This window comes from Urocampus carinirostris, chromosome 12 (assembly GCF_059441175.1).
Source record: "Urocampus carinirostris isolate Australia breed hairy pipefish chromosome 12, RoL_Ucar_1.0, whole genome shotgun sequence".
NCBI lineage: Eukaryota > Metazoa > Chordata > Actinopteri > Syngnathiformes > Syngnathidae > Urocampus > Urocampus carinirostris.
Window position 1 is genome coordinate 1,365,324 of NC_142360.1, and position 63,396 is coordinate 1,428,719.

The 63,396-nt window shown below is 40.5% G+C and overlaps 1 protein-coding gene and 2 pseudogenes across 2 annotated transcripts; 1 reads left to right on the forward strand and 2 right to left on the reverse strand.

Annotated features, from left to right (window-relative positions):
• Positions 1-2,218: 2,218 nt before the first annotated feature.
• Positions 2,219-59,137, reverse strand: mindy4 (MINDY lysine 48 deubiquitinase 4). Of its 2 annotated transcripts, XM_088350540.1 has the most exons (18): positions 58,893-59,137; positions 38,854-38,973; positions 36,069-36,214; positions 35,871-36,003; positions 35,631-35,809; positions 33,713-33,765; positions 28,774-28,880; positions 28,588-28,704; positions 27,760-27,851; positions 27,576-27,677; positions 27,446-27,509; positions 25,002-25,067; positions 24,855-24,922; positions 24,716-24,779; positions 13,928-14,089; positions 13,531-13,705; positions 10,713-10,785; positions 2,219-10,652 (listed from the first exon to the last, which is right to left on the reverse strand). In XM_088350540.1, the coding sequence occupies exons 1-18, from the start codon at positions 58,950-58,952 to the stop codon at positions 10,604-10,606; spliced, it is 1,830 nt and encodes a 609-aa protein (XP_088206666.1). In that variant the 5' UTR covers positions 58,953-59,137; the 3' UTR covers positions 2,219-10,603. The 2 variants fall into 2 exon arrangements, with proteins under 2 accessions (XP_088206666.1, XP_088206667.1); XM_088350541.1 differs by lacking the exon at positions 13,928-14,089.
• LOC148354613 (U2 spliceosomal RNA) lies at positions 4,414-4,547 on the forward strand (annotated as a pseudogene).
• On the reverse strand, positions 56,096-56,223 carry LOC148354614 (U2 spliceosomal RNA; annotated as a pseudogene).
• Positions 59,138-63,396: the final 4,259 nt, after the last annotated feature.

Genomic DNA, 63,396 nt, shown 5'->3' on the forward strand with positions numbered 1-63,396 from the left:
ATTAATTGGTATTGGTTAGTGCACAGGAATAGAACAAGAAAGTGCACTAGGATCTTCAGAAATCAAAGACGTCAAAGGTACGCTTGATAACAACGCTGATCCCTAATGTTAAAACACTAACTAGATCAGTGGTCTCCAACCTTTTTCAAGATGAGAGCTACTTTTTTTTACTAATTAGCACAAAGAGCACCCAGTTTGATACGCATTTGTAAAATAACAACTTATCAAATTATTACTATGAAGTTATTAGTATGTTATTACCAGGTTAATTATTGGAAGTAGGGTGTTAAGTTTTGGCGGTGATAGACACATGTGGGGAAGGCAGGAACTGGCAATAGTAGGTGAGTCCAGTTCTGACAGAGGGTTAGATAGACTTAGTCAACCACTAAAAGTTTTTTACCAAAAAATAACAATGACCCAGCACTGGTGAACAATTCAGAAAAGGCCCACGGGCTATCAGCTGCCCTGGGGCACCCTGGTGCCCACTGGCACCACGTTGGAGACGCCTGAACTAGCCTGCAAATCAGGTTTTTAGTCAGTTTGTAACCCCTCGGAGCAGTTCCTTTACGTGAGTGTCAGTCAGAACGGACAGATGCTTTGATTTCACGTGTTTCAAGGTAGAAAACAGGGACTCGCGGATATATGTTGACAAGAACATTGACAGCAGGTTGAGAGCAGCTCTTTTTACACATGGGTATTTCTCAGTTTGAACAGTTCTCCAAAACGTAACAGGGCCTTCTTTCAAAAGAGATTTAAGTCTGTGATCTTCGTGTAGCTCAATCAACTCCATTTCAGTGGCTGCCTCATCAGTGACAACCAGGGATTCCAGGCAGTCAGTCTCTGCATTAAAAGGGTCGATGAGGAAAGTGATCTGTGGTTGTTTCTGTGCAGGTCATCAAACCGCGAGGTAAGGTTCACATGCAGATTCACAAGCAGTGTCACATACTGCGCTGTATTCATTTTAATGGCAGACTTGTGCTGTGCGCTACGCAAAGAAGGAAAGTGGGATAAATTGTCGTTTTGAATGTGCGCTCTGAAAAGCTTTAACTTGTTGATAGAATCAACTACACTCTGTGCCAGATCAGGAACATTTTTTAATTTCCCCTGCAGATCCAGGATTAGTTTATCCAAGTGTGAAAGCATGTCCACTAAAAAAGCCAAATCCATTAGCCAGTTGGGGTCTGAAATCAAGGGGTAGGTTTTGTTTTTTTCTGCCATAAACAATTTTACTGCTTCCAAAAGTTCCAAAAAGCACGAAACCCTTTACCTCTAAAGAGCCATCTCACAGCGCAGTGCAGAGGCAGGTCACCAGGCAAGTCTGTGGCAAGTTCAGCAATGAGATTTTTGAACTGCCGGTGATTAAGAGCGTGCGTACGGATGTAGTTCACATTCTGCATCACAGGTTTCATGACATGGTCTAAATTCAGTCTTTTGGACACAAGTTGCTCCCGGTGGATGATGCAATGGAAATTCCAAAATTCGGGGAATGTGTCATCGCTCTTCCATAGGCCCATAAGACCGTTCACAGAACCAATCATCAATGGCGCTCCATCCGTGGCTATTGCGGTGAGTTTTTCTAAAGACAAGTTTGCTTTTTTGAATGCTTCAGTTGTTGCTTCTTTGACGTCAATGCCGTGAGTTGTCTTTTAAGGGCACAATATTGAGAAACTCTTCTTTAACCACGCAGTCCTCAAAAAACATCCGCACAAATATTGCCAACTGTGGCATGTCCTGTATGTCGCATGACTCGTCCAATGCGACACTAAAATAAGCACACGTGTCCAGGTCTACGTGTAGATCAGATTCAAGCGCTTTGTTTATGTCTGATATTCTGGTTTTAACTGTGTGTCGTGACAGCTGTCGATCAGTCATTGAATATTTGAGTTTTTTATTATCTGGAGTTTCAATTAAATCCACAAAACACAGTTTTAAAAACTCGCCTTCGCTGTATGTTTTTTTAGCACGGGCAATGTTCCACGCCACTTTATAGGAGGCAAGTGTCACAGTTTCTCCATGCTTAATTAATTGCTGAAACATTTGAGACTGTCTTTTTACCTGGCTTTTGAATGTACTCAATTTTTGCTTGCGTATGTCAGTACCTTTGGGGAATTCCGTGTTCATATTAGCATGGGCTGTGCTAAAACGACGCTGAAGATTTGAAGTCTTGAAATGGGATATCGTGGTACTGCATAATAAACAGAGTCAAGTCAAGTCACAATTATTTATATAGCCTTTAATCACAAAAATGTCTCAAAGGACTGCACAGGATTACAATTACACAATTGCACAATTACCTGATCTTAAACCAGAGTGATTTGCCATTCTGTTTAACAAAAAAGTAAGCATCTTCCCGTTCTTCTAAAATTGCCCTCTGTTCATCTTCATATTTCTGTTTTGCTTTGCATTTTGTCATCTTGATCATGGGGGGGAACAGTCTGCACACACATGAAATGTTTGCTTAATTTCCCGGTGTAGTGCCTAAATCTGACTCCCCTGCAAAATCCTCCCCCACTCACGTGAACGGAATTGAAGTATTCTGCTGCGCTTCCAACAAAAGCGATCATATTCTCTTTAATAAGTTTATTAAAACAATAAAGCGAGCTAATTAAAACAATTAAGCCAGGGGTCAGGAACCTTTTTGACCCGAAGAGCCATAAAAGCAAAAAATGTTTTAAAAAGAAATTGAGAGAGCCACATCATGTATTTTCAGACAAAATTGAAAAAAACTGCCAAACACGCTCTCTAGACAAAAGCTAATTCTTCAGCACATTTTATTTCACTGTGTGTCATTTGATGATTCAATCAAATAAATGAAATAATAATAATGCCAAATCCTGTGTCCCAAACCAATGTAAATATGCCATTTACAATTTGTCTTCCACCTTCAGTTAAGAGTGTTGAGGCACTTTTTTTCCATGAAATTTGTCCTTAATAACGGTTTCAAAACAATGTGCATGCAAAGTTTCACAAATTAGTGCAAACGCAGCACGGCGGCTGAGTGGTTAGTGCATGTCCGGCACAGTTCTGAGGTCATGGGTTCAAATCCAGCTACCAACCTTCCTGTGTGGAGTTTGCATGTTCACCACGTGCTTATGTTGGTTTTCTCTGGGGACTCCGGTTCCCTCCCACATTCCAAAAACATGCTTGTCAGGTTAATTGGCCGGTCAAAATTGTCCCTTGGTGTGAATGAGCGAGCGAATTGTCTGTCCCTGTGTGCCCTGCGACTGGCTGGCAACCAGTTCGGGGTGTCCCCTACCCACTGCCCGATGGATGGGATGGGCTCCAGCACCCCCGCGACCCTACTGAGGATAAGCGGTGCAGATAATGGATGGATGGATTACTGCAAACCATAAGCATATCGTCACATTCACTTTCGGTGTAGACTGCACTGAGCAAGAGAGAGAGAGAGAAGGAAGTGCCTTGCGCTGTGTGCAGGGATCCGCCCACCAGTACTGCTAACCCAATCAAAGTCGTTTGCCAGCGTGTTTATTTATCAGTTTAAATGGTTTCTTATCGAACTTCTGCATTAAGTTGCTTCGGCTTTATATGGACCAAAATCAGGATGAAATCAGTTGACTTTGGAACGCTACAGAGAGATGTGCAATAGTTACATTTTATTTCGGAGCCATACGTACTCATGAAAAGAGCCATATATGGCTCCCGAGCCATAAGTTACCTACCCCTGAATTAAGCGATCTTAGTCTATATAACGCGTTTATTAAACTAATATAGAATACGATCGCTTTTGTCGGAAGCGCAGCAGAATGGGCGTTTACGCGAGGGGGGGAGGATTTTGCAGGGGAGTCGGATTTAGGCACTACACTGGCATTAGAGGTAACCTAGGCAGATGATTGGCAGTCAGTTATGTATCCGGAGCAGCATAAAAACAACAAATCTGCCAAATTAATTTCAAAATATAATTTATTATTTGTTATTAACTCTGATGGATTCAAGTGTGTTCTAAGAGGGAAAAAAACTAAACATGAAACGAGGCAAAGAGCCACAGTATATAGAAAATATGATGAGGCAAAGAGCCGCATTCTTATTGGCCAAGAGCTGCATGCGGCTCTAGAGCCGCGTGTTCGCCACCCCTGGTATAGTGTTTTTTTAGGTCACTAAAGCCCTCAAAAGTGCTTTACAATGTTCTTCAAACTCACCTACTCACACACACTGTCATGATTACCGATATGCTTCACCTGTGCCCGCTACTTTGGCGCCAACTGCCTCGTACTCTGATTTAAACCCACTCCTATCCGTCCCCTGTCTGTGAACCTCAGTTTACACTAGGCAAGCTTTTTTCCTACCCTGACTCCAACCTGTTTTTGGCTCTTTTCTGTCCCCCGGAATCCAGATATGTCAGCAAGGCATAGAAGCTAAGTACTTAGCTTGGCCTAAGGCTTTGATGCTAGGTCCTTAGCTTGGCCTTTTAGCCGTACCTCTTGCCATGATCTTTGATTTTTGCATTTCGGAGATGGAATAAGAGCTTGCTCTGTCCACTCCACGCATCGGCCCGGTATTGCAGTACCTCCGGGAACGGTGCATTCGCAATGATCGCAGCAAGGCTTTAGGGCTAGGACCTTAACTTGGCCTTTTGGCTGAGAGTAAGTGTAGCGTATTATGAACTGACCGATAACGGATAATGGATAATGAATAACGAAGACAGAACAATAACCCTTAAAAACCCCAAAAACCCCTTTCTGTCCCCCGGCTTCGACCCGTTTTTGATCCTGACCACGTCTACTCTCCCGTCCCGGCTCTCGAAACTTTTTCTCCCCCGACCACGTCTACTCTCCTTTCCTGGCTTACGACTCACTTTTCCTGGCTTACGACTCGCTTCCGACCCGACCACGTCTTTGCTCTCCTGTCCCGGTTACTGACCCGTTTTCCGTTCCCGACACCGCCATCGCTCGCCACGGAAGTCCCACTTCCGCGTTCAGAGCGAACTGCTTCCTGCGCACAGCGATCACCAGATCGTGTGGGGTAACCCTTTCCTTTCTTCTAATAAAACTGAGAGAAATGTAACGCAAGTGTGTCCTGTCTTTGTTCTGGTCCTGACACATACTCACACACTTAAGCAAAACACAAAAGTTAGAGGACATAGGGAACATACTCCCGCGTGGGTAGAACAACAATATAAAGCTCCAAAACCAACAATGAAACCATGAAATATAAGGCAGGTGCACTTTAACTAAACACAGGGATCAGAATGGAGATTTTCATTTTCAGCTGAAATAGCCAGGGTCCGGGGGCCGCAGGCCCCGGCCAGGTTCAGGGCCAACAGCATTTATCTTATTTGCTATGTGAAAATTGCACTAGAATTAATTAAATCCAACAAAACAGAAAATATGTATTTTTTTCAGTTTTAAGATGTTTAAAACAATTGGGGGATTACAATGTTACAACCATCACCATTGTTGTTGTGTTTTGATGATGAAGATGGACCTTGTATTTAGCTACGAATCAACAATATATATGAAAATATATACATTAATAACCATTCATCATTAATTTGAAAATAGAATGCACAAACTGAACATGCTTAAAGAAAATACATGTCATAAATTTTGTTTATCCTGTTCTAAATATTGTATAAACACAAAAGATAAAATCATTTAATAAATAAATAGATTTATAAATACCTCAGATTGGGATTTTCTGTCACACAGGGGAACCAGTGGTTGACTGCTGCTAGTATTTGAAGTGGAAGGATTTGGAACGGCCAATAATGTCGAACCGGTGGTGTTACTGTTAGTTTCACTGCCGATTTTAAATGCGGATCCGAGTGCATAATTTGATCGCCGGCAAGCTATTTTTGCTTTGTGCTTGTTCATTTTAGCATGATCGATCAGTGCCACACAACCTCGCGTACCATAATTGATCAGATCAACACAGTATAGACACTTTGCTTTCCCTGGAAGATCACACTTTGCGATGAACTGGCTCAAAGTTTCTGTAACTTCCTCGATCTTTGCGCCGATTTTAACGTTTACTGTGACAGTCTTCTCCAGCCATAACCACTTAAATTTATTCTTGATTCCTTTATCAATCTCGGAGACAAAAGCCTCGTCTTCTTTTCTTAGTATTTTCATATTTACTTTTTCAAACACTCATTTCACCGTTTGAAAAGACCGGAAGGAGCGCCATGTTTGAGAAAGCCAATGCTCTGAACAAAAGCTCCGCTGATTGGTTATCAGCGAACCTATCGACCAATGGTAGGAGTCGATCTATTTGTTAGCTAAACCACGTTGTGTGTTATAGATCTAATGCGCTGCGCTTCTTTTTGCCGATTTTTCTCGCGATCTCTAACTGCTAACTTGGGTTGATGAAACAGTCACGTATCATACCTCACCCCCCCGAAATATTTTCTCATCGAATTTAGACGATTTACGGGAATGACCTTTGGGGTTCAAAAACAGCGGAAATCCGCGGATCCGCGGAAAATTCTGATCCCTGTAAACATAAACATGAAAGAAAGACAAAACAGAATGTATGTATATCAACTAGCTTGCATTGAACAAAACGTAAAACTAAGACAATGAGGGATATCTTGGATTACGAACTGGTTCTGACTGAACAAAACACGAAAGTAAGGAGATGTTTACGGATGGATAGAACTACAAAATAAATACCAACCAGCAAAACGAAACATGAAAGTAGGACCACACTAAACATATTTATGAATTTTTTTTAAAAATACCCGAATATGACAATTTTGGAAAATAAAGAAATACATATGAAGGAACCAAAAAACAAAATAATTTTTTTTTTATAAAACACGGTAAAAAAAATATAAAATATGAAGAAAAAAATACATAAATAGTATTAAAGTATGTGAAAGTAAAGAAAAACAAGATTATAAAAAATAGATTAAGAAAATATGAAAATGACAAATAAATTATAATATAGATGTTTTTAAAGATTTACACAAAAAAGTAATTGCAGAAAAAAATAATAACAATTTTAAAAACATGAAAATATAAAATAAAACAATAATACGTGAATAATAATACAAACATTTGAATGTGAATAACGTAAATGAATGTTTTCTTCACTATTACAAAAAGGAATCAAAATCATATTCAACCTGAAAAAAATGATTTAACAAATTAACTATTAGTTTTACTTTGTTGTTTATGTGTTAAGTTGAAAACTTTTCACCGATTTTTTTATTTTATATTTTTACTATCAAATCGCCCCCCACAATTAAACTTTTTCTATAGGCATCCCTCAAATATCAATAAAGACAGAGCAATAATTAAAAGAAATGCAAGGTTCTGATACCCACTCATTCAAATCCACTGATCCATGTACTGTATTAATCAATTACTGTATTGGAAACCATCCCAGAAACAAATTATAAATATTTTTGGCCATTATTTTTTCTGACAATACAATGACAGAAACGAAAAAAAAACAATATATGATCCAATTATTTTGTTACATTCTTTTTTCAGAGTGTCATCGCCCAAATTTCCTAGATTCATATATTCAGTCAGTCAGTCTGTTATTTGTACATTAAGACAAGGATAAAAAAAAAGAAAATGTGTTTCCCAGTGTTTTTCATTCCAGGAAATATATCCATGTATTGTTAAGACTGCTGTGCATATATTGTATTTAATGTATTCTTTTAACAAATCCACACTGCAAATTAGCAACCATGACAATAATAATTAACAAGCCTTGCCACAGATTATCTGTACTTCTTACTGTACTCCGCATAAGGCATAACATGGCAAAGATAAGCTTATTAAAATTGAAAAGTATTGATGAGTTATAAAATCCTATTGTGAAAACTCTTCAATTGTTATTTCAATTATTTTATCAGAGGTTTTTACTGGACTTTTGTCCGAAAGTACAATAAAATAAAAATCAGATAATGATGAAATATAAACAAATGAGAAGATCCATCCATTATCTGCACCACTTATCCTCAGTGGGGTCGCGAGAGTGCTGGAGCCCATCCCAGCCATCTTTGGCCAGTGGGCAGAGGAGACCCTAAACTGGTTGCCAGTCAGTTGCAGGGCACAGAGAGACAGACAACTCACTCGCTCATTCACACCGAGGGACAATTTCGTCCAGCCGATTAACCTAACATGCATGTTTTTGGAATGTGGGAGAAAACCGGAGTGCCCGGAGGAAACCCACACAGGCACAGGGAGAACATGCAAACTCCACACAGGAAGGTTCGATCTCATGACCTTAGAACTGTGCCGTGGACACGCTAATCACTCAACCGCCGTGCTGCCCAATGAGAAGAATGTTACTTAAAAACAATTTTTTAAAAAAATCATCACTTTATATTTCTGGGGAAAAAAAAATTAAAGAATAAGAAAAAATATTTTGCCTCTGTCATGTAAAAAAAACACTTCATTTTTTAATTACTCAAGTAAAAAGAAAAATGTGATAAAATAAAACTAATGAAATATAAAAATGTTACTTTAAGAATTAAATTTAAAAATCCTGAAATATTGAAACATTCAAAATAACGAAAATTTAAAAAAAAAATTAATTATATTTTTGTATTATAAGGCAAAAATATCTTAAGTCATGTGAAAAAAATCTTATTTCTATTTTTTTCAGGAGGATGAAAAAAATGTTTCCACACCAAAATATATTTTTGAGATTTTCTTTATACCTTAAAGCAACTATACACTTGATATTGACACACTTAAAACAATATTAGATGGATGATTCAAACCATTAAATGTGGGGTGCGTCATTTGAGAACTTAAGGCTGCAATCATTACTTAAAGCCAGGAGATGGCGGCAGATTAACACATGATTTGCAAGCAATTCTCAGACGTACACAAATAAACTCATCTTTTTGGGGGGGTTCGTTCCGCCCGAACAGGCCTGATAAAAGTAATATAATAGCAGATAGACGCAATGGAAAATAATGCATGAGGGCTCTTTGAACTCAGCTAGGCGTTGTTAACACATACAAGAAAGAAAATAAATGTTTGAACACCCTGGTATTTTGCTCTTTCTCCCACTTAAAAATCATGGAGGGGTCTCAAATTTTCATCGTAGGTGCATGTCCAATGTGAGAGAGATAAACTAAAAACAAAAATCCAGAAATCACAATACATTTTTTTTAACAATTTATTTGTGTGATACAGCTGCAAATAAATATTTAAACACCTGTGCATCATCTAGATTTCTGACCCTGAAAGACCTTTAGTCCGCCCATTAGAAGTCGATATCAAGGTTTTAGCATGGCCCAGCCAGTTTCCAGACCTGAACCCAATCGAAAATCTTTGGAGGGAGCGACAGACCACAAACCTGACTGATCTAGAGAAGATCTATGTGGAGTAGTGGGCTAAGATCCCTTCTGCAGTGTGTACAAGCCTGGTGAAAGACTACAGGAAACGTTTGACCTCAGTAATAGCAAACAAAGGCTACTGTACCAAATATTAACATTCATTTTCTCAGGTGTTCAAATACTTATTTGCAGCTATATCACACAAATAAATCGTTAAAAAAATCATGCATTGTAATTTCTGGAATTTTCTATTGGTTTTATCTCTTACAGTGGACATGCACCTGCGGTGAAAATTTCAGATCCCTCCATGATCTCTAGGTGGGAGAAATATCAAAATAGCAGGGTGTTCAAATACTTATTTCCGTCATTGTATTACTAGCAAAGAACTTTCCATATTTAAAGGACACTTCAAACTATACATCCAACCTTCAACAAAGGGAAAAAACGAAGTTCGGGGAGACGCTTTATCCTCATGACCGCGACATGATGGATTATCAACATGGCAACAAGTGAAAGGAAAACAACAGGCACATTGAGTCTCAACAAGAATACAATTGGATTAAGAAAATAGTGAAATATATCAACCACAAACTGTTGAGAAGCAAAGTTGTGTCTTCACTATGTCACCAGTCACTGAAATATGTCATGCCGGATATCAATTAAAAGCTTAAACTCTTGGGATTCAAGATATGATGATCACTTAAAAATATACTCATCAGAAAAATATCACAATCAGTCTTAAACAAGATACCTGAAAACTATAAAGTCGGTGTAGCTCACCAATAAGTCCCCTGGTTGTCAGTTCATGAGATCATGCTTTGAAAACATGAGGTCATTACATCCAGTCCATATAATCAAAGAGTGTAAAATATTTACTTCAGAACACAGGATAATGCCAACAGATATAAAATAAAATCCCCCTAAAGCATTTCCGCATCGTTGGACGTTTCTTGTATCAATACATCTGCTTGACTACACAATTTCCGTTTACAAATAAACAGACTTGTAAAATTATTTCCAACATGCTCTAGCCTCGGACCTTTCCACTACTCTCGGCCAATAGCAGGCTTTTTTTCATGATATGCATCCCACGTAAACCTATACGGGCCTGATTGATAAATAAAACGAACATTCATTCTTGTAGCTTCAAATTGATTTAGCCAGCAGCAATCGATTCAAATTATGATTCACACATTGGTTAATTAATAAAATTGTGAAAAGAACGACATTCAAGGGGATTTTAATTTATTCAGGGTACGTATTGGATTGGAATTTTAGGCGAATTTTAGAGGAACTTAAGGGGTTAAAAAAACGTGCTAAAATATTTAGATATCCTGGCACTCAGAGAATTGGTTCTGTATCGTTCCAGCTCACATATGCATCTTTCCACCTGAAAAAAACAACAACAGTAATAATAAAAAATTATTTTGACTTGCAAAGAAATACTTACCTTGTTTTAATGCAGAGCTCGAGAGGGGGAATAAGGTCAGTTTCTTGATAACTTGCAGTGGGTTTGCCCACAGCTAAAAAATAAAAACATTTAAATATTGTACACTTTGCAAACATTTATACAAGAAATGCATGATAACTGTTTTTTTTACCCATTACTATAAAATCCTGACAAAACTTGCTTTGTCAATAATAACTATAATGGGCTTGGCAGAGGGAGAGCGGAGACACGAAAATGACTTCATCATCCCCAAACATTTTTTCAATTGAAAGAATAAGAAAGCTGTCCATTATGTCAGTGTAAATTTGTGCATTTATTGCAGATTTGCCCACAGCAAGCTCTCCAGTGCCTCCCCAGTGCCTTTGCCTGACATGCAGCCCAATATCGTTAAGGACTCTAAATCTCACGGTAACAAGACCAAACAAAGTTCTAGCATCATCACCCTGTCCAAATTCAGATGAGGACAGGATGAGACAGGCCGTGTATTGCCTCAAAAACAGCCGATACCAGCCAGCAGGGACAAGCGGCCTAGGCCAACCCATGGAGAGGTCACAACACAGCTTGGCCCCTGAGTCTCCGACCGCAACCTCATCCAGCCGCAAACCAGTGTCTGAGCTCTTGAGCGTTTGGACGCCGTTATCAGAAGCCTGGTCCACACTCATACTGGAATAATCAAGCCCCAATTGCACAGCGCTGATGGTTGCTCTGGACAGGCAATCCGCAACCACGTTGGACTTCCCAGATATGTGCCTGATGTCAGTCGTGTATTCCGATATGAATGACAGCTGGCGCTGCTGGCGGGCGGACCACGGTTCGGACGTCTTGGACATGGAGAACGTAAGAGGCTTATGATCAACAAAGACGATGAACTCACGGCCCTCCAAGATGAAACGGAAGTGGCGAATCGCCAACTAGATGGCAAGTAGTTCTCTGTCGAATGCACTGTATTTACGTTCTCTGGGGACCAGCTGGCGACTAAAAAAGGCGAGTGGCTGCCAAGCATTGTCAACCCACTGCTCGAACACGGCACCCACTGCAAGGTCTGATGCGTCTGTAGTGAGTGCGACTGGGGCTCCGGGGGCTGGGTGAGCCAGCATGGCTGCCTGGCACAGCGCGGTTTTTGTGTCCTCGAATGCCTTGGTCCTCTCAGCGGTCCATTCAACAGCTTGATTGGGTGATCTACCCTTGAGGGCCTCAAAGAGTGGGCGCATGACATCAGCGGCCCGGCGAATAAACCTATGGTAGAATGTCACCATGCCGAGAAACTCCCTGAGGCCCCGTGCTGTTGGCGGCTGAGGAAAGGTGGAGACGGCCTCTACCATAGGGCCTGGTCACACAGCCGTTTGCGTCTGTATCGAGGCTGAATCACGGCCAGAAATTTCTGCCTGTGAAGCGGACGCTGTTGGACGCTTTGAGATCGCCATATAGACGAGATACAGCAGTGCTTTACTCGCGGTCGGAAATTCACGCGTGGTTGGCCGCACAAAAAAGTTTTGCGCTGCTCAAAACTTTAGACCACGTGTTAACCGCGGGCGGCACACGTGGTACACACGAGGTAATGACGCAGAAATGACGCGGAACGACGTGGTATGGCCGCGGCCAGGGCGTGGTTACACGTGGGTAGGACGCGAAATTTCAGCCGGTAATCGTAGGTGGAGCACGGTCATAGCATGTTCTGCGCCTGTATCGCGGTGTTATTACGTGAAATTAGCGTGTTACGCGTGTGACGGTCATACGCCTTTCTCCGCATATATACAGAGCGATTTGCCGCGCACACGTCAGTTGTGCTCGAGACGTCAAGGGGTGAACATGGATCCCCGTCACCGTAGTGACCTCGTCTTAATCCATTTTTATTTCTTGACATTCATTTTCATTTCATAACAAGATAATAAAATAAAAATGAAAAACTATTACAATAATAACATATTGGCTTTTTCGGTGCCATAGCTTGAAATCTTGATCTTCACGGGACTGTGTCTTGAGCGGTTATGATTTCTACAGCCCGGTGTTATGCCGAGAAATGCATCCCTGCTACTACAACCACTTTTACCTCGTTTTATCTCACTTTTATATCAAGCCTTCAAGCCCCGTCTGGACATGCGGCGGCATGTGACGCGGGAAAAGTTCAGTGAAAAGAAAATTTGGCTCTTCAGTGCCAAGCAAGTTTAACATCATTTCCATGTGATCCGATGGCTTACTGTCTCCTAAGCCCTGAATAGCAAGGAGGCGTCGAGCACGCTCAGAACGCGGCAGTTCAAAGATTTTGAGGAGATATGCCTTCAGTCCCTTATATTTATCCAGTTCAGGAGGGGATGTGATGAAGCTCACCGCTCTGGCTGCAGTTGAGCTCCCCAGAGCAGACACCACGTGGTAATAGCGAGAGTCATCATCAGTGATTCCGCGCAGGGCGAATTGAGCCTATGCTTGCGCGAACCATGTTGCAGCCGATGACTCCCAGAACTCGGGGAGCTTGAGAACGGGCGCGTATGCCATGTCGGTATGCTCAGTATTATGCACGGCCTCGGAAACTTCCACGAGACTAATGTCGGGGTCACCAATGTAGCGGGCAGAGACCGGAGTCGTAGGCGGAGTGTCAAACAAAGGTGCAAACGAAAGCTGCTTTAATGACATTTAAACTTGCAATAACAAAACAAACACGAGAGTGGCTCGAGCCGGACGAATAAAACGTCCCCCTAGGAACTAGCTAACTAAACAATGGTTCCGTGGGTGAATTATGTAAAACTCACTACAATCTATAAATTACATGAATCGTTTAAATTCAAAACATGTAAACTGATCTTACAAAAAAGAAACTCACAGACAGTAAGGCGAATCTCTTCCTGCTGATTGGCCAAGCCGTCATAGTAGTACAAATCAAATTCCTCGTCTGGATTGGTCAAGAGCTCTCTCTGCAGGCCGAACAGCACACTGAAGTGGCTTTCGCTGCACACCACCCAGATGGGGAAAAGAGGCTTCTTCAGGTAATCTCCCACCTGGCTCCAACACACAAAAAAGTGGAGTTCTTTGATTTTTCTCAAAAGTTTTTACGATTAGTCAGCCTCTTGTGAGAAGATAACAGCAATCACGGACTTGATTACGGTCATTGAATCATCTGCAAATGTGTAATTGACTGCTTGATTGCAATGGGCAATAACAAAGGCCTTTTTTGAGGATGTATTTATCAATTAAAGTGCAAGTGGTGTAATTAGGCTGACCTTAACCATGTTATAATGTTCGAAAAGGGACAGAAGGCCAACTTGGCACTGAGCTTTGATGCCCTTGAGCAAGGTGATGTCACAGTGGCCCGACTCCAACTCCAAATTGTTGTCAAAGACGTTAGAAACAGCTCGACCCGTCAGAACCAGGTTGACTAGTTCCTGGTGGGACAAAAGAAGCTTTACGTTTTATATAATCGACGTATTCAGCATTATTAGATCAGGAAAAATATAATTTTTCCTACAGAAAAAAAATACAATATGTATATATATATATATATATATATATATATATATATATATATATATATATCTCCAGACTTCCTGTGCGGAGTTTGTATGTTCTCCCCGTGCTTGCGTGGGTTTCCTCCGGGCACTCCGGTTTCCTCCCACGTTCCAAAAACATGCATTTCAGGTGAATTGGCCGGTCCAAAAAAATTGTCCCTAGGTGTGAATGAGCGAATGAGTTGTCTGTCCCTGTGTGCCCTGCTATTGGCTGGCAACCAGTTCAGGGTGTCCCCTGCCCACTGCCCGGAGATGGCTGGGATGGGCTCCAGCCCCCCCGCGACCCTAATGAGGATAAGCGGTACGGCTAATAATAATAATAATAATAATTTCCTTTGTATTGTCATTCTTTGTAAGAACGAAATGTCGATACACCTGACCCGTTGTAGCGAGCCGATGCAGCTGAGATGAGATATATATATATATATATATATATAATATATATAATATATATATATATTTATTTATTTACCAATTGAAATTAAAGAGCTGAGTTTATTCTTTTCAAAACTCGTCTCGACATACGTTTTTAGATCATCATGTTAGGAAAATAGATGAAAAACCTTAGTTATTTAATTATTTTTAAGGGTGGCTACACACACTTTAGGTGAATTATTTTTGATAGTTCAATATACTTTAATCAAGACACACACATTCTTGGATTCATGGACTTTTCTTTTACTAATGATCTATTGAAGAAGCTTGAATAGAACACAAAACACTAATAGTTAAATAAAAAAAGACAGCTAGAAGTTGAGAACTTAAACTGGCCCCATTTGGATAGACAACATTGGCTTGATTATTACGTTATTGTATTTTGATAGAGTTCCCCAACCAGCTCAGTAGCCTAGATGGTAAGGCGCCCGCTTTGAGACTGGGAGGTCGGTGGTTCGCGCCCCGGCCGAGTCATTCCCAAGACTTAAAAAGTGGTCGGCGGCGCCCTCTGTTGGCTGCGTCTGCATCGGCTCGCTACAACGGGTCAGGTGCAATCGACATTTCGTTCTGTGTATATTGTTACACAGAATGACAATACAAGGAAATTATTATTATTATTATTATTATTTTACGGCACATCAATACCTAGCAACAACGAGACGTTCTGCGAAGTTCGACGTCGATGAAGATGACAGCCCAGTCTTTATGTCCTCGGCTGTAGAGCGATGAGGAATCCTGGTTAGCTTGAGAGCCGGTTGGAAAAGAGGACCACAGGATGCAGAGTGTTGAAGGATAGGTTGACCGCTGGTGGCTTGAGGCTTCTCTGAGGTCATTGGCTTTGTCCCACTGGGTTGGCCACTCGCTTGATCAAGCTTGGCTACTGACTTGGCAAGGTTCTCTGGCTGCTTGTTTGGCTGCGACCTGGCCAGGACCGGCCAGGGCCTTGGTCCAGGTCTTCCTGTCAGGACATGTCCTACCCTGTGGCTGGCCAAAATCAGACTGCCCTTGCGAGATGAGACATGTACCAGCTCCAGATTCCGTTCTCATGGGATGGGCGGACCCCCTTTGTTAGGGTTTTGACAACCTATGATGCGCGAATGCAGATAATGCCCCCTTCCTCACATTCCAGCACATAACATATCCATGTAATTGACTTAAGCACAATATTCACTTCACATGTTTTGACATTATTTGATCATTGTCTGACATTGAAAAATGGAATTCTGACCAAACGATGAATACTTTGCATACATTTTTTTTGTTATTATATAAAAAATTTAAATTGAAAACTTTCTGTTATACTGTCATTTTTTAAAGCCCCAGTGTGAAATATTTGACCACTAGCTGGCACTGTTGTCTAATGTGAAAGAAAACTAGTGACACAGAGCACAGCATAAGATCCCAGACAAACATGGCAGTGAATTCTAGGTAGAAATTCCACTGTACAAAAGAAATAGAAATGTCTCCGCCCTAAGATTTTTTTTAATGAAAATTGACATTGGAATGATTGTTTTTGTATTTTTGCCCATCATTCAAATCAACGCTTTTTTAGTTATTTTTTACTGAATGAAAGTTTTTTCTACCACAAGGAGGTACTTATTTTACACACTGTCTTTTAATTAAAAGTATATCCTAAAATTTAAATAAATATATCAAAATAACAAAATTAAAAAGCAACATTTTTAAATGTACATACGCTTGCTAAACTATTTGGCCCCCTTGAACTTTGTGACATTTTGCCACATTTCAGACTTCAAAAATAAAGATATAAAACTGTAATTTCTTGTGAAGCATCAACAATAAGTGGGACACAATCATGAAAAGGAACACACTTTATTGGATATTTTAAACTTTTTAACAAATACAAAACCAAAAAGTGGATGTGAAAAATTATTCAGCCCCTTTTACTTTCACTGCAAAAAACTAAGTCCAGAAGTTCAGGGAGGATCTCTGAATGATTCAGTGTTGATCTAAATGACTCACCATGATAAATGGAATCCACCTGTGTGTAATCAAGTGTCTGTATAAATGCACCTGCACTGTGATAGTCTCAGGGGTACGTTTAAAGTGCAGAGAGCATCATGAAAAACAAGGAACACACCAGGCAGGTCTGAGACACTAAGATTTTCCAAGCTTTAAACATCCCAAGGAGCACTGTGCAAGCAATAATATTGCTTGCGTGTTCCAATGACCCTGGAGAGCGATACCGTCGGGAGCTTGCTCCTGGTAGGGTCACCCATGGCGGGCCGGTCTCCGGGGTAGGTTCCAGACAAACAAAGACCCCAGCGTGTCGGTACGCTGTGAGGTGGCAGCCCCACCAACCGACTATCCTGCGGAGGGCTAACAACTCACCCAGGAGAAAACCCCCTTTGTTACGAAACTGACCAGAGAAAGAAGCCGGACTGACCAACACGGTAACGGACCCCAGCCTGCCCCCGACCAACGAGTACGGATCGACCTTCGTCGTAAGACCCGTGTCGCCACCTGGAATGTCCAGACACTCCTTCGCCCTGGAGCTGCCACCCTGCTGTCCCGAGAGCTCTGTCGCTATAACATCACCCTGGCAGGGCTCTGTGAAGTACGATGGCAAGGCAATGGTGAAACAACAGCTGGCAACCATTGCTACATCTGGAGTGGCCCCGAGAGTCGGACCGGCCTTTACGGTGTGGCTCTCGCCATTCCAAAAGCCCTCCGGAGGTCCCTCATCAGCTGGACACCAATAAGCGACAGACTACTGTCTGCTCGCTTCCTCCACCATCACGGCAAGATGACAGTGATCGTCACCTACGCCCCCACTGATGTCGCTGATGAGGATGCGAAGGACGCGTTCTTTGACCAACTCCACCAGGCTGTCGACCAAGCCCCACCACACGATGTCACCATCATCCTCACTGATGCCAACGCCACTCTATCCAGCAATGATCGGCCCCCCGGCTCACCTGTCGGCACCACCTTCGTTGACAGCACAACAAACAACAATGGCAACCGCCTCCTCCTCCTCTGCCACCAAAACAACCTTTGTGTTGCTGACACCTGGTTTCCCCGGAAATGCATCCATCACTGGACGTGGTACAGCCCAGATGGCAGAACCAGGAAGGCATTGGACCACATCCTGATATTACAACGCTGGAAGTCGTTTGTAACAACTGCCGGGTGTTCAGAGGAGCACAGCTTGGCAACACAGACCATCGTCTGCTGGTGGCCCAGCTCAAGCTAAAGCTCAGAGCCAACCAGCACAAGACTCTGCCTCGCCCCGACTCCTCCCGACTCAGCGACCCCAACATCGCCAGAGACTTCAGTTGCTCCATCCGCCGCACTCTCGATGCCCTGGCTCCTGACAAGCTGACAGACTGGGCGGCCTTCAAGGAAAGTGTCCTCCAGTCTGCTCACAATGTCCTCGGACGCCCGCGATCCTCCCCGAGAAAGCCCTGGATATCAGAGAGGACACTAAACATCATAGACCAGCGGCGTGAGGCCCGGCTCCGAGGCGACCTCACGGAGTATCGGAGACTGAACCGCCTGCGCAATGTGGCCATTGCTGAAGATAGGGAGAGGTTTTGGCAGGCAGAAGCCCAACAGCTTGAGTCCGCGGCCAACAACAACAACATGAGCCGCGTATTCAGTCTACTACGCCAAGCCCGTAGCGGCCCACACATAAAGACTGCCCTGGTAAAAGACTCAGACGGCAACCTCATCATGACAGAAGCCAACTGTCTCGCGCGCTGGAAGGAGCACTTTAGCCTCCTCTTGCAGCACAGCACCATCCCGGCTGATCCCACCCTCCTAGTGGCTGCAAACACAGCACCTCCTAGCGACGCCTGCTGCACAGACCCTGTAACACCCGAGAAAGTGAGAGCTGCTCTGAAGAAGCTGAACACAAAGAAAGCCCCCGGCATCTGTGCCATTACCGGCGAGATGCTCAAGGCCGGCGGTGATGGCATGGTGGAGTGGCTAACCTGCCTATTCAACCAGGTGTGGGAATCGGAGCAGCTGCCCACCGACTGGACCAGAGGAGTCATCATGCCCTTCTGGAAATGCAAGGGTGACAGGCTTGTCTGTGGAAATCACAGAGGTATAACCTTACTCTCCATCCCGGGCAAGGTCTTTACCAGGATCTTGCTCAGCCGTGCCCTTCCAGCAATCAGAAGCTGCCGCCGTCCCCAGCAGGCTGGCTTTATGCCCAACCGCTCCACAACGGACCACATCTCTGCCGTCCGTTTGCTGATAGAGAAGACCCGTGAATTCCGTAAAGATCGCCATCTATATATCGGATTCATTGATCTGAAGGCCGCCTTTGACACCGTCTGCCACTCTTCACTGTGGAACATCCTCCAAGCTCTCGGAGCACCACCCAAAATCATAGCCCTGTTCAAGCTACTCTACAGCAACGCAGAGAGCTGTGTCCGTATCAACGGCATTGATTCCGACTGGTTTACTATCTCCAGCGGCGTTCGTCAAGGCTGCGTGGCTGCTCCCGACCTTTTTAATTGCATCATCGACCATCTGATGTTCAGGGTTAGTGAGCGCATCCCCGGAGTGTCTTTCGGCAACTACCACCTGACCGACCTGGAGTATGCTGACGACACCATCATGCTCAGCACTTCCTACAGCCAGCTGAAAGACGCTCTGGGCATTTACAGCGAAGAGGCAGCGCGGCTTGGCCTCCAAGTGAGTTGGACGAAAACCAAGTTCATGTATGTTGGTGATGGACCAGATCCACCTCCCATCCAAATTGGTAGCGACATCGTAGAGCCTGTCAAGAGCTTTGTGTATCTGGGGTCCATGGTGACACACAATGGGGACCTAAAACCAGAGATTCTCCGCAGAAGAGCCCTGGCAGCATCTGCTCTGCAGTCTCTCTGGAAACCACTCTGGCGGCACCAGACCATCGCACGCAAGACGAAACTCCGCATTTACAACCTCGCCGTACTCTCTATCCTGCTTTATGGCTCAGAAACATGGCCCCTGAACGACACCCTGGCCACAAGAATCGACGGTTTTGATAGCAGGGCTCTCAGAACCATCGAGAACATCAGGTGGCCCCAACGAGTCTCCAATAAAGAGCTTAGAGCCCGCACGTGCCAGCCCCGAGCATCTTCCTTGGTCGCACAACGCCGCACCCGCTGGTTTGGCCATGTCCTTCGTCTACCACCAGACCATCCGACACGAGCCATTCTCCAGTTTGACCCAAAGGCAGCAGGCTGGAGACGACCACGAGGGAAACCCCGCACTCGATGGCTCGACGTCGTTGCGGGCGACCTCCAACAACACGGAGTTGCTGTAGAGGATGCAGAACAGCTGGCACAAGACCGCCAGCATTGGAAAAACCTGGTTCATCTGGTCGGCTCAACGCACAGGGACGGGACCCCCCGACCTTCGCTGGAGCAATATTCAATAATCAATCAGGTTAACTGGCCAGTTAAATGGTCCCTAGGTGTGAATGAGCAAGCGAATTATCTGTCCCTGTGTCAGGGTGTCTCCTGCCCACTGCCCAGAGATGGCTGGGATGGGCTCCAGCACCCCCGCGATCCTACTGAGGATAAGCGGTGCAGATAATGGATGGATGGATATATACATATACAAGTGTGCGCCCGCCTGACAAAGATGTTGAGGAACCTTCTGCCATCAAACCATAACATGTCATGATTGCAGATTGAGCGCAACTGCGACTGATTAATTGGCGCCAACAGCCTGGACAGCTGATTGGCTGATGCACTCTTTTTAAAACCCCGGCTTCCAAGAGAAAGCTGTCAGATCGTTATGCAAACTGTTGCCACCAGCTCAGTAAGCCTTTACGTCTGACTCTGTTTCTGCCCTGCTTTTCTCTGCCTGATCTTCGTTGCCAACCTGTTTCCGGACCTGACTTTGCCCCGTTCTGCCTGCCTGTTACCTGATCTGTTTTGCCTCGTTACCTGCCTGCCTCCTGTTGCCGACCTCGTTTCCGAACTTGACACAGCCTTTGCTCTCGCCATCGACTTATAATTCCTGCCTGTCCCCGATCTTCCTCGCTAGACACAGAAGTGCCACTTCCGCATCGCCCGCTCCCCTTGTCCGTCAGCCATCGGATCCTGGAAGCAAACCCTGCTCTCCCTCTTTATTAATAAAAACTGAGAAAACGAGCGCTATCGGATCCTGTGTCCATTTGTGGTCTGTGACATAACATTGCCCTGCTCTGAGAATGTACACAGACCTTTCTCCGTCAAACCATGAAGTTGCAACATTTATTCTGATGCCTTGTACCTATAAAACCCACGCAGTATTTCCCTCCTCGAGGAAACCCATATTTGTGTCTCTGTCTCCTTCTTTGGTGATAATTAGAAAATGTCTTTGTAGATGAACCTGCCAATATATAAAAAATCATTAATTATAAGTATTGTTTATAAAATAAATCTATTGAGATAAAAATGTGTGAAGTAAATATATATATATATATATATATATATATATACATTTTTTAATGTTTAAAAAAAAAACATTTTTATATACATAATATTTTTAAATAAAGGTATTATTTGAAAATAAAATAAATCTAGCAAAACTAATGAAAAAGCAACATACTTTTTTTTTTAAAATATGTAAAGTTAAAAAAAATTCAGAATAATATTTGGAAGTATTTCTTAAAACTAAAATAAATTTAACAAAATAACAGCATTAAAAGGCAACATTCTTTTAAATATATATATATATATATATATATCTACCTTGGTCATATCCCTCAAGTGGGGTGACCGACACCAAGACACACACATACAATAACAAATATAATAAAAGGGAAATAAATAGCAAAAAAAAAAAACACACACAAATTTTTGGACCATGGCCAACCCAATCGCCCAAACACCCAAACAAGTTGGGCACCTCGGCACCCAAGTTGGTCATGCTTTCGTCCCTCCAGATGAAATGGGACACCAGAAAGCGGCCATGTCACTCGGGTCAGGGTGACACAACACACTCTTGTGTTCAACAGCAGGGCCCGTCAGCTTTCACTGGTTTACCCCTGCCGCATCATACGGGTACCCAGCCCATCCTTAAGAACGCATCCACAATCCCACTATCCTTTCACAACACCTCTCCACTCCTTTCTATCACCAACAAGAGCTCTAGCTTCCATTATATTTAGACCTCTTTCCTGCAGTGCACTCATGACACCATCCACGTCAATCGCGGCCTTCCTCTTGGTCTCCTCCCATTGACTTCTGCTCTGTAGATCCTCTTCAACATTCGCTCCTCATCCATCCTCTCCATGTGTCCAAACCAACCGAGTACGCTCTTATCAACACGCTTGCTCAGTTCCACGACTACTCCAGTTTTGTCTCTTACAATTTAATTTCTCAGTCCATCCAATCTTGTCACTCCTAACATAGTCCTCAAACACTTAATCTCAAAAACATTCAACTTCCTTCTTTAATCTGCATTCAGAATCCAAGTCTCCTCAACACTGCCTCTTTAAACCACTGCCTCTTTAAACCACTATTTCCACACTCTCCTCTTCTGCTAATCCGTTCATAATCTTCCCCTATCCTCTCTTTAAACTCTCTCTCCTTTTCTGCCTTATTCAACTCTTGACATTTTCACCTCTTTCCTCACACTCTTCTTATAACTAGCCCTCCACGATCCATCTATTCTCAGTTTTCCTTCCACATGAAAATGATCAGACATGCCACTCATTTCACCTCTGTAAACATGCACATCCAACAATCTACTTAACATCCCTTTCTTAACCACTACATAATCCATCAGTGCTCTGTCCACCATCTTGCCACTATCCACTCTGACAAAGGTATACTTATTCACGTCCCTCTTTTTAAACAATGTATTTCCAATCACCAACTAATTTTCCACGCATAACTCAATCAATTTCTTCCCACTATCATTTCTTCCTGGTACTCCATATCTACCAATCACATTTTCAACCGTTTCATCACCCACTCTAGAATTCAGGTCACCTAGTATTACTACTTTCCACCCTTCTTTCGCACTTGCCACCCATTCGGACAAGTCCCCCCAGAACTCCTCTCTCTCCTCAGCGCTTCTTTCTGAGCCAGGTCCATATGCACTTATAAACATCCATACTTCTACACCCCACTTCAACCTCACCCACATCAATCTGGAAGATATATCTTTCCACTCCACCAGTTTTTCCTTTGCTTTCTCACTCACAAGCACAGCCACTCCTTCTCTAGCATGTCCACCCGTAACTCCAGACCTTCTACCATACATACCTCCAAGCTGTAATTCACCCTTTCCTTTCATCTTTGTTTCACTCAAGGCTAACACATCAACCTTCCTTTTAGTCATCATCCTTCCGATCTCCTCTTTCTTCCACTCAGTCGCTTTACTTCCACATCCTCTCACATTTAATGACCCTATAACTAGGTTTTGCGAGACCTTTCGGTCTCCCGCCCCCCTTTCTTTTCCTTGCTGTCTCTTAGGGAGTAGAGACACACAGCGGACCATGGTGGGAGAATTCTCTTCCCTCTCACAAGGAGAGGACCCCTCACCACAGGGAAATATATACAAAATAGAAATATATTTTTAAATCAAAAGTATTTTTAAAAATTAAATCTAAGAAAGTAAGATGTAAAAAGCAAATAATCCATCCATCAATTATCTGTACCGCTTATCCTCAGTCACGGGGTGCTGGAGCCCATCCCAGCTATCTTCGGGCAGTGGGCAGGGGACACCCTGAACTGGTTGCCAGCCAGTCGCAGGGCACACAGGGACAGACAATTCGCTCGCTCATTCACACCGAGGGACAATTTGGACCGGCCAATTCACCGAACACGCATGTTTTTGTAATGTGGAAGGAAACCGGAGTGCCCGGAGGAAACCCACGCAAACACGGGGAGAACATGCAAACTCCACACTGGAGGTTCGATCTCACGACCCCAGAACTGTGCCGCACACGCGCTAACACTGCCCCGCCGTGCTGGGGGTGGTGGTAATAATAGTAATAATAATAATAATAATCTGAATACATTAAAAAAAATCAAATAAATTATAAATACAGTTTTTATTATTATAATATCAAGTATTTCTTAAAATTCAAACAAATATATCAAAATAATAGAAGTATTTAGCCTAGATGGTAGGGCGCCCGCTTTGAGACTGGGAGGTCGCTGGTTCGCGCCTCGGCCGAGTCATACCTAAGACTTATAACATTGGTAAAATGGCGGCGCCCTCTGTTGGCTGCGGCTGCATCGGCTCGCTACAACGGGTCAGGTGTATCGACATTTCGTTCTGTGTACATTGTTACAAAGAATGACAATACAAAGGAAATAATTATTTATTTATTTTTTTTAAACTGTGAAAAAGTAAAAAATATATATTTGAGATTGATTTTTAATGTTAATTGAATTTTTTAAAAATTAACAAAAAATTTTTTTAAATGAATCTTATTTTTTAATCAAAATATTAAAAAAGAAAAAATAGTGTCATTACATAAAAAATTTGACCATTGTTAAACATGTTTTGATCAAAGGTATTTCTAGAAAAAAAAGAATACAACAAGATAAAACAATTAAAACTAACATTTGTTCCTTTTTTATTTTTTAAATGACAAAAAAAACAAATTCAGATTCAATTCAACGTATCGAGTTAAAAGTATTTCTTAAAATAAATCTGACAAATAAAAAATATTAAAATGCAATATTTCAATAAGAATATACTATATATATATATATATATAAAGCAACATATTTATCAAATACCTTAGATTTTTGTTTTAATTAAAATATAATTTTAATTTGAAAAAGAAAATGACAGGGCATCACGTTTCTTTTACTCTTTTAAAATGTTTTATTCGGAAATATTTTTAAATAAATAATAAAAAGTCATCAACATTTTAAAATTCTGTCTTTTTTATAGAAATATTTAAGAAATATATAATATGTAGCGCAACATTTTTAATCATTTTTCAAAATTAAAAAAAAAATCTGAAAAAAAAGTTATTCATTTTCCAACTGCTTGTCCTCACTAAGGTCGTGGGGACTTTTTATCATAAAATATGAAAATAAAGTTTGAAAAAAAAGAAGAAAAGCAAGAACTATTTAAAATCATTTTTTTTACCTGCGTGCAGTAACCATGAGTGCCAATGAGTGTGGTGCTGGCCACGTCCATATCTTCTTTTAGTCTAACCAAGGACATTTCAATAATAAAGCGTATTATACTTTAAAAAAAAAACAACATTAATTCTGCATTTGCATACTTCTCAATAGATCGAGACAGAACCGCTGATATAGTCAGTAGCAGACATCCCAGCTCTCCCCTCTCAAACTGTATTTAAAATAATAACAACAACAACAAATTAATTTATTTAAACGGCAAACGAGAGGCAAGACCGGAGATGCCTCACCTGCTCAATGTTTTCTTCAAGGAGCAACTTCAGGTCTTTGATACTATCCACTGTAAAACAGCTGATCTACATAGATTTAAAAAAAAATATATATACAAAAATTAATAACAGAAATATAAATCAAGAAAAAAAAATCCTTCCATTCCATGAATGCAAAACTGGTTACATAATAATAACCTAATTTTTTACAGGCTTGGATAGGCTAAAGCGGGGCAAAATAAAGCCTGCAATTGGCAGAAAAAGATGTAAATCACATGTTTGGTTGCTCTACAGCAGGGATGTCAAACTCAATTGCACAAGTGGCCAAAATTCAAAACACACTTAAGGTCGCGGGCTAACCGGGATAAACATTTATTGAACACACTTAAACTGAATGTTTATGGAACATAAATATGAATAAAAACAGACAAGAATATTAAATTTAAACCTTAAATCACTTATACAGTATTTATTATTTTGCTCTAAATAAAAATATCTTGTTAAATTATTCAACTTAGAACTTAACTTAAACAACTTAACATTAAAATAACATTCAAATTCCTTTGCTCCTATGTCAATGTATATATTAAAAAAAACTTAAATAGCCCAAAAGATTTTGCTCTCCTTAATATATCTCCTGTCAAAAGTAGAAATATGAAAATGCTACACAAATTATTTTGTAAAAACGTCACAACATTCTGAGAACAGGGAGCCTGATGTGCTTACCTTTGGTGCAGACGGAGTAGGGCGAGAGATGGGAGGGAGTGCTTGCACTTTTTGCATAGCTCATAGCTCAACTCACCCAATCAAATAACTTTAAGTTCTCTTCTGGTGTTTTGGCGTATTTATAATTTGTTCCGTGGATTCATCAAAAAGTATCCGAACACTGAACACAGATTATATAGTGAGTTTTTATATAAAGGATTATTTAGCGTTGTACAGCCAAAACGAGTTTTTTTTGTGTGACACCTTGACTGTAAATCGTAGTGAAAACGTGCCCAATATATTCTGAAAAGTACTGCTTTGAAATTCAGTTTGGTTTGGCTTTGCGTGTATCAGAACAGGATTAATGGCTAAAGTTTTGAACGAGATGGAGAAAATTTGCATGCAATCAAATTTGTCTCTGAGCCACAGGTACTCATAGAAAGAGCCATATATGGCTCGTGAGCCACAGGTTCCCGACCCCTGGTATATAGTATAGTATAGGTTATATACGGAGGAATAGGAAAAGTGACTAAAACGTCAGAATATGATGTCCAGGGATGAGACGGCGTTGTTCATATTTACGAGCCATTAATAACAATGTGAAATGGTCTTGCGAGCCGGATATGATTACACGGCGGGACGGACGTGGCCCGCGGGCCGGGAGTTTGAACCATGTGCTCTACGGCCTGGAGATTATTTTTTTACTACTGTAGTCTGTATTTGTAAATGGGAATTATGGGGCTAAACAAACAGCAAGCAACAAGCAACGTCCATCGATGCAGATGCTTTTTTCATTTATCGGCATTATTGCATACCAGTCAACCTCCACGGCTCCATGCCCTTACAAAATGTTGTATTTTCCTTTATAAAATACAAAATAATCTTACACTATATGTTTTTTTCAAACGTGTTTATTAATGTAGTTTAGCATGTTATATTGTGCATGTGTTTCGTTCCTTCTCTATATTTATATTTTTAAATTCAATTTGAATTGCATTCATTCAGTGTTTTGTTTTATTGTCATATGCACAGTAAAGAACCACACTTACCTGCACAATTAAATTCTTATTTTGCTGTCCACACGGTTGTCAGCAAAAAAGAAAATAGAAACTAAGAAATTGTTGGCATTTCTTGAATCCCTAGAGTTTAACCTTCCTAATGATATGTGGAATTACGCATTTGAGCGATTGGTCCGTACGTGTCTGAGACACTTATTTGCCTATTTGCCAGCTTTCGGAATGTTAAGGGGTTTTACTGAACTATCTGACTGTTTTGTTGACGTTCCTATTGTAGCGCCTTATAATCTTGTGGGCATTATGTATGGATAATTTCAGACAAAAAATATTTTGGGGGACAGCGCCTTATAACCCGGTGCGCCTTATTCCCGTGAAAATACGGTAGTTTTTCTAAAAAAGTAGTAGCAAAACTTGGTCATGTTACCTCTCTACCTCTTGCTGGCCAAAGTACATTTAGTTTTTCTATAGAAGTTATAGCACAACTTTGTCGTGTGTCCTATCTACCTCACTGTAAAGTGTGTTAGGCACTGAAGAGCTCGCTAAAATATATTTCGTTTTTTGATAAAAGTAGTCGCACAACTTGGTCGTATATCCTCTCTACCTCTCCGTAATGTGCACCGGAGATATTGAGTACTTAGTATAAGCAGGATTTATCGATACCGATTGGAAAAAAGTTACCATGCATCCTTAATCCATCGTGCCTTTCGAATGTACGTAAATATGAATCGAAATGGCAACAAAAACCTTTTCTAGCACTCCTTCGGATTCGTAGTTTCCTTTGGGGGTGAAGAGCGTTCTCCCCGAGTTTCTGTTTTCAAACCAAACATTGTGTTAAGGACTTAATTTTGCAATTAAATGCAGTTTCAAGTCTCACATTGCTAGTGTAGCTTGTTTCTCCTCTCCAGCCCGCCAAAGGACTTCGGCCAAAGCTGAGATCAAACATTTTCGTCTGTTCGCATTCGATGGTCTTAAACACCTGGCAACAAAAAGCTGTATGATTTAAAATATAATAATTATATTATTGTATATTATAGTATTGAAATAGAAGTAAAACATACTGAAGTCTTGAATGATGAACATATTCATCCTCAAAGAGAAGTTTCTTTAAGACAAAAGCTTGGATGGAAGCTAGCAGCCCACAAGGACCGCCCTAAAAAAGGAAACAGAACACATCCAAAAATGGAAAGTGAGTCAAATCTTCAATTTGATTCAGGCATCTTCCACTCTTTCCCACTGTTTTCTTCTCTAGCCACTTGGTTGAAGTATATGGGTCACCGTTATTGTTAGATACTTCTGCTTCACACTTTGGTGTCACTCTCCTGCCACAGCGATTCATACACGCAAACATCACAGTTCATTCCCTCAGGCATCTTTTCTACTTTTTTTCGCACTGTTTCCTTCTCTTGTAATCCACCCTGCTGCATGCTATGTCTCACTGATAGACGCAATTATTATTGTTAGCTGCTCACTACACCTGTTTCCTTCTCTAGCTGCTCGTGTAACCCAGCTTCTAGGTCATATTGCTGGCTGAAATTCATCAAAGTTGAAATAGGCTTCCAAATTTGGCAATGTAGTATCCTACAGGCTTATGCAGTGTGTCTACTTCGAATGCACACATCACTGCTCCATTCTACGCTACAACGGTCTGTTGTGGTGAATTATTACACACTGTCACTTTAAAACAAAATAACCAGTTTTATTTCTCCATTTCAGTAGACGGCCATTTTGCTATGCGCTCTTGTCTCATAAGAACATTGACAATTCTCAGGGCAAAGTTTGACCACTGTTAGTCAATTAGTCGTTACGTTAACCTGAGCAACTGTAAAATGGCCACCTCCAACCACAAATTCAAAACTGCTAGAGTAAAAGCAAGTTTTCACAGCTACCTTCCTCTGGACGATTCCAAATCGTACGTCATGCGTTTCAGAAAAGGCGAAACCCTGATTTCTCCATTCCGCCGTGAAACATTTTAGACTCGAACCTAGGAGGACCGATTTTAATTCCTGTGGCGAACAAAAAACAAAACAATAAATCAATCATTTTTGTTAATTTTTGTTTTGTAAATCAACAACCGAGGCTTTGCGTTGGTCCATTGGGCGGAATTTTTGTGTGCATGATGAGGTTGCGGAATTCACAATGGCTATCAGGGAGAATTCCCGAAGCTCGTCGTCGACGTCATCTGAATATAAAAAAAGAAAGACCCGTCCAAATTAGCACTTCCTCTAACGGTGGGCAATACGGCAAAATACATCACAATTCTTTTTTGCTTTCTTTATTTTATCATTTTTTAACATTAAAATAAATGATTAACTATGGGCATTAATGCAAAGTTTTTAGCGTTAGCAGATAGCATCAGCGTCCACAATTCTAGCATTACGAGTTAGCATTTGTGACATTAGCATTAGCAGAAAAATAATTAATTAATATAAACAGTTGAAGTAATGCTTGAGGCTAAAGCCAAGCTAGCCACTAAAGTGATGCTATTGCTATATATATATATATATATATATATATATATATATATATATATATATATATATATATATATTCATTATCATTATCTGGCCCACTTTTCCTCGGTAGGGTCTTGGGGGTGTTGGAGCCCATCCTAGCTATCTTCGGGCAGTGGGCAGGGGACACCCTGAACTGGCCGCCAGCCAGTCGCAGGGCACACAGGGACAGACAACTCGCTCGCTCACTCACACCTAGGGACAATTTGGACCGGCCAATTCAACTGACATGCATGTTTTTGTAATGTGGGAGGAAACCCACGCAAGCACGGGGAGAACATGCAAACTCTACACTGGAAAGTTCTATCTCACAACTGTGCCACACACGCGCTAACTACTGCGCCGCCGTGCTGCCCACACACACACATGTATATATATATATATATATATATATATATATATATATATATATATATATATATATATATATATATATATATATATATATATATATATATATACATATATATATATATATATATGTAGAGTCATATGCAAAAGTTTGGGCACCCCTTATCATTTTCAAGATTTCCCTTTGAAAATCATTGGTTGATCGGATCAGCAATTTCAGTTAAATATATCATGTAGCAGACAAAAACAGTCAAGTCAAGTCACATTTATTTATATAGCCCTTAATCACAAAAATGTCTCAAAGGACTGCACAGGATTACAATTACACAATTGCACAATTACCTGATTTTAAACCAGCATGCGGGTAAGGAACAACTCAAAAACCTCAGTGTGAGGAAAAAAGAGAAACCTTGAGAAAGGACCTAACATGTGGTAACCCCCCTTCCAGGATTGACCAGGGTGAATCACAATTAGCATTACTGTACGCAGAATAGTAAACACTAGGTAAGATGTTGAAAATGTCCGGAAAGTGCATGACAGCAACGACGCCCCAGCCTGTAAACTAGTCCAGAAAGTCTCTGACGGCCATGACGCAGCTTCCCATCTCTGCCAGCTGGTAAATGCAGGGATTGACATGCTTCAGGTCAGACGCTGGTCAGCTGACTTATCTCAAATCGTCCTTCTCCTTCGTACCACCACCAGACAGGCAGTCGGAAAAAGACAGGACAATACAGAATATGAGGTGGGCATCAATCATAAGCTTTGGAATAGAAGTGTGTCTTAAGCTTCGATTTAAAAACCTCCATTGAGGTTGCAGATCTTATCTCCGGAGGCAGGGCATTCCATAACACCGGGGCCCGGATGGAGAACGCTCTCGAGCCTGCAGACTTCTTGGCTCTCGGAGTCACAAATAGAAAGGCATTTTCCGAGCGCAGACTCCGTGCAGGAACATAAGGCGAAATCAAATCAGAGAGATAAGAGGGTGCAGAGGGAGACCAGAGAGCAATACATTACAGTAATCAAGCCGAGAAGTAATAAACGCATGAATTAAAACCTCTGCATCTGATTGGGACAGCATCGAACAAATCTTCGCAATATTACAGAAGTGGTAGAAAGCTATTCTAGTAATATTTTCACATGTGACTGAAACGACAGATTAGGATCAAATATAACCCCTAGATTTTTGACCGAGTCACTATGGGTGATATTACATTGGGGCGGCAGTAGCTCAGGAGGTAGAGCGATCGTTTTAGGATTAAGGGATCCCAGTTCAAATCCCAGCTTGTCCGTGTTACATGCTGAAGTGTCCTTGGGTAAGACACTGAACCCCCAATACCCCCAATTAGCAGGTTAGCGCCTTACATGGCTGCACAGATCATGGCCGCTATTGGGAAATGTGAAGCACAATGTAAAGCGCTTTGGGAGGTCATTGACTTGAAAAGCGCTATATAAATGCAGATCATTTCATTTTCATTTCATTTGTCTAGGTTCAGGGTAGTGTTTGAAAACAACTGACGACAGTGAGCTGGACCAATAACCAACATTTCATTTTTTTCTGGGTTAAGGCGTAAAAAATTAAGTGACATCAATCTTTGAATCATAGTAAGGCAAGCCTCCAGATTTCTACAACTTAAATGTCCAGTTGTTTCCAGTGGCACATACAGTTGAGTGTCATCTGCATAGCAATGGAAACTAATATTATACCTGCGGATAATGTCACCAAGCGAAATCATATAAATATTAAAAAGAAGGGGGCCAAGTACAGAGCCTTGAGGAACACCACAGGGGACATTAGATTGTTTAGAGGTCAGATTGCCATAGTTAACACATTGCATCCTGTCTGAAGGGTAGGCTCTAAACCACGAGAGTACAGTTCCTGAGATACCAATGCATTCCAGACGAACCAGTAATATGTTGTGGTCGACAGTATCAAAAGCAGCGCTGAGATCAAGCAGCAGTAACATTGATGAGGCACCGGAATCTATTGCTAAAAGGAGATCATTGGTTACTTTAGCAAGGGCTGTCTCAGTAGAGTGATTTGCCCTAAATGCTGACTGGACAGTTTCAAAGAAGTTATTTTCTGACATGAAGTCATTTAGCTGCTGTGCAATGACCTTTTCAAATAATTTTGCAAAAAGTGGCAGATTTGACACTGGCCTATAATTACCTAGGCTTTCTGCGTCAAGGTTAGGTTCGCTTAAGCATGGGTTTAATCACGGCAGACTTGATGGTTACAGGAACAATACTCGAGGATAGCGATATATAAATAATATTTAAAACTGATGGTCTTAAGATCCCAGACAGATACTTCACCAGTGAAGCTGGAAACGGATCGAGCAGGCATGTAGTTTGTTTGGCCCTACTGACCATCTGTGCTAGATTATCAAGGGACAAATCATTGAAACTGGAGAATGTTTCTGAACAACCGCCGACACGGTCCTTACCTAACACCTCCACATCTTTGAGATAGGAGGAGGTTACAGAGCGTTCTTTTAAAATTTCATTCCTGATTAGTTGAATCTTTGTATTAAAAAATTCCATAATGTCGTCAGCAGAATAAGTACAACTATTTGGGTTAAGTTGTTGTCTGGTAAGTTTCGCCACTGTGTCAAACAAAAATTTCGGATTATTCTTATGTTTAACAATAATCTTAGAGAAAAACGATGCTTTAGCTGAGGCAATAGCTACTTTATATTTCAGCAAGCTGTCACACCAGGCCAGTCGGAAGTAATATCTGAGAAGTGAAATTAAGTTAATAGGATTTACAGAAAATGTGCAATAATTGCTTAACAAAAGCAGGCAGGTGCATAAATTTGGGCACCCCAAAAGAAAAATGACATCAATATTTAGTAGATCCTCCTTTTGCAGAAATAACGGCCTCTAAACGCTTCAAATAGCTTCCAATGAGCGTCTGGACTCTGGTTGAATGTATTTTTGACCATTCTTCTTTACAAAAAATCTCCACTTCAGTCAGGTATGATGGTTTCCAAGCATGGACAGCTTGCTTTAAATCACACCACAGATTTTCAATAATATTCAGGTCTGGGGACTGAGATGGCCATTCTAGAACATTGTACTTGTTCCTCTGCATGAATGCCTTAGTAGAATTTGAGCAGTGTTTGGGGTCGCTGTCTTGTTGAAGTATCCCGTCCCGGCGCAAATTCGGCTTTGTCTTTGATTCTAGAACATTGTTCGCAAGAATCTGCTGATACTGACTGGAATCCATGCGACATTCAACTTTAACAAGATTACCAGTACCTGCACTTATCGCACAGCCCCACAGCATGATGGAACCACCACCAAATTTTACTGTGGATAGCAAGAATTTGTCTTGGAATGCTGTTTTCTTCTTCCGCCATGCATAACACCCCTTGTTATGTCCAAATAACTCAATTTTAGTTTCATCAGTCTATAGCACCTTATTCCAAAATAAAACTGACTTGTCCAAATGTGCTTTAGCAGACCTCAACGATGCGCAGTGACACCATCTGCAGCAAGATCATGTTGTAGGTCTTTGAAGCTGGTCCTTAGGTTGAGTTTGATTGTTCTCACCATCCTTTGCCTCTGCTTATCTGAGATTTTTCTTGGCCTGCCACCCCGGGCCTTAACTAGAACTCTTCAGAAGATGCAAAGAGGAGAACAACTTGCAACTGGTCACCTTAAATACCCTTTCTCATGATTGGCTTCACATGTGTATGTAGGTCGAGGTTCAATGAGCTTATCAAACAAATTTTGTGTTCCAATAATTAGTGCTAAAGTATTCAAAACAATAAAACAACAAGGGTGCCCAAATTTATGCACTTGCCTACTTTTGTTTAGGTAATTATTGCACACTTTCTGTAAATCCTATGAACTTTATTTCACTTCTCATATACCACTGTTTGTCTGCTATATGATATATTTAACTGATATTGCTGATCTGAACAACCAATGATTTATAAAGGAAAACCTTGAAAATGATCAGGGTTGCCCAAACTTTTGCATATGACTGTATATATATATATATATATATATATATATATATATATATATATATATATATTCTTATTATTTGTCCCTTGTGATTTGATATCATATCATATCATTTGATATCACCATCTCTTTTTGCAACCATCCAAAACCAGGAAAAACGATTAAGTTAGAACCTTACCCAACACTAAGTCCGACAAATCTTTCCTGTTCCGCAACATCTTGGACTTAACTCTGAGAGGGAAGACAGAATTGAGGTAGGACTGGGAAATTAACAAAAAAATGATTCACAATTGCAGCAGATCCCCGGGATATGGCAACATTGCCTTATGACTTTTGTTCTTTGTGGTGTGGATTAAAGTATTTTATCGACCCTCTTTACAAGATCTTCCCCATTATAGCACATCAACAACAAATCATCTATAGAATTCAAGCTTTGCGGTATTCTTGCATATAACAAGTTGCGTCTCTCAAATGCCTGTCTGCTATTGGGCGACAACATAGAATATGCTGGTTTACTATTAGTCTGAGTAACAGAATCAAAAAGCTGCTTATTGGCTGAACTACCTCCCATAATGCATTTCTCTCTAACTTTAGTTCAGAATCCTGTGCGCTTCATAAAGCAAGTCATCAATACATTACTGAATTTTATGTTGGCCTGGAGTGGAAGGGCCGCCACCAGGCTGTACGTGCCTCAGACACACCACAGGAAATGGTGCCCCTACGACCCTAATGGTTAAGGGATACTCTGCTCTTATCAAGAAACATGCAGAACGCACAACAACGCTACCCTACTAAATTACATGGCCATAATCAATCGATGATTCGGATTAAAATTATTTTTATTAAAATAAAAGCAAAGAAGCCCGGAGGGCTGCTGAGTGGTTAGCGCATCCGTGGCACAGTTCTGATGTCAAATCCAGCCATCCTCTGCAGAGTTTGCATTTTCTCCCCGTGCTTGTATGGGTTTCATCCGGGCAATCCAGTTTCCTCCCACATTCCAAAAACACGCATGTAAGGTTAATTGGCCGGTCCAAATTGTCCCCAGGTGTGAATCAGCAAGGGAGTTGTCTGTCTCTCTGTGCCCAGCGACTGGCTGGCGACCAATTCAGGGTGTCCCCTGCCCACGGCCCGAAGACAGCTGGGATGGGCTCCAGCAAATAATGAATTGATGGATGAAGCAAATAAATCTTCTAAGGACATTACAATCCTCTGCAGTTGAAGTTTGAAAATGACTTTTAATTTGAATTGGCCATCTGCTTCACTCCGCTGCATCCACCGGCTACTCCACTTGACCAGGTACAGTTTACACCATGTCACACCAAAGGTAAATAATAATTTAAATTGTTTCTTTTTATATACAGTTATATAACAATATACAGTGGGACCTCGCTACTCCGCGGTTTGACGTTCGCGGCTTCAGAGCTTCGCGGTCTCTAATGGTTAAAAAAAAAAAAAAAATATATATATATATATATATATATATATATATATATTTTTTTTTTTTTTTTTTTTTTTGACGGGGCGTCGCTACTTTGCAGATTTTCACTTTTTGCAGGAATCCCCCTCGGCCGACGACCCTAGCAGGCTGGCACCCAGGCTGCCCACTGCCCGGAGATGGCTGGGATGGGCTCCAGCCCCCCCGCGACCCTAATAAGAATAAGCGGTGCAGATAATGAGATGAGATGAGATTTTTTTTTGTTTGTTTGTTTTTTGAAGGGGCGTCGTTACTTCGCAGATTTTCACTTTTTGCGGGTGGTTTTGCTCCCCATTAACTGGGTCTAAAAAAATAATAATTAAAAAAAAAAACTTTTTTTTTTTTTTGAAGGTGCGCCGCTACTTAGCGGATTTTCACTTATCGCGGGTGGTTTTTGTCCCCATTAACCGCGATAACCGAGGTCCCATTGTACAGAAATATTACTAGGTACTTACTTTGTCCTTTTATGTTAGAATGTTTTTATCTGGGTTGTTGGGGGTTCAAAACACATGAATTAATTACATCATGTTTCTATCCCCCGCAATACGGAAATTTGCGATCCCCACTTCACAACGGATCGATGTCATATCCCGGGGGTTTACTGTATATAAAAACTATTTACATGTGTTTATCACATGTGTCTCTTCCTGTTTTCTTCAACGTCCTCACTATTTCGGTAGCATCACTTGAGACTTTTTTCAGTAAATTGTTCCGAGCCTGTCCAGCTTCATCTTCTTCTTCTCTCCTGAACAGCAGGTGAGGCGTGAGAACTTTGCCACTCTTACGTTTTTTGTTTGACTCCTGAAATTGTAAATATGAGAGTATTGGAAACAACCGCCATTGCCGCACTTTTGGACGCTACCTGTAGCGTGCTAGCAACCGGTCCAGCCATCATCCATCGTCGTACCCGGTTGGGTTGGCTCATGTGGGTGACTTCAGCAGAGATCTTTATTGCAGATTGAGATTTTCCTTGAAGGGCATCTTTGGTCTGAGATCTGTATGAATAATTTATTAAAACGTTGTCTGTGAAACTCAATATTGGTCAGAACTTATTGGTTACCTTAATTTGACATGGTCGCCAGAATTCCTTTCATTTTGTGGAAAGTTGATGTCAAGGTCGCTTCGGGACATTTCGTCGAATTTGTTACCTTCGATAAGATGCTTGACGATCATCTCCAGTAAAGTTCTTAGAGGGCATGTTTGGACCTTTGGTGACACAAATAAATGAAGAAGCGTGATAGAAAATTGTTTGATGGGCCATAATACAGTATATACCCATTTAAAGAGACAGTGTGTATTAATTCACCTTCTGCTGAAAACTTGTAAATTTCTGTTGAAACTTGGTCATTACCACACCACTTAGAGTTTAGAATGAGTCAATAAGTAAGAAAAAAACTATTCACAAAAAAAAAGGTTTTTGCGTTTGTACTCATTTAAAGTGATAGGGTGTTATAATTCACAACTAGAGGTTGTTGTAGAATAGAATGAAGATTAAGTGTGCGCACTGGAAAAAACACACTACGGCTGCCTGAATAATAGCATTGGCAAAATTCAGAGGCCTACATCAAGATCTTTTCTCAGGTGAAAAAGGATAAATTTAATAAAAACTGTTTTTTCTCCCCACAAGCGACAAAAAAATATTGAGCGACCTAGATACACCTGAAGGCAGCTGAAAAGAACCAATAGGTAAAGGTTGTCAAAGCAGGTCTAAGCTGCTAACTTTAGCAGCTGAAAGAAAAAGCTGCTAAAAGGATCTGTAAAAGTTATAATTTATCAAGTGAGATTAACCAAACTCAGCAAAATGAGGGGCAAGAAAAAATAGCAGTGGAACAAAAAGTCAAGTATGACATCTGAATCACAGGACTCTGCGACATTTGCTTTCATGACCAGCTGTGGAATGCAAGTGACATTTAAGTGAAAAGCTAACAATAACAAAAGCGGCTTGCAGCGAGCCATAGCCCACAGCCAAATGGCTAACATGAGTGTCTAGAGACGGAAACAGTGAAAAAATTCATAAATTGATGACTCAAATAACTCAGCGAGGATTAAGGGGAAACCAAGCTTTAGCTACACGGAGCAGCTAGCAATAACAATGTGCCAACTGTTGATAAACAAAGACGTGTCTTGACGGTATCACCAGTCAATTGAATATGCCATGCCACATAACATTGGAAAGCTTAAACTCTTGGGAGTTAAGATGTTTAAAATGTACTTATTATAGAAACACCTCCATCAGGCTGAAATAAGATACACAAAAACTATAAAGCCGGAATAGCTCACCACTAGTCGTCCAATTTCGTTGTCAGCTCATGACATCATTTTTTTTTGCAAACATGGAGTCATTACATCCAGGACCGTCCAGTGAATCAACCGTGTAAAACATTTACTCGAAAACACAGGATAATGCTGACGGATTAAAAAATATCCACCTAAAAGCATTTGTCCATCGTTCAACGCTTCTTGTTATAATCTGTCTGTTTTGCCAAATAATTCCTGTTTAGATTCGTGAGCTGATTTCAGGTATGGCTGTTAACCGCTAACCTTTTCATTGCCACCACTCTCGGCCAATTACAAGTTTTTTTCATGGTCCTTAGCCTGCCATAGCCTATGAATGCCTGTATTTAGAAAACAGAAATAAACTAATCTGGTTTTAAAAATCTTTAATCTGTAGTGACAGATTCAAATACTGATTGACACATTAGTTAGCCAATGAAATTCCCAACATAAATGTATGCAATTTTACACAGTGTATTCAAATCAGAACCAAATATAAACGTGCATAAATGCAGCCCGGGATCAATTTTTTCGTGTGATTATTACACGCTGGTGTGCAGAGTCAGTGATTAACTTTTGGAAAGATAAGTCAATTATTTACAACTCTTTCATAATGTCTAAAAATGGGCCAACGTAAATTAAACGTTTAAAGGTTCCAGAGCTGTAAACTGGTCTTTAAGTGGCCACTTTTGCTCATGCTATATTCTGCAGGGATGTGATTGAAAAAACAAATTCAGGCAAGAATGAAAACCTTCTATTTCTGTGTGTTCCAACTTAGATTACTCAATGTTAGTAGCACTTGCAGTGATTATTTCAGTTGGGAACAAAACTTCAGAGTGTTACCTTTGAAAAGAGACCAAACACCGTCCTTTACTTTGGGTACGTCTTGTATTGGGATTTGAGGCTAATTTTACAGGATTTGTAAGGGGTTAACAGGAACAAACGAGCCATACCCTGCAGCCAAGTGGCTAATATTAATGGCTAGAGAGGAAAATAGTGAAGGAAAAGTGAAGAATGCCTGAATCACCGCAACCATTACATGCAGGACTCAGCTGTGACCGGTAAGTGGCTGCTAAGTTCTGAAAGCACTATTGGTACAAGTTAGCTTGGCAAAATGGTTGCTCAAGCTTCTGTAGTGGTAAAATGGCAGTAAAAAATGTCAGATTCTTTAAAGTTGAGTAATATAATTACAAATTTCTTCAAACCAAATCATGTTTACGAGATAGTACATGTGTTTTTCTTATCATTTGAATCAGTACTGATTTAAACAAATACCGTATTTTTTTAGTATTACGGCTGTAAGAGAAAAAGCCAAGTCACATTTATACGTAAAGCCCTTAATCAAGAATTTTTTTAAAGGACTAACATTTTCTGATCTGAAACCCACAAAAAGCTTGTAATTCACTTCCTAAAATGCCACAATCAACTAGTCACTCTAGTTTGATAATCAGCATAGGCTTTGAGTCATTCAAATGAAACTCTTAAATGCCAACCCCTTGCCTATACTATTTAGCAAATTTTCAAATAGTGTCACTTTGAAATGACGATTCCATGGAATTCATTTGTTTTACCTTATTTGCTTGGTACAGATCTTCAATGTTGAGAACTTCTCTCAATTGGGATCGGTTGTTGATGCTGGATTCTTTGCGTGGTCGTTCTTCGTCCATGCAGGCCATTGTCCTCGTCATACCCTATAGAAACATCGATACAAGTAAATGTTGATTATTGTATCGCAATGTAAATCTAAATTTCTTGTTTTGTACGTAAGCACTTAGCATTGGTGAATATTTTGTTTTTGGGGGCCAAGCTCCAAAATCCAAAACCGCAAAATTCTGTTTTATGCCCTTGTCTCTGCACTCCCCTTATTGTTCTAGCTCAGGGGTCTCCAACCTTTTTCAAGCTTAAAGCAACTTTTTGTTACTAATTCACACAAAAGGGTACCCAGTTTAATACACATTTCTAAAATAGCAACTTAGCTACATTGCCTGTATATGAATAGCTTGATAGTTAGCTAGAAAAGGTGAACAGGTAAAAAAATCTACAAGAGAGCTAAATAGCTAGCCAAAAGAGCAAAAAGACCACTAAATAACAAGATAGATATCTAAATAAAGCTAGATAGCTAGCTGCAAAGGAGGCCAAAATTTAGTTGGATATCTATCAAAAAAGGTAAACTGTTTGCTAGATAGCATGCAAAAAATGTATAGAACTAGCCAGATAGCTTGCTAAATAGCTAAAAAGGTAGGAAGGTGGCTAGCTACACAGCTAAAAAGGTAGCTAGCTTAAAAAAACTATTTTTTTTGATCATCTCATCTCATTAGCTGCACCGCTTATCCTCAGTAGGGTCGCGGGGGTGCTGGAGCCCATCCCAGCAATCGCTTCAAAAACCCCAAAAATGAGAAATTAGTTTTTGTATTTCCCGCAAAATAACTTTATAAAAACAAACATAAATAAATGTATTTGATACGTGACTAGATTCTCATTATAGTTTCTTAATTGCTTAAAAATAATTGTAAATAGGTGAATAGATTTTTTGGGGTCCATTAAACCCATGAAAAGGAATTTATATTTGAATTTCTAAAATAAAAACTAATTTTACTATTAATATGTTGTTACTATGTGGTTATTACAAGGTTAATTGATAAAATTGTGTTAAATAGACCTAGTCAACTAATAAAAAAAATCAATTGACTGAAAAATCCCTTATCCAGCACTGGCTAGCAATTTTAGAAAAGTGGCACAGGAACTTCAGCTGTCCCTAGGAGGAATCCTGGAGACTCCGTGTTCTACAGTGAGCATGATACCTACATCCTCTTACATTTTGTTACGTAATTGAATGGTATCACAACATATTCCACATGTTCTTGTTTTTCTGTCCGCTAAAAGTGTGCCTGTCAGTCACATAAGTATAGAGTTGACAAGGGTGCTGGGTGAGGCAGAGAACATACCTGTCAACCTCCACGGCTCCATGTCCGTACAAAATATTTTCCTGTACAAAATAATCGTACACTATATCTTTTTCTGAATGATGCATGATGGGAAATCCCCCCGGCGGCAGATGCATGCACACATTAGCATCAAACCGCTGGCTTCGTTTGCAACGAAAAAAAAAGATACCGAGATAGAGGCTTCCGCAGCGAACACCTTTGACTTGATTGATTTGCTGTTTCATGATAGTCGGTGTATACCGGATGGTACCCATTATTGACAAATTTGCGTTTTTCCATACAGATTTCCTTGTACGCCGTACTCTTCTTAAAATGCATAAAAAAACGTACAGGTTGACAGGTATGAGAAAAGGGCAGCACTTTGAGGAAAATTGGTGGAGGAGAGAAGTATCAATCCCAGGACAATGGTATTAATCCTATCCGAGTACTTGCGTAGTATCAATAACATCGATTCCTGCATTGATACGCCCACCCCCTAACCTGCACCCCTTTCCAAGAGGATCATTTTTGTTTTCTTTACGAGCAATTAAATAGTGTTGCTGGAGTTCTTTTTATTTTATACATCGTTTTGTCCGTCTGAATAAAATAGCAGTTATCACAATGCACATAACCAACCATGCGTTTTCTCTTTAACATAGAATTAACTCCTTCAATTTTATTGTTGACGTTGTATGGACAAAAATGAGAAAAGTGGCAGACTGATGAATCAATCTAATACTTCAAAGGAGCATCCATTCTGTTGTGTCAGGTTCTGCACGGTTGCCATGGCACCCAGCTGGCACCACCCCTTGACACCGGCTGACTCGCATTTATTGATTACTGCTCTGGGTACTTAAACGAGCTATTTTGAACTTCGCTTTGACAGATCGTTGTTAAAAACTTGTTTATGCTTGGTTATACTTGATGTGCCTGTGGGACTTTGTTGCACTTCAGTGTAACATTCTGAAAGATTCCTACGAGTTCTGTTTAATCTGGAAATGCCTAGTTTGTAGTTTTGCCTGTGTTTGACCTGTTTTGTTTTTTGGTCTGGACCGTTTGTGTTTTGGACAACTTTTCTTTCTCAATAAAAGTGTGAGGACGTCTACGCAAATGAGTTCCTACTTCCTGCTTCCCGTTCCATTTCATGACAGGACGATCTGGCCAAACGATAAGAACTCAGCGAACGATCCCAACACAATTTGGGGAAAGCTGGAGACTCCCTACGCTCTCCAGCAGTTGGTTCGGATGGAGGATGCCTTTTGGCGATCGCCCAGTGAGGTCGCCGTCCTTCAGCTGCAGGACGAGCAAGCTAACGGAGCTTCCAACAACAGATTGAGCAATTAGCTCAGCGGACTGAGCTCATGTTGCGTCAGATGGATGATCTCCTATCAGCAACGGCCTTGCCTCCCAGGGCTCCTTCTCCGGCCGCGTTGTCACCTTTCCTGCTTACTCAAACCACGGCCCCGCCCGGGTTGGCAATTGCTGTGCCTCGAATGGGGTTTCCAGAAAGACCTGGCGCCGAGCTGTCCGAGGTCCCCGTCGACCTCAACGACAGCCTGCCTCGACATACCCCCGTTCGTCTGCCTTCCCACCGGTCTCGAGGTCCGGCCTTCCGCCTGTCTCGACATCCGCCCGTCCCGATGTCTGCCTGGCATGCCTGCTTGTCGACCTGTCTGCCTGCCTGATTTGCCCGTCTGCACATCTGATTCGTCTGCTCGTCGCTCCGATTCGTCCGCCTGCCGCCCCTGCCTCTCCCCATTCCTGCGTTTTCGGGGGAGGGAGTGGGGTTGCCCTCGTCGAGAGCGTCGACCCATTCTGGGGGGCGAGGTATTTGTTTTTTTTGGGGACCTCAGGGGCTGTCCCTTGAAGGGGGGTTCTGTCAGGTTCTGCACGGTTGCCATGGCGCCCAGTTGGCCTCGCCCCTTGACACCGACTGACTCGCATTTATTGATTACTTCTGTGAGTACTTAAACGGCTCTTTTGAACTGCGCTTTGCCAGATCGTTGTTAAAAACTTGTTTATGCTTGGTTATACTTGTTGTGCTTGTGGGACTTTGTTGCACTTCGATGTAACATTCTGAAAGATTCCTGCAAATTCTGTTTTTTTAATTTTTTTTTGCCTGTGTTTGACCCGTTTTGTTTTTTGGTCTGGTCCGTTTGTGTTTTGGACAACTTTTCTTTCTCAATTAAAGTGTGAGGACGTCTAAGCAAATGAGTTCCTACTTCCTGCTTCCCGTTCCGTTTTGTGATAATGTTGCATTTGTGGCCACACGTTTACATCAAGGTTGTCCAACATTCCGCACGTAGGCAGATCAGGACCACCACTGGTTATATTCCTGCTAAAGAAGCGTAAGAAAGAGTAAAAAAAATTTGAAAAGCGAGCTGTATTTTTAAATGTATCCAATGATAAACCACTGTCCTGCTTTCTCTCTTTTCCATATCTTTCTTTCTCTATTTCTCTGTGTATTTTTTCCCTCTCTTGCTTTCTTTCCCTTTCTCTCTTTTGTATTCTTTCTCTCAAATCTACTAGTCCGGTGTTGTGCCTAATTTCTACTCCCATGCAAAATCCTCCCCCCCTCGCGTGAACGCACATTCTGCTGCGCTTCCGACAAAAGCGATCGTATTCTATATAAGCTTATCAAAACAATAAAACGAGCTAATTAAAACAATTAAGCGTTCGTAGTCTATATAACGCGTTTATTAAAACAATAAAGTGCGATCGTATTCTACAAAATGCGTTTAACGCGGATGCAAAAGTCACCAACGTCAATGTACGCTATGATTTCCGCGATCATAACTAATTGTACACAAATAGCCTTTATTTGATGTACTATAATAGCCTTATGTAATGTATTTTTATTGAGAATTAAATCCTGGTTGCATTGGATCCCGCGGTGTAAACAAATTGTTGATTGTTTTTCATTTAAAATCCAACTTCCCTGCCTATACTGTTTGCAAAGTAAGACAAGCTTTAAACCTATTATGTTTTTTGGTTTTGGGATCCAACTACAGAGGAATACCTCCACTTTGTGCTGTGTTACTGAATAGGTATTCGACAAATCTAGTTCGATTTTATTACTACAATTAATAACAATAATAGTAATATTACGAGAAACGTCTTCAAATTCACTGTGCTGACTTATTTATGCCACAGAAGGTTACTCTAGAAGTTACAAGTCTGTATCTCAAACAGGATCTATTTTAGCAGGGGAGTCGGATTTTGGCAGGTAAAATGCCTGCCAAAAATTTCATGGAGAGGCAAAGACCTTCAAAAAGGAAAAAAAAATACTCTCCTCCCAGGAATGTCTTTTTCTGGAAAAACAGGATGAAACAAAAACAGACAAAAACAAACAAAAATTGGACAACTAAAATGAACAACAAAAAAGGCTCATTTTTTTTTGTGTGGTTCATTCTTTTCAAAAGTGAAAACAAATCTCCAGTTAAGCAATGGTTATCTATAAGGTCATTGATAGAGACCGCGAGAATTAAAATAAACAAAATAAAACAAAATGAAAAGAACCCCAAAATCTTTTTCGCAACTGTAGCATCGCTAGTTAGACAACAGATTAGAATACGATTGCCTGGTGCCCATTCATCAAAAATTGTATGCATAAACAAACCTTCAAAACCCTTTTTCATTAAGAAAAATATTGACTCTTAAATTCTAGCAAAGGTCACAACCGGCATCGATAAAATGTGTGGATGTCTTACTATAAAAATAAAAACAATATCAAAAGCATTATTGAAATATCGCCTGTTACCAAGATTGATGCTTCAAGTTTGAGACCTAACGTCGAAACGCATCAGAAAAACCTTTGAATGATAAGATGTATTTTCTTTTAAATGTAAATACCTTGTCATAATACGTTCATTACATGATCTGATTAATTTGAAAAGACCTTTTTTTTTCTCTTCTGTTATCTCAACTGTCAAAGTTGTTGACCTAGCATTTAAACCTAGTATTTGTTAAACAGAGAATAAACAAAAATTGTCAATCAAAGAATCAATCAATTAATCAATGCTATTTTTGATTAGACCAGTAAGTATGATGTTTATCGTTGTGGGGTCTGATGCCCTCCCCCATGCAGATCCTCACGGGAGGATAGAGTAGGACGTTCTTGGCGGCTTTGATGGTGTTTTTCATGAGCACGCCTCCTGGCACAAGCATGATGAACCCGGCTTTTTGTCTTACACCTTCAAAGTATACATCTCCAACAAGTCTGCTCTTTCCAGTGATGGGGTCCTGCACCCGGTTGATCCACACATCCATGACGGCCGCACCCTCTAATCATGTCCGCTGAGATGATGTTGGGAATTCCTGTGGCGGCGATGACGATGTCTGCGATTTGAGTGTGATGCCGGAGTTGATCCTTCGGAGTGTAACGGTGAGAGATGGTCACAGTGGCATCACCTCCTGGTCTTTCGTGTGCAGTAGCATGGCGATGGGCATACCCACGTTCTTGGGTCACTGTCTCCTGTGTGGCTGAGAGAAACAGATAGAGAGAAATTGAGATAGAAAGATAGAGATAGACTTAAAACATTTATTAAATAGTTTATGCTAACCATATTTTATTCCCCCCTGTTGAGAAACTTCCTGTGGCTTAATTAAACTTGAAAAACAACCAATTCATTTATGTATATAGATTAGTATATTATATAAATCCCCACTATAAGTTGCCATATCCATTTTGAGCATTATATCCCAAAACTCCAACTCGAAGAAAAACAATTAATTTTTTAAATTGTTAGTTCTAAATCTCAAATTTTGCTTTTTTACTAATTCCAGTCACTGAATCATTTTAACCATTATGCTTGTCAGAATCACTCACCCTGATTTGAGTGATAGAGTGTTTTCTTCTTTGTGGATTGGTCATAGTTCAAAAATTGTGTATGCACTTATTTCCTTCTTACCATTTTTCTTTTCTTGATTTTTTTTACGTGTTATTTTGCTGTTGGCCATCCCCCTCGAGGCAGACCAGGGTAGATTGTTAAATCATCAACTTAGCCAAATAAAACGCTTTTATTGTTATGATTCACTCTTTGTTTTGCCTTTTGTAAAAATCATTACCGATGTATTATCTTATCCGTAAGTAAATTTGTTCAAAATAACGGTATTTTACAAAGAAAGCAGGTAATTCACGCTCAAAGTGAATGACTTTGCGAAAATGAAAAATACCATCCAAAAATGTTTTCAATGTGGGCGATACTCTAATGGTGTATGGTCATTCTAATTGATTATTGTTAAGCTATTTGACAAACAGTTGAACTGTTTTATATTTTAGCATATTTTTTTGTGTAATATTTTCTATCCGTCCAAAACTTCATAATTTGAATTTTAAAAAAGTTATATGAAGAGCTTATTCAGAAGACAATTTTTCATCAATTACGGACAAAACTAGATTTTAACTCTTATTTTACTGAATTCTGACCAAAAACATTTCACGTGTCTCAAAACTTCCCCCAAAAACTCAGTTCAACTTTTATGAATACAAGTGAAATAAGATAGCATTTAAAATTTTGCAGGATAAATGTATCAATCTTCCTCGTGTACATATACACTTTGTATTAACAAGACTTTGTATAACTTCAAGCAGCTGTATTCTTGAATGTTCTTGTGTTCCAGGCTTTGATTTGCGTATTCCACATTACATTCACCATTTGAATGTTGCTTTTGGCCCATCAAAAGTACTTTTTCAAAATGTGTCCATGTCAAAAACGAAATGACTGTCTTTTTTGTCAGTTCCACTGACAACCAGTTCAGGTATCTCATGTTAGCTGTCCGAAAAGCAGCTGGGGTGTGCTCCATCACCCCCGTGACCTCGCTGCTTTTGTGGAATTTAGTGGCACTTAGAGTCTCGTTAATTTTATCGTGCTTACGTACTGGGATGTTTTAGTAAATTAGCTGGATTATTCAATGGCCTTATTTTTTCTCTAAATTAAAGTACTAGTAGACATTATCTTAGTTTAATTAATTTCTATCCATGTATTTCCTGTGCAGTTAAATTTTTAAATTATCATGATCTGTCTCGAAATCAATTAATCCGTTATTTTTAAATTCCTATGTTCCTTTCCAGGGTTGATCAATCTGTTTCTCATTGTCTTCTAAAAATGCTCTTTTCCATAGACACTGTTTCTTTTTAATTTAACCAAACTACAAGTCAGCATTTGTTACATATTTATTAATCACTTGTCAATCAAAACACACTCATTCTTAATTTTTTTAGTGTGGAATCAATTGTCCTACCAAAGGATCTTGTCCTTTGGGCTAAACTCATCAAAATTCCAAACCCTCACACCATCTAAACATCAAAAATCTCAAAAAATGCCAACTCGAACTCAATGTCAAAACTTTTTTATCGTCTTTTCCTCTCTCTATAATCATAATCAATCTTTTCTTATTGATTCAATTTAAAACAGTGCATACTTGTCACTTATGAATTATCTTGTTGACTCGCATTTATATTATTATCATTATTCCGTGCAATAGTCTTTGTTCTATGCAGCCCTTCGAGATCCCTTGTGATTAAGGCTATACAAATTAACATGATCTGGCCCGACTATCATTACTTGTGGTTTTTTTTTCCCTTTTTTAAAAAGAAAACACTTCATTCAGTGACTGACATAGCTTCAGCTACGTTATTAATTTCTCGAATTTTCTTTTCTGTGTTAGTATGTCGTTATTTTCAAACTAATTTCAATTTTTTTATTATTTGAAACGATTCAGATCACCTGCTCTTTTGTGTGCATTATTTTATTGAGAGTAATCTGTTATTGAATATGAGAAAAAACTAAGGAAATAATATATTTACGTATTACGCCTCTTTTGAATTTGTCCATTTACGAACGAACGAGAAGATGGACACTAAAATTATGGACGGTTTCCAGTCACCTTCTTTGCCTTACTCGTCCTTGCTTTATTAGGAGCAAAACTACACGTCTTAAAAGTTTTTACCCTTTCGCTATTCGCATATTCAATGAGAAATGATTAGTCTTGTTATTTACATATTCTTTCTTTTTAAACTATTCTGTATAATTATCTTGTATTATACACCCAGTATTTTCTTTTGCCCACGTACCTGTGTCCTAGACGCATTATTTTTGCTGGTGACACAACTTTTTTGCCACAGAATTGTCATTATCACCCAATTACTGTTTAACAAAGATTTACTGCACTACAAACTTTTGATCGTTGTTTTGGTTTCGCGGTTTGAGTTTTTATTTTTCTGCACGCCGATCTTGGCTAACGAGATCACGTCATTGTTGGTGGTAATTGTTGTCGAGTGAAGGTTAAGTCAGTCTTTTTAAAGGAACCGGCTTTTTTGGCTCAATTCATTAAAGAGAGACGGCTTTCAAACGGCTCACTTGCTTTGATGATTGATATTACGAATGATGTTGTACAAAGAAGGTAAGGAAAGAAGTAAGTATACAGGACTGTCTCAGAAAATTAGAATATTGTGATAAAGTTCTTTATTTTCTGTAATGCAATTAAAAAAACAAAAATGTCATACATTCTGGATTCATTACACATCAACTGAACTATTTCAAGCCTTTTATTATATTAATATTGCTGAATTTGGCTTACAGCTTAAGAAAACTCAAAAATCCTATCTCAAAATATTAGAATATCATGAAAAAGTATACAAGTAGGCTATTCAACTAATCACCGGAATCATCTAATTACCTCGAAACACCTTGCGAGGGTTTCCTGAGCCTTAAAAACACTCAGCTTGGTTCAGTAAACTAAATCACAAGTATGGGGAAGACTGCTGATCTGACTGCTGTCCAGAGGACCATCATTGATACACTCCATCAGGAGGGTAAGACACAAAAAGACATTTCTCAAAGAGCAGGCTGTTCACAGAGTGCAGTTTCAAAGCATATCCACAAAGTCTGTTGGAAGGGAAATATGTGGCCGGAAACGCTGCACAACCAAGAGAGATGACCGCAGCCTTAACAAAATTGTGAAGAAGAGCCGCTTCCAGAATTTGGGGGAGCTTCAAAGACAGTGGGCTGAAGCTGGAGTCCAGGTATCAAAAGCCACAGTTCACAGACGTGTCCGGGAAATGGGCTACTATAGCCGTATTCCCATGGTCAAGCCACTTCTGAACTCAAGACAACGGAAGAAGCGTCTGACTTGGGCTATGGAGAAGAAGCACTGGACAGTTGCAGAGTGGTCCAAAGTCCTCTTTTCAGACGAAAGCAAGTTTTGCATTTTATTTGGAAGTCAAGGCGCCAGAGTCTGGAGAAAGGCTGGAGAGGAGCAAAATCCAAGTTGCTTGAAATCCAGTGTGAAGTTCCCACAGTCAGCAATGGTTTGGGGAGCCATGTGAGCTGCTGGTGTTGGTCCACAGTGTTTCATCAAGTCCAGAGTAAATGCAACTGTGTACCAAGAGATTCTAGAGCACTACATGCTTCCATCTGCTGAAAAGCTCTATGGAGATGAGGATTTCATTTTCCAGCATGATCTGGCACCTGCCCACAGTGCCAAAACCACCAGTAACTGGTGCACTGACCATGGCATCACTGTCATTGATTGGCTTGCTAATTCCCCTGACCTGAACCCCATAAAAAATTTGTGGGGTATAGTTAAGAAGATGAAAGACACCAGACCTGCAAATGAGCTGAAGGCCGCTATCGAAGCATCCTGGGCATCAATAACACCTCAGCAATGCCACAGGCTGATTGCCTCCATGCCACGCCGGATTGATGCAGTAATCCGTGCAAAAGGATTCCCAACCAAGTACTGAGTGCATCAATGGACATTTTCAAATGTTTAATTTAGTTTTGCTGTTGTAAAATTATTTTTTTACTTGGTCTGAGGAAGTCTTCTAATATTTTGAGATAGGATTTTTGAGTTTTTTTCAGCTGTAAGCCAAAATCAGCAATATTCAAATAATAAAAGGCTTGAAATAGTTCAGTTGATGTGTAATGAATCCAGAATGTATGACATTTTTGTTTTTTTAATTGCATTACAGAAAATAAAGAACTTTATCACAATATTCTAATTTTCTGAGACAGTCCTGTAAAAGGAGAAAATAGAAAAAGACAGGCCTGTGGCCATTCCCCATTACCATCAACAATTAGATGCAGAAAATGAATTAATAATTTGATGATCAATAATGAATGAATACACACATGTCGACTATATTTTTGTCACCGATTCACAACCTCAACCTTGATAACACTAAATCTTGGGGACCCATAGATCCCCTAGCATGCGAGTTCACCCCAGCCCTGAGGGGCAAAATGAACTCTGTACACTACAATATCTCTATTGATCTATTCTTTTACATCTATCACATTATCATTATTGAAAGTTCAGATGTAAAATGATTTCATATATATGTTTATGGTTCATACCGGCCGCATATAAACACAAAACATTTTCGGGTTACTCACCTATAACGCCCTTAGAGCGTTGGCATACTCCTTTAATATCATCAACATTGTTATTTTACTTACCATTGTTCATCCCATGTTATATCTTCCTCATCGTTCCATCTCCTGTTTCCTCCTTCGTCTGGCCATGGGGGGGGGTCGTTGAGTCCAAATGAGACATGAACCAAATCTCTAAAACTTATAAAGCAGCATTAGTGAATTTCCCTGCGGGGATTGTGAATCTACCTGCGGGGATGAATAAAGTATCTATCTAACAATTTTACAGTAAAATCAAATTTTACAGTATTCCCATTGTAGTATTTTTATGATAGTTCCATAGTAATATTTCTGTAGTCTATAATATTTCTTATTGTGACAATGAAATAGTGTAGTGTTTGTATAGTATTTCTATAGTATTTTTGTGGTAGAATTTTTATTATTGTAATACTTTGCCTTTGCTTTTCTTTTCCCTTTGTGGTTAACTGCACATGAATGGCTGGATTAAACCCGAGAGGTTTAACTCTGACCCAATTGTGGAAAATTTTCTTTGATTAATTTGTTTACCACTGTGCTCAGCATCTTTTTCTATAATATAATTTGTGTATGTATTGTGTGGTATGTCTTTCTTCTTATTCTAAAGCAAAACAAAATGTTATGTCCAAGTTTATTTGCCTTCAATTAGATATTCATCCTTGTAATAATTTTCTTTTATTTTTGTAGCTTATCTATAAAAATACTGTTATATGTTTCTTGCACAATGTTGACAATTTTTTGCACTATGACTATTTTTGCACCAAATGCATATTGCACAAACCTTACAATACCAAACTGTACATAACATCCTACATGCCGATATTTCTTGTGTAAATATTGTGTAAATTATAACTATAACCTTATCTTCTCTGTTCCATTACCTCACTTTACTGGAGTGTCATGCCCAATTTCGTTGTCACAATATGTTAACCCATTTTGTAACGATGACAATAAAGGTATATTCTATTTTATTATAAATGGTCTGCATTTATACAGTGCTTTTCAAGTCTATGACGACCTCCAAAAACACTATATAGATTCAGATTCAGATCTACTTTATTGTCATTCTAGTACACGTGTATACAGAACGAAATGTCGATGCATCTGACCCCCACAGTTTCCTTGAATGTACAGATATAAATAAAGTTGTATTGTATTTTGGCTACGTATAGTATTTTACCATAGTGCCGATAGTGCAAGAAGAGTAGCTAACCAGATGTGCAAAATGGGCAGTCAGGTTAACAAGTCAGGTACACGGTAACATTAACACTGTAACAATAACGCTGTAATTACAATAGTGCAGAGAGCAATGTGCAAGGAGTGGCAAGCTATAAAAAAAACTGCCAGTAGTGCAAAAAGTCAAATTAGCAGCCGTTTAGATTTAAGTTAACTATATGTTAGATTGACCATTTAACAGTCTAATGGCCAGGGGGACTAGACTATTGCGGAGCCTGGTGGTCCTGCACCGCACACTGCAGTACCTCTTCCCAGAGGCTAGCAGAGTGAACAGTCCATGATGGGGGTGAGAGGGGTCCCCGGTAATGTTCTTAGCATGGGCTAGGCAGCGCTTCTGGCCAATGTCCTGAATGGAGGGAAGTGTAGTCCCGATTATTTTCTCTGCTGTCCTCGTTACCCTCCTCACACTACCCCAGTCGGTAGCGCTGCAGCCTCCACACCACACAGAGATACAGCTGGTCAGGATACTCTCTATGGTGCCCCTGTAGAATGAGATGAGGGAGGGTGGGGGCAGGTGGGCTCTCCTCATCCTCCGCAGGAAGTATAGGCGCTGCTGTGCCCTCTTAACCAGTGATGCAGTGTTCACAGACCAGGTGAGTTTGTTTGTAATGTGCACCCCTAGGAACTTGATACTGCTGACAACCTCCACAGCCTTGTTGTTGATGCAAAGTGGGGCATGGTTGGGCTGGTTTTTCCTAAAGTCGACAATGATCTCTTTAGTTTTGTCAACATTCAGGACCAGGCTGTTGTCCCTGCACCAGCCCACCAACTGCTCCACCTCCTCTCTGTAGGCCAGGTCGTTGTCATCCCTGATGAGGCCCACCACTGTTGTGTCGTCAGCATACTTCACGATGTGGTTTGTGGCGGACCTAGGGACGCAGTCGTGTGTCATCAAGGTGAACAGCAAGGGGCTTAGGACGCAGCCTTGGGGGGAGCCCGTGCTGAGGTAGATGACATCTGAACTGTTCTGACCTATCCGCACTGATTGGGGTCTGTCACAGAGGAAGTCCAGCAGCCAGTTCCGCAGGGGGGTGTTGAAACCCAGGAGTCTCATTTTGTCTACCAGATGTTGTGGGATGATGGTGTTGAATGCTGAACTGAAGTCCAGGAACAGCATCCGCACATGGGTGTTCTTCTCCTCTAGATGTGTCAGGCTCAGGTGAAGCGCAGAGGAGATGGCATCCCTGGTGGAGCGGTTTGTCCTGTAGGCAAACTGAAAGGGGTCGAATGAGGAGGGGAGACTGGAGGTGATGTGCTCTTTAACCAGTCTCTCAAAGCACTTCATTATGATAGGAGTCAGTGCAACGGGCCGGTAATCGTTGAATGATAAGATCTGGGGTTTCTTTGGCACTGGGATGATGTTGGCAAATTTGAAGCATGATGGTACTTTGGCTTGGTCTAGCGAGGTGTTGAAAATGTCTGTTAGTACACAAGCCAGCTGATCGGCGCACTCCCTAAGTACCCGCCCCGGAATGTTGTCCGGGCCTGGAGCCTTCCTTGTGTTGACCCTTCTCAGGGTCTTCCTCACGTCAGATGAGTCCAGGTGGAGTGCTATTTCGTCCTGATTTGGAACCGCTTTCGCTGCAGGGGTGCCGTTTTGTGCCTCGAACCTTCCAAAGAATTTGTTGAGGTCATTCAGAAAGTCCATGCAAGTGTTCTGCACTGGGGCGGTGGTTGGCTTGTAACTGGTGATGGCCTGAATGCCTTTCCACATATCCCTGGTGCCGTGACCCGTGACTTCTATCAAACTCGCCGAACCGAGGACTGTCCTACCTGCCACATGAGCTCACAGTATTTGAAATTTTAGTTACATGAGCGATATTGTTTAGCTCATTACAGTGCAGTGTCACAGTGATACGAAGGCTGCTGATTTATTTTGTGATTTTGACTTATTTACATTTTTTTCTGTTAATCTTTGAAACATGTTTAATCAGAGCAATGTGTTAGCTCCACAATTTGACACACCTATGCACTTTGGCAGGGGCATGTTTACCCCCATCCCCTCTGATAATAGTTCTACCCCAGGTGGTGCTACACATAGAGTAGAGGCAGTTTCCAGTGTGAGCACCCATAATGCAGCTGACCAACATGCTAGCCTACCTTCACCTCAGGTCAGACCCACATCTACGCCAAATTCCACGAGTGAAATTTCTGAGGGTTTAGCTGATCACATGACAAATATTATTCAGGAGATAGGAAATAAATTGGCTGATAGCATATTCTCAAATATACAGTCACATAAGATAGTAGCTCCTAACGCTGCTGCCACACAAGATGTAGCAAACAGATTGAGTCAGGTGGTTACGCAGAGAAAGGTTAAGGAACCCCCGTCATTTATTGGGGATGGCTCAGACTCAATAACAATACATGAGTGGGAAGATCTAATGAGGACATTTATTAAAAGGAGTAATGTGAGACTTGAAGAGCAAGCAGAGGAAATCCTTATACATTTGACAGGAAAAGCTAAAGATGTAGTTAGGTTTGGCATTAGAAACAGTAATATAGACGTCTATACCCGCCCTGACATGATTTATAGTCTTCTCAGGAAATACTTTAGCTGTACCAAGTACTCTGCTGTCCCTTTAGCTGACTTTTATTCAACTTTGCCCAAAAACCAGGAAGACCCCTATGACTACTGGCTGAGACTAAACAGAGCAGCTGACCTTGCCTCTGAGTGCTTGAGTGAGCAGGGCAAAACATTTGACAACCCTGAAATAGAGGTTACTCGCATGTTTATTAGGAACTGCCCATGCAAGGAACTGGCACTCACTTACAGATCAAAAAACATCGAAAAGTGGTCAGCATGTGAGGTACTAGAGGTGCTGAATGAATACCACGCTGAGAAGAGCTACAAAGCAGATTCCCTTCAACAACCTGCGAATAGAGCGGAAATTGCCGTACACAAAGCTGAGGTGAACCATGGTCCAACCCTCATGCACGAGCCACCTCAAACTTCGAGCCCACAGTATGTCTCTCTAACGGACGTTATTAGTATGTTGGAGAAGGTTCTGATACGTGTTACATCAAATCAGTTTCAAGAGAGAAGGCGAGCTCCAACCAGGCGACCTGGAGACAGACTTAATGGTTTCACTGACAAGCCATGTATCATTTGCAAAGAAGTCAAACACAGTGCTCTCTCTCATTGCCGAGACAAAAACCTTTGCTTTCACTGCCATGCCCCAGGGCATTCTCGACGTGATTGTCCAGTGACGAAAGTTGTCCCGCTGCCTCAGGGAAACTAACTGATCTGCGCTTAGGGGAGAACAGTGCAGATCAACTGAGTATACCTCCCACCACTAATGTGAAGCCTGACATGCAAGATAACGAATCAATTTATGAGTTGTATAGCAACACGATACCTCCATCGAAGAAGCTGATCTTTCAGGGGTTTCAGAGAATAGCGGAGACTGACGAACTGTTTCACACACCTGTACTTGTGCAAGAAGGCCCCACTTTCAGAGCGCTGTTAGACAGCGGGTCGATGGCTTGTACAATAAGTGAGGACACTGCGAAGTCCCTGCTGCAGCAATTCCCTGATATGATGAGTTACACGGCCGATAATTATGTCATTGTAGGCTGCGGTGGACACCAAGTTTCTCCCAGAGATATGTACGACATTCACGTCACAGTTTACGGGTGCCAAATGATAATACCAGTAATGGTGGTGCCAGGCCAGACAGAACAGATGATCCTTGGCAGCAATGCCATCAAATATATTTTGACTCAATTGAAAAGTACTGATGGATATTGGAGATTAGTTTCCACTCCTGACAACGGTCTGTCCGATAACCACAGTCAATTCCTGTCAATGCTTTCCAACACAGAGAGATGGAGAGGTGATTGCATTCCAGACAAGGTAGGGACAGTAAAAATCAAGAGTTGCGTGACGCTGAATCCACGGACCGAGTACGTTATTTGGGGCAAGTTACCCGAGTTGGCCGGGACGTCTGCGGGCAGCACAGTGGTTGTTGAGCCAACCCAATCAAAGGCTGGGCCCAGACAAGTCCTTGTCGGAAGAGTTGTTACTCCACTCTGGGGAGATGGATCTGCTTATTGTGTTGTCCTGTTCTTGTAAAACAACAAGCTGACTCTGTGGGAGTGCCGTTGACTGATCTCCCTTCTGCAGAAGATTGAAGTTGGCATCTGTTCCCATCACTTGACCCACGCCACCAGTGGACTGAGCACTGAAGACAGCAGCAATCTCTTCTGATGTCACAGAACCATTGGAGCAAGAGACGCCCGATTAGAATCGCAGCTGGAATCGGAGGGGGACACGGAAGACGACGACGAGACGGACGAACACCTTGATGATGAAGACCAAGACGAAAGAGATGGAGACGACGCCGGGTCTGCCGGTTCCTGGTTACGGTGCAGCCTGCAGTGACGCCCTTGAAGCCATTTTATTTTTTTGATTTTTGGATGGAAAGGGTCCTTTTAAATAGCTGAATAAATATAATGTGTTGCGTTTCATACTTACCCAATTTTCAACAAATTATTTTTTATTTAATTAAATTTTTCCCTTTACATTTCTCTTTCCTTTTCTCACACTGGCTCTTTAGTTCACCAGTATGTGAAAACGACAAATAATCTCCCACTTAATTTTAATTTTTCCTTCAAACCAATTAAATATACTTTAGCTTCACCTATTCAATGTGTAAATGATGTATCTTGATCCAAGAAGTTATCTTACTTATTTGTACTCCAATCGTAATTTTTAGATGGAAGTATCTATTAATGATTTTTCAAAAATTTTGTATAAAAATGCCTTTATCTCAAATTAATCTATTCCAATTCACTCAATTGGATTTTTCCTCGTCTTTCCAGTCCTTAATTTTCCAATTTTGAACTGAAAACAGGAATATTTTATCTTTTTTGGTATTATCTTGATTTAACGTATCTAAAATCACTCAAACATATTTTTCCTAAACTTCTCACTCCTGAATTTATCGTGTTTCCAATTGAAAAACAAAAAAAAATTTGGACCGAAATTTTTTTGGGGCGGGGAACCCCATCTGGCCCGCGGCCCTTAAGTTGCGCACAGTTCGTGTGAAACGCCAATTTTTCAAAAAGTGAATTTTCTCGACTCCTTACGATATGGGGTTATTGTTCTATCTTCATTATTCATTATCCATTATCCGTTATCGGTCAGTTCATAATACGCTACAAAGCCTAGGAGCCGGGACACTTACTCTCAGCCAAAAGGCCAAGCTAAGGTCCTAGCCGTAAAGCCTTGCTGCGATCATTGCGAATGCACCGTTCCCGGAGGTACTGCAATACCGGGCCGATGCGTGGAGTGGACAGAGCAAGCTCTTATTCCATCTCCGGATTGCAAAAATCAAAGATCATGGCAAAGGCCAAAAGGCCAAGTTAAGGTCCTGACCTGAGCTTCACATGCTGACATATCTGGATTCTCATATGTGCTATCAATTCCCCCTAAAACAACACATTTCAAACAGTCTGTTACTTTTTTTAAAAACGTTTTACTCTCGTTTCAGGAGCACTTTCGTTTACGGCGTTTTTTGTTTTTTTTTCTCTTCTTCCTCCCCGAACGCATGCCGTTTTAACGCGTGCGCTACAAAAACACACAAGACAAGGAATAAAAGATCATAGGACAGAAGACAAACATTTTACAGGACATACAAAGGGCCCAGACAACCGGATTCTAATTAAATTAGCTTTTTTATTTTTATTGAAGCCATGCGTTTACACAATTGCAGAGTTTTTATTGATTTTTTACACAATTACCACAGGGGACGCCGCCATCCACGGAATTTAACTGTTTTTCAGAGGGCTCCGTCGCCCTTAGTAGAACTTAATTAATTTATTTTAATTAGGGGACTCTACTCCATCCCGCGGCACTTAACTGTTCAGAAATGTATATTTTTGGGCCAGTGAGCGGACTATCTTAATTTTCCCGTCCCGAAAATCATCTGATCCCGTTTTAAACTATAAAATAGTTTAAATATTAAAATGCACCCTAATTGAACTGGCATTTTCTTAGATGTAAGGGTTATATACTTAGCTAAGATTTTTTAAGGCCTCATACAGGCCTGGCGGGCTATGTCTCGCATCACTATAGTCTCCCCCGGTTTATTTATTATAAAATGGCTTTTTCTTAAATTTATTCCAAATTTATATATTAATAAATGATTTTACCTGAATGCGTACGCCAACTTGGTACAAATAGAGGTTTTCTGAGCCGATTTAAACACATATTTCGTTGTTAGCCTCATGTTGCTATCCGCCATTTTGTTTTTCGCTACGAGCATGGCATGCGTTCGTCTGCAATCCGCGAAAATCAGCCCAAAAAAAAACAACATCCGGGTCACGGCACCAAATAATATGAGAGATATACAAGATATAAACTCTCTGTTAGCAGAATTATTCAGATAAAAACACTTATTGAAGTTTTAACCTCCCTCGCGAATGGAGCGAGCACGGCAGAGCTGCCATCTTCCCAGGTTCCCGGGGCCGCGCTGACAACCTCCGGTCAGTAGGCGTGGTTTATTGATTTCACACATAAACAGGAAATGAAGTCACAATAAGCGCGACTTCACAGTAAAATAAAATTGAGAAACGTATTTACAAATAATGGATTTAGACTGATCTTTGAAACGTGACTATGTGTGATGATTGCTTTTATATTAGGAATATAAAAACAGGTTAATTTCATAGCATGGAAGTCTGAGAAATACACAACCAAAAACAGTCAACTTTACAAAGACATATACTGACTTTCCTGCCCACGCCTCTGCTATTCCTGCGAATGAACAAAGGTAGGTAATGTAGGTGTCAAATTGAGGCAATTGGGCCATTATCAGGAGCTGGAATTGATAAGAGCAAACACACAACAACAGAATCACAACAGATCATACAACACAGGGATGTAACATGCTCATCTGGCAGGCCACATCTGGCCCGTGGGCTGTAAGTTCGACGTCTCTGTTTTAGGATACCATTCTGTATACATCAATACGTCATTTAGGGGATTTTAGAATATTTCCGACTTTTCTTTCAGAAGTTAAGGGGGTGGGATACAGACTTGTGACTTCTAGAGTAACCTTCTGTGGCATACATAAGTCAGCACAGTGAATTTGGGGTTATTCAGAGTTTATATTCAGGAATTAGGAGGGAGGGAGGATTTTGGCAGGCATTTTACCTGCCAAAATCCGACTCCCCTGCTAAAATAGAACCAGATTGAGATACACACTTGTGACTGCTAGAGTAACCTTCTGTGACATAAATAAGTCAGCACTGTGAATTTGAAGACTTTCAGACGTTTCTCGTAATATTACTATTATTACTACTAATAGTAGTGATAAAAACGAACTAGATTTGTCGAATACCTATTCAGTAACACATCTCAAAGTGGAGGTATTACCCTGTAGTTGGATCCCAAAACCAAAAAACATAATAGGTTTAAAGCTTGTCTTACTTTGCAAACAGTATAGGCAGGGAAGTCCGAGTTTAAATGAAAAAAAAAACAACAACAATTTGTTTACACCGGGAACCAGGATTTAATTCTCAATAAAAATACATTACATACGGCTTTTTTGGTTTGAACAAATTTATTGACACTAAAAACAGAAAACAATCATGACATTACATACGGCTAATATAGTACATCAAATAAAGGCTATTTGTGGACAATTAGTTGTGATCGCGGAAATCATAGCGTACATTGACGTCAAAGACTGTTGCAACCGCGTTTACAAACGCATTTTGTAGAATACGATCGCGCTTTATTGTTTTAATAAACGCATTATATAGATTACGATGGCCTAATTGTTTTAATTAACTCGTTGTATTGTTTTAATAAGCTTAGTATATAGAATACGATCGCTTTTGTCGGAAACGCAACAGAATGGGCGTTCACGCGAGGGGGGGGCGCGATTGGGGGGAGAATTTTGCATGGGAGTCGAAATTTAGCACAACACCGGCCTCTGCGAGAATGTTTTTTTTTCCTAGCACGTGGCCCCAGAGCTAAATACAATTAGACACCCCGGTACTTTGTATTCAAGATGCATGGATTGAATTTACCTTTCTGCTCAGAAATTCTCGCACCAGTGACGCTGAGACCTCCTCCACGCAAATAGCCATCGCTGGGTGAAAAACAGAGCCAGATTCTTGGCAACAATCAAGCTTGTTTTTTAACGCAAATTAGTTGTACATAAATTATATATAGATACACAATTCAATCCCCCTGCCCCCCCCCCCCTACAAAAAAAAACAAAAAACGAGAAAAACTCCCATCGGTGGGGGGGGGAAACACATCCGTCTGGAAAATAGGTTGTGTGGGCGGGGCTTTGGGACGTCACAGCCCATGCGCAACTTCCTGTCGTGTTTTGCTGTCGTGAAAACTTATGTTTCATAGCGTCTTTGTCATTTGGAGACACTTATTTTTGGACTTAATTTTACCTTAATGGTTTATTTAGATAGAACAGGTGGGGGAGCAGTTTAGTAGGCGGCGCATGGTAACGACAGACGTCTTACTTACCACGTCAGTTTGCGTACTCCATGCTTTCTGTCATTTTTTTTAAATGAATTTTTCTCAACGTTGCATTTGTACATGCAGTAATTTTACGTATTTAAAAGAGTTTGATATTAGTGGTAAGCGAGCGCCTCAGTTATGTCCGGTGTCCCCTCGTTTTTCGTTATAACAACGCAAAGTGGGAGGCGGTGTTATGCCGAGAACTGCACCCCCGCCGGAATTTGTCCTCCATAGCTGGAGCGCGCGCACGTCACTCCCGCTACTATAACCACTTTTACCTCGTTTTATCTCACTTTTATCTCAATTTCCGGGAATGTAATCGCAAAAAGGTCACCAAAACCATTTCGTCTTGCATTTGTTGGGAATGTAATATAACTTAAACAATTTCGTCTTTTATTTGTTGTGAGTGAATCGAACGGTAATGCATGCAATACATGCATTACCGTTCGATATCTAGCAGCTAGATATTACATGCACATCGTATATAAATCACTTTTGGGCAAGTAACATGTTTATTTTGCCTTTTCCTACTCAAATCACTGGCATTGAAACTTTTATGCGCCTACCATAAAGCTTATTATGCTGAAATGAACTGTCAAATCGTCAACAGATAAAACGGGAGAAGAACGTTTTTGATCTTTTTTTTGTCATCTTCAAAAGAGACATAACACGTTGATAATTGTATTTTACTCTAATAAACAGATCATTCTGTGCCTAACACGGTCACAGCTACTGCGACATTTTTTTAGTACAAATGATCCAAAGTCAACCCGATAAATGTAGCTGATGCTGGTGGAAGGGAGCAGAAATCCCCTCTTCATCTTTCTCTGGCTATGACGTTCACAGGTCCAAGAAATTTACCCTGGTTACCCATGGTGTGCCCATATCCTCACAGTAAAAAACACATTTTGCTGGATGCAACTGAACCTGTTTTAAGAGTGGCCATTTCTGGTCTGCCAGCTATGAAGGTCACAGGTGAATGAAATTTGGTGTGCCTAAATCTGACTCCCCTGCCAAACCCTCCCCACTCGCATGAACACGCATTCTGCTTCTCACGCTGCGCTTTCGACAAAAGTGATTGTATTCTATTTAATGAGTTTATGAAAACAAAGCGATCATAGTCTATAGTGGGCGGTGGAAAGATCTGGTGGGTCAGGGTGGGGCGGTGAAGAAGGGGACGATAGGGAGGCGGCAGCCAAAAGTCGAAGTCAGGAGTTTGTTTGACAATGTGTACACGTTAGGGCTGCACGATTAACCGATATCGAATCGACATCGCGATTTGACATGAAACTTTTGTAAAACTGCAAAGCACTGCGTTTTTTTCCAAGGTTTTGTAGTGAGTGATTGAGTTTTGGCCAACCACAATTGTTACTGTTCTACTTTTAAAAGCGCTGATAAATCAGGCAAGTTTTAATGATAGCACAAGCCAATAAAAACGATTTAAAGTTTGCAAGCACCACACTATGCCATGTGAGCTCATTGAGTGTCATGGCGGACTCCGTAAACATAATCCCAGGGTCAATAAACGAGAAGGAAACGAATCTTGCACCAAAGAAGGGCGCTACATCACTTGTTTGGACCTATTTTGGTTTTGACGAAGTGGACGTGGTACCAGCACCTTAAAAATAATCACATATTAAAATACACGGCATGTCAAAAAGTATTACAAGTAAAAGACGAAGAAGGTGCATCTACAAGTTGACTGAGAGATAAACAAACCTCCATCAAAGCAGCATTTACGATCTTCACGCTGTACGAAAAAAGTTTGCGAAGGCACAAAGAAATAACCAATGTTGTGACTCGCTAAAAATGTATAATAGTGTCCAACCCCAAAACTGCATTATCGATTAGGGGTAACACTTTTTATTCCTTAATATGTGAAATGTTATAATCAGAGAAATAAATAGTAGTAGCAATAGTGTTAATAAGTTAGCAGAAATAGTGGGTTTGAATTAATACTTGAATACATTTCTTGCACTTATGAACATGCTGCAGTAGCACATGGTAAATTATATATTACACTAATTGCAGACATGTCATGTGATACCTGTCAACCTCCACAGCTCCATGCCCTTACAAACTGTCGTATTTTCCTTTACAAAATAAAAAATAATCTTACGCCATATTTTTTTTCAAACGTGTTTATTTATGTAGTTTAGAATAGAATAGAATATACCTTTATTGTCATTGTTACAAAATGGGTTGACTATATTGTGACAACAAAATTGGATGTGGCACTCCAGTATCACATTTTACAGTGAGGATAAAAGAAAACAAAGAGGATAAAGGAACAAAGAAGATAAAGGTTATAATTTACACAGTATTTACACAAAAAAGTGTGGGGGTGTAGGTTGTTACATAAAGTTTTGGGATCGTATTAGTGCAATATGCGGTAGTGCAAAATGGGCAACATTGTGTAAAGTGAGCATGGCATGAATACAATTTTACATCTGTATGAGGTTGTGTGTTTGCAAGAGTTTCAGTTTTTTGTGCGGTGTGTGTTAAGGGTGGTGATGGCTCAGGGAAAGAAACTATCTCTGAGTCTGTTTGTTTCTGTTTTGTGTGACCTGTAGCGTCTGCTATTGTTTTTATAAGCTTATTATATAGAATACGATTGCTATTGTCGGAAGCGCAGCAGAATGCGCGTTCACGCGAGGGGGTGAGTATTTTGCAGGGGTGTCGAAATTAGGCACTATAGTGGCAGACACATGTGCACAGTAGCATCAAACGCTCGCTTTGTTTGCAACGAAAAAAATGATACCGAGATAAAGGCTACCACGGCGAACGCGTTTGACTTGATTGATTTGCTGTTTCGTGATAGTCGGTGTATACAAGATGGTATCCATGATTGACAAATTTGCGTTTATCCGTACAGATTTTCTTGTACGTCGTACACGTCTTAAAATGCATAATAAACGTACTTTGTATGGCAAAAACGTACAGGTTGACAGGGATGTCATGTTTACAGCCTTAAAAGTATATGGATTATTTTTTGTGTGCAATGTTTACCTTTTTATCGTTTGCACAAACTATTTTTGTTGTTGTTTATTTGGTTTGGTGTGGGTTATTTTAAGTGTGTACATTTCATCTTTTATATTGTGCAAATTTTCTTGATTTTTTTAAGAGTTAATTACCGTATTTCCTTTTTTCAAATGTTATTTATGGTCAAGGTTGACTTTGTTTGGTTATGAAGACATGTCAAAATAAATAATTGGAATGTTATTTTGTGATGTCTTATTTTGAAAACTCTCCAGACCACTAGTTTATTGAGCTTGATGTGTTATCTAGTGGACATCTTAGGTGGGTCGGTACTTCTACCGATTGAAGATTAGAAAAATGAAGAAAGTTTTAACACAAAGCAACCATAACAAAGCTAGCCAGAAGATGGTCCTGTTTTCTCTATGTTTAGTATTTCAATATGGTCAGCAGTGTTCCCTCTAAGCTGCGCGCGTGCGCAATTGCGCACTGCTTGCACAATCTCAGCGCACAAGAAAATCTAGCCAAAAATGAGGGCTCAAAATTACTAATTAAGAAGCGACCTAAGTCAAAGTTACAGTGCATGAAGGTAAAATTACGCGGGTTCCCCTGACGTTGCGTCCTAAATGCGGTATTTTGAAGTCAATGTCGAAGGAAGTTGAAAAGTAAAGTTAGTAGAGTTTGTCAAGGACCAGCTTCTTCGGGGGGGAAATAGAACAAAAAAGAAAAAAAATACCAAAATGAAAAAGTAGTGAAAAACTGAGAAAAACGAAACAAAAGGAAAAGAAAAAAGAAGGAAAAATTCCAGAAAAAGCCAGAAAAAAAGAAAAGAAAGAAACAAAGGGAAAAAAGTAAATAGAGAATAAAAAGAAAAAAGTAACAGCAAGGAAAAAATAAACACAATGAGATTTTTTTTTAAAGGAATTTAAAAAAAAATAGGAAAAAAAACAGCGAAAACGTTTGTGTTGCATTCAAATAATTTCCAACTATACCAAGTCAATCTTGTTGCCAACATTGTTCTTCCACAAAAAAATGTGATTAAATACAGTTCTGTGTCGAGCAACCGACTAAATAAGC

Coding starts and splice junctions, on each gene's coding strand:
- mindy4 (XM_088350540.1), bottom strand. CDS start 58,952: ATGGCTATTTGCGTGGAGGAGGTCTCAGCGTCACTGGTGCGAGAATTT. Junction 14,090..24,715: donor CTCATGGTTACTGCACGCAG/GTAAAAAAAATG, acceptor TTGTCCCACCAG/GAACTAGTCAACCTGGTTCT. Junction 10,786..13,530: donor AGAGATTCGCCTTACTGTCT/GTGAGTTTCTTT, acceptor TTTATTTTTTAG/CTGTGGGCAAACCCACTGCA.